At 40.8% G+C, this 71,648-nt stretch overlaps 1 protein-coding gene across 1 annotated transcript; it reads left to right on the top strand.

Annotated features, from left to right (window-relative positions):
* Nucleotides 1-12,779: 12,779 nt before the first annotated feature.
* On the top strand, nucleotides 12,780-28,312 carry LOC125380011 (cell wall protein DAN4-like). The gene is made up of 4 exons (XM_048395978.1): nucleotides 12,780-12,841; nucleotides 21,113-21,959; nucleotides 27,085-27,264; nucleotides 27,368-28,312. The coding sequence occupies exons 1-4, from the start codon at nucleotides 12,780-12,782 to the stop codon at nucleotides 28,310-28,312; spliced, it is 2,034 nt and encodes a 677-aa protein (XP_048251935.1).
* Nucleotides 28,313-71,648: the final 43,336 nt, after the last annotated feature.

Raw genomic sequence — 71,648 nt, 5'->3', positions numbered from 1 at the left:
AAGTTTCTAACGCACCTAGAGGACGCAACTCTGCACGGTGAATACGGCGCGGCAAATAACCTACTCAATTACAGACAACGACACCTTGTGAAAATCGTCTCACCCGAAAACAACAAGAGGAGATCTGAAAGCGTCGTATTTTTTACGTCGTTAACATGGCGGACAGCTCGCGCAATCAGCAAGCCGCCTTGTGAGACAGGCTGTCAAGAGTAGTCTCCCTTACACCATGGCTGTCCATGTGCGCCACATGTAACTGACATCGCCATCTATTACCCACATCCTTACACCATCAACAGAATAAAGTAATGTGGATTATGATAGTATTTCTCCATTCTGTATCCCTTTTTCTGTATCCTGCTTGACTGTGTTGATTTTGGATATATATTTCAAAGTTGCATCCGTAAAGGATCATTTTGCTATAAGTGTTAATGTAACAATCGTTTTTAAAAAAAAAATGAAACAGAATTGATAGACAGATTTTGATGTAGAAAGGTATGTATTTAATAAATTGGTTGTAAATGATTATTACCCGAGATCGTTGGTGGCTATGTCCTTGATGGGGGTTGAAGTAGCGCAAAATTATTGTCCCGGTAAAGGGTATGTAAGCCCACGTCATTCAAAGTATTTGTGTGTCTACCAGTGTTTTATTCGTAGAACAGTGGTTTGTTTTCAGCTCTGGCTAAACATTGTTTATGATCATCAGTGACTAAAGGGATGGTGTAAATCCTGCTGGGGTACCATGGAGGTAGCTGAGGTACCGTGAGTCCCCATGGCCCCTGCTATAGTGGTTTGGTTGCTGGTGATCTCTAGGGTATTTGTATTATGTATTGTCAGAATAGGCAATTTGTTATGATTACATACTAGTTGTATATTTATATCTGTGATAATCTAATGGTTTTACCGTCCTATGTCGACAGGTGTTTGTTTTTTCTATTCAAAATGTATTTATTAGTGTTATAGAAACTGTTCTCGTCACGATATGACTGAAATATTGCCGATGTGACGTTAAATCACTCACTCACTTAAATCAAATCAAATCATGATTAATGGCATATTTCAGGCGAATGAATGATTAATTCATTAATGGCATATACCCACTCGAGTGCGCATATTGGTTGCATAAATAAAAATGATAATGCGAGATAGAAATATGAGCTTGTAACTAGATGACGTTTGTATAAATGCAATGCACAATCTGGTTGAACGGAATGCGAAAAATGAAAAACGATTTATTATTTATTCAGTTTTATTAATCTCACGTTAGTGAAGAAAATGTAATCATTTGATTTTGGGAGTTTATTTTGGGGCCAAATGACTTAAAAAATGCAAAATGGAGATACATGATATTCATTGATTTCTACTTCTGCTTTCATGACGCCCATTTCGAGGCTACTTTATGCCCCGTCATGAAGTGAACTGCACTGTGTATCAGATGGATGAAGAAAGATAGTAGTTCCATTCCGTACCACACTATCAAGTGAATCACAGTGAGTTAACAGAAAACACATGGATGTTATTGCAAACCTCAAAATAAGCCAAAGTGCACGTGGGTCGTTCCGATAATGATCGTAACTATTACAAGAGGGTCACTCAGGCTTGGAACCAAGAACTGTTCCTACCTATTTATGACCACTGTTCAGTCATTTGTTTCAAAATGTAGCTAAATTTGATGAAGAGGGGTTTCCGGATCTTCTCATGTACAGGATCTATTACAGAAAATAAATTCATTTTCGTATTTTCCTTTCATCGCCCATGGTAAAAGTCTAAAGTCTAAACTTCCTCTATCTGCCTATATATCAACCTCTAGGTTCTGTGTGACTTCTGATTACTGTCAAGGGCCGAACCAGCCTGACTTTCAATTCTGTTTGTCAATAATAGCTACCTATGTTTATATTGCTTGAGTATAACACCCCTGTAACCCCGGTGTTGTAGATTGGTTTCCTCTGCAGCATCGTCCTTGTTGACACTCGAAGGCGGGTGGGGAGCAGAGGTGTCGGGGCCAAATCTTGCACTGCCAAAACAAGGTGCTCCCGTTGCACAAATGTGATCAAATGTGCCAACTGCAACGGGGAGCACTTGTCTTCGTCCAAATCTTGCCCGTTTTTCGTTCATGAATCTAAGATATAAAAAATCAACATACAAATAACATCTCTGATAACATGATTATAAATACTTTGATGCCAAAAGGCTACTTTGCCATCTCAGACACCTTCCAGGATATCATATTCAGCCGCAGTCTCTTCTCTGACTTCAGGTTACAAAATCACCAAGACATCCATTCACTGCCAAACTGATGATCAAACTCTTGGATCAACGATGTCCAGATCATCATTGATGAAGCTACACAAGTGTCACCAAGTACACCAGCAACACTGTCATCCTCATCGCAGACAGAGATCAAACAGAACCAGACATCACAAAAGAAATTGAAAAAGTTCAGGGCGAAGCCCATCTATATATTTAAAAAATACAAACAACAAAGCAAATGAGGAGAAAGGCCAGGGCACTCAAGCACTTGGGGGAGCTTTCTCCTGTTGCGTGCCCCGTAGCGGTTCAGAATCCTTTTGAACCATTGGACATGGAGGTCACTCCTTCCCTCCCAGGACATGGGAATGTCCCCTCCACTCGCTTACGTACCCCCGTTGAACCTCCATGAGCGGAGCTTCAAATTTAATACAATGGAATTGCAGAGGACTTAGGACCATTTTTTATGATCTACAGGTATTATCACAAGATTTTAAACCATCAGCTTTTAGTTTTAGAAACATACCTGAAAAATACAGATAAATGTCGTCAGTATAATTCGTATAATTCGTTTTCACCTCCAGGTGACAAAGCCACAAGTGACGCTTCTATTTTGGTGAGGCAGGATGTCATCCATAGCCCCGTCCCTCTTAAATGCAACCTTCCAGCTGTTGCTGTACGTCTTTCTTTACATGTGACCTTCACACTTTGCTCCTTATACATTTTACAATCGTCTCCTCTTCAGCAGTCTGATCTTCAGGATTTGTTTGATCAGCTACCAAGACCCTGTGTCATAATGGGTGACCTTAATGAGCATAGCCCTCTTTGGGGAAGTACAGATACCAACAACAAAGGCTAAATCCTGGAAGACTTCATTTCAAATAACAATTTATGCATATTGAATGATGGGTGAGACACATATTTACATCCTGCTACCGGAACTTATTCTGATATTGATTTGTCACTCACAGATCCAGATGTATATAATGAATTTGAATGGTCGGTCCACGACGATCTATGTGGAAGTGACCATTTCCCGACAATACTTTCAGCTATTAACCAGAATGATGATCCACCTGTTACAGGGTGGAATTTTAACAAGGCCAACTGGCCATTATTTCAGACACTTTGTATTGACATCTCACATTTTTATCAATGTCCCTGATCCTATTCAGTTGTTCACGGACAGACTGAATAATATTGCTGATGTAACTATTCCTAAGTCCTCTGTTAAACCACACATTCGTAAACCCTGGTTTACTGATAATTGCAAACAGGCTAGGAAGTGTAGGAGGGAGGCTGAAAAAATACTTTCGCCGTCATCCTACAGTTCACAATTTAAATAATGTAAAGATTAATTGTGCCAAGTGCCAAGTACGTTTAAGCAAAATCGACGACAGTCTTGGAAAAAACTTTGTATCAAAGATTAATTCCCGTACGCCAATGACAAAGGTGTGGAACATGGTACAAAAAATCAAAGGGAAATGTTCCAATTCTGGCGTCAATGCTAATAAATTGGGTGAAACTTAAGCTGAACACTCTTCATCATCGAATTATAATCTCCAATTTCAGAAATATAAAAATCAACAAGAAAAGAAAACTATGAACTTTTAATTCGGACAATGGTGAAACCTACAATGAGATATTTTCACAACATGAGCTCAATACTGCCCTAGAGCAAGCCCACGATACCACAAAAGGAGCTGATAATATCCACTATCAGCTCCTTAAACATTAACCCAATTCATGTCTCGAAACGCTTCTAAATATTTTTGATAATATTTGGACAACTGGACACTTTCTTCCTTCTTGGCACAATGCCATTGTTATCCCTATACCAAAACCTGGGCGGGATCATACTGATCCATCTAACTATCGGCTTATCTAGCTGCGTTTGAAAAACCATGGGACGCATGGTCAATAATCGACTAGTATGGTGTTTAGAAACTAATAATCTTATTACCAATATTCAATGTGGTTTCTTCAAAATTCGAAGTACTATTGACCATCTGGTTCGTTTAGAATCATTCATTAAAAATTCCATTGTAAATAACCAGCATGCTGTATCTATCTGTTTCGATCTTGAAAAAGCTTATGATACAACATGGAAACATGGTATTGTAATAGATTTAAATGACTTTGGTTTTAGAGGCCGTCTGCCTCATTTCATATCACAGTTTTTAATGGACAAACAATTTCAAGTTCGTGTTGGATCAACTCTGTCTGATCATTACAATCAGGATCAGTGGGTTCCACAGGAACCCGATCAGGTTTTGATATGGGAACAACAATGGCATTATGCCCTGAAGGAGAAAATGTCCCCGATGTCCAAATATCCTCAAATATATTCAACATAGTTTAAAGAAATGATTCCAGCAAGTGTTTTAGTAGCTGATACTGTTTTGTTTGTTTGTTGTTTAACGCCACACTCAGCAATATTCAGCTATATGACGGCGGAGTAGCTGATAATGAAGTTTGATAGTGTTTAAGTTATGGACGGAATGTATGGACGGTAGGATGTCTACATAAGTATTTTCTACCTTCTTTCGACACTTCATAGCTTGCTTACAATTATCATCAACTCATGGTTCAGGAACATGGAGGTTGACAGAGGACTTAGGAATTGTTTCATCGGCAATTTCATTCCGTTTCTCTGAAAACAACTCATTGGGTCAATAACATTCTGAAAAGATTCAGGTTGTAATTTGTCTTTGCTAATGATGCAATAAAACCTAATAAGCCTTCATAATATTCCATCGAGGTGAAGATGGGTCGTCAGTGAGATTAATGTGTTTAAGCTGGTTAGGGAAATGATCACTTCCACTAAGGCCATCGTGGACTGACCCAAGTGAACAAATCTGAATCCGTCAGAAACAGATCTACTGATGAACATGTACCAGACGCAGGGTGTAAGTAAGTGTCTGACTCATCACTAAAGATGCATAGGTCATTACCAGAAGTAAAATCCTCAATCAGTTTACCCTTTTGATTAATAATTGAACTTCCCCAGAAAGGATTTGCCTATTTAGATCAGCCATGACGATACAGATCTTAGGGAGCTGGTCGTATAGTTTTTGAAGTTCAATCCACTGAAGACATGAAGTAGGGGGAAAGTAATAGAATGAACTGCATCTACATATGTTTCAGTAAGAATAAGGGATCTTAGTTGTAATTTTCCTGTTTTGTTTTTTCTTTTGTTTCTTGGACATTTCAGTTGATGGTTTGACAGTAGCTGGTATTTCAGGAGCTGATATAGATGGGGCCATATATGGGGTCATAGCCTGAGTCACAATCTGAGAAGCTGAAGAAATGTACATAGTTGACTGTCTGAATGCTTTGTCTGTCACATGTTGTAGTCATAGATATGTGTCAGGCTGACATTCTATAGATCTAGTGGTAGAAGGGCGAGAGGCAGCAGAAGCATACGTTTGTGTAGATGGAGGTGACCGGCTGGCAACGAGCTTTTTAACATCGTTGAAAGAAATGTTGTTTTGACATTTGACTGTCAATATATCCTTTTCTTGTTTCAAAAAAGAGCAGGATTTGGAAGACGCTACATGTTGGCCCATAGCATTTGCACAGTTGAGGTTTGCTGTATAATCCGAGCCGTCATTAATGCCACCACAACCGAGGCAAATAGTCGGACGATCGCATGATTTGGAATCGTGCCCAAACTCCTGACACTTGTAACACCGGAGTGGATAGGGGACATACACCTCCACTCCGATGTTAAAATAGCTTGACTTTAATAGATTGGGATATGGTCGAAAGAGAAAGGGTGATCAAATAAGTGTTTATTGGGAAAATGTTTTCTCCATGTTTTCTTGTGAAACGTTTCAAAGAAGTGACATGTTTTCCTTTCATCAAGAATTTCTTCTTCTGACATTTCTGCTAGACAACGGGCTCTGTCGCGGATGAGAGTTGAGTTGAACATACTGTGCACAGACACAACAACTTCAGTGTTTGCAAATGTAGTACATATCAAACGATAGATAGCTGGATATCTCCGTGCACACTCCACCAAAAGAGAGTCGCCCAGAAGCCGTGAAATATTCTTCACAACACATACCTTCAATGGCTTTACATATGGCACACGGATGTATTTTTAAAGTTCATTTCTTTTTTCAACCACTAGAAACAGTATCAGAATATGAATTTGGTGGAAAAGAGACATCATCATCAGATGACAACATCTGAGCTTCGAGACGTCTCTTCTTTTCATTGCGGGTCGAACCAGAATGATTGTGAGCCATGATGAAAGTAATTTATTCAGCACCTCTGTCTCCACCCACAATGTAGTGCCACAAAGAGCGATGTTTTACTGCAACGGATCTCTTAGGGATACATAAGTGGTATACTACAGAAGAAACAACATAAATAGCTATATTTGTCTACCAAATAAAATGCTAGGCTGGTTCGGCCCATGACAAGAAATTGGAGACAGAACTCTGAGGTCGATAGAAACAGACTGTTTTCTAATGTCTCTGGGCAAATTTATATCATAGTATTTCCATTAATTACATGCATACCCAACATTCAAATAAATTGAAATATTTTCAATATGAACGTGGTTCCTACACAGGACATGGCGTAACCTTTTAATACCCTAGGTGAAGTCATGGTCAAAGCAGTGTGTTGGGCAAAGGAACCATGTACCTTGAACCAGTGCCCTCAACCACCAGCATCCCTTCCTCCTCTGACGGCCAGCAATGGGGAGCTGGGGACACATTCTACCCTGGGTAGAAGCGTTGTATTGGGTCAATGTGGCAGATTCCCTGTACATACTAGTATCATTGCAATGATGAGAACTTCTTTTAAATATTGTTTACGTTCAATGTGTATGCCGGGTACTCGCTTACCTAACAAGAGTCATCAGAAGATGACAAATCCCCCGGTCCCAACTAATTCGAAAGAACAAATCATCTATCCGTTAACTCTAAGGCCAGTTAGGATTCGGAACTTTGTATTTCTATCTCAGGTACACAACAATATGAACCGAATCAAAATGAAACTTGCTGCCATGGAAACAGAAAATATATAAATTATAAAAGTCCCTGAATAGCAAAAGACACTAGTTGACAACCTGGTCTTTTGTGTGTGCACAGTTTCAAATGGAAATTTATAAATTCTAAACACTCCGAAGTATTACAACTGTAACAAAGCAAAACATATTCAAATCAAACATTTCCGACTCCCTATCAAATTTCCAACACATCAAACAAGAAACATTGAGTGAGTGAGTTTAATTTAAAGTTACGTCGGCAATATTTCAGCCATAGTGTGACTTGAACAAGTTATAAAACCGTTGACGAAGGACAGTATAATAACTAGCAATATATCACAGATTGTCTTAAAACAAGTTGTAGAACATTAAAAATATCTGATTATTGGGGTACGACGCGATATAAAAATGGGGCAAAAGATCGCCAGCAACAAGGTTAAGGTCACCATACTAGGGATCAAAGGGGCTTGCTGTACCTCTGCTACCTGCATCGTTCCCCAGCAGGATACACACCTTTCCCCGTTACTGGCGATTGTTGCAAGTTGAGCCAGAGATTAAAAGTGAACAAATATTCTCCAGTTAAAATAGAGGTAGATATAAATATACTTTGAAAGAGGTGGCCTTACACACCCTCTCAGGGGAACAATAATTTTACGCTACTTCAACCCCTGTCGAAGGCATAGCCATGATAAATCTGAGTTACTAATCATACACAACCGATTCATACAATACAGAACTTTTTAAATCAAAATTTGTGAATTGGTTCCATATCTTCTTAAAAGTGAATGATTAAACGTGAATTGACATTGCTAAAAAGGTCCTTAACTATTTTGACACTCAAATATTGATCCCTTGTAATGGGAAAATCAACACTCAAGCAGGACATGCTTGGCTGTGATTCTTTCATCACAAGGGATACAAAACGGAGGATCCTCACCTTTTAATAAATATTCATGAGTATATCTACTATGTCCAATACGACATAATCGTAAAATGACTTCTTCAAATCTGGAGGGGGCACGGGTGGCCCAGTCGTCTAAGGCGCCGCGATTCGCTGTGCAGAGTTGCGTCCCTTGGGCACGCCAGAAACCTATGATTGTGGGTTCGAATCCCGGTTCGCCCCGATTATGTTTCTATGTTTGTCAGCACCATACCCGTGCTCTTGGGTTTCACCGAAGTGGTAAACGTCTGAGACCTGCATCACTTCGGTCTTTCCTCCCAAATTAAGCTGACACGCCGCGATATAATTGGAATACTGTTAAAAGCGGCGTTAAACCCAATCACTCACTCACACTCTTCAAATCTGGATTGAGAACCCAAGTAGGTGTAACCGATATTTGGTTATATTTCATGTAACCTATTCATACCTGCTTGGGTGTCCCACTTCTTTTGCATCAGATCTCGGATATAACATCGAATCACAGGTTTGTTATCACTGTATGGGATAAGAAGTGGTGTCGCATATTTAGTGCGTGCTGCTTTTGCTATGCCCATAAGACTGAGAAACCAACAAAAGACGATGTCGCAGTGGCCAGTTGAAAGACCATTGTAAAGTTCTAAAATAATTGGATGAGTCGACGATACATTATTTAGGGCCTGAAGACAAGATAGCGAATCAGAAAAGATGATAAATTGTTTACGTGCAGACTATCGTTGATTGTATATCAATGCTGTAAGGATAGCATTGGCCTCAGCAGTGAAAATAGAGCTATTGTCCGGTGTTCTAGATGATATACATTTTGATCCAACGACAGTACTAGTGACACTTGCTACTTTGCCGCCATCCTTGGACCCATGAGTAAAGATTGAATGGTGAGTGTCGTATATATTTCTTAATTGTAAATATTCCTGTTGATATACTAGTTGATTAGTGTCAGATTTTATAAAATTTGGCTTCTTTTACAATCTTAATTGGAGAGCCATCTAAAAAGAGCTTTGGCTCTTTATGGAGTTTATATTTCCGACAGAAAAGTATACAATTGACAACTTGAAGCCATTCTCAATTCTCACCATTTATGAGTGTTATTAAGACAACTGTAATTGTCTTTCAATGGTACGCATAGGACAGTAAAAATACTAGACTTATCACAGATATCTATTTTTAAAACTAGTATGTGGCCATTAAAAAACTAGTATGTGGCCATTAAAAGCTATCTCTAAACAGAACAATACATTGTAAAACGGGCTATAGATCGCCAGCAATCGAAGGTAGATCACCATACTAGGGACCATGGGGACTTATAGTACCTTTGCTACCTGCATAGACCCAAGCAGGATTTACATCATCCCTGGCGACTTTGTGCAATGTATGCCATCAATTAAAACCAACAAATATACTAGGATTAAAATCGTGGTAGGCCTAAATTTACTTTGAATGATGTGGAACTTACATACCCTCTCAGGGGAACAATAATTTTACAGTACCTTAACCAAGGATACCGCCACTAACAATCTCTGTTACTAATTTAATCTACCAATTTTAAAACATTCATATTTTATAACACTTATAACACTTCACGGGAGGCGCCATGTTCTTTACGAACCGAATGTCGATTTCATTACGCGATTTTGATTGGAATATGCAGTCCATGGGGTACGAGTGATGAGTCAGCACCTGTGGTAATAGTAAAACAGTACAATGTCTGTAGAGTTGTGGTGAACATATGACATATGACACTTGTGCCAGTGTGCTCTAAATACTTAAAATCACCAACATCTGAATCAGAACCACTTCTACCAAGCCAATGAGGTTGTGTTCAATAATCTCAACATAAGTCTTTGAAAGGCATTTAGAAGTGATACACATAAGGAAGAGAATTTATGGATGTCAACTTCTTTATTATGAGGAACACAACGTTTCGGAATATATGCTTACTCCTTCATTGGGTGAATGATTAAGAAGTTAACATCTGTAAATTATTTTCCTTAATTTCAACATAGTTCGGGTAAGTACCTGTGTGAGCATTGACATCGCCACCGCCCAAAGGTATTATTATGTGTCTCCTACTCTAGACATTGACGAGATATCTACATATTTATTTTCTGACCTGTGAAGATCCGGCGTAGAACAGTTTTTCAGCAACCCATGCTTGCTCTGAAAGGCGACTATGGTTGTCTTTAGAGGCGACTAATGGAATCGGGTGGTCAGGCTCGCTGACTTGGTTGATGCATGTCATCGTATCCCAATTGCGGGGCTGGTCGGGTAGCCTAGTGATTAAAGCGTTCGCTCGTTACGCTGAAAACCCATGTTCGATTCCCGACATGAGTACAATGTTTTAAGCCCATTTCTGGTGTCCCCTGCCGGGATATTGCTGGAATATTGCTAAAAGCGGCGTAAAATCAAACTCACTCACTCAACTAATTGCGTGGATCGATGTCAATCACTGGATTGTCTGGTCCAGACTCGATTATTTACAGACCGCTGTCATATAGCTGAAATTTTGCTGAGTGCGGCGTTAAACAACAAACAAACAAACATTTTCTGTCATAACCACAAAACAAGACAAATAGTTATCTTCTTGGTTCAATCTACAAGCAAACTCGAGAGGGATACATGATGTTTATTTGCTTATTAACAACCCAATAATGGAGTTAGTCTTTCCTTGGAGGGAATGTGATTGTAATGCAACACACAAATGCAATGAATATACAACGTATTTAATACGAAGTTCAATAATGATAAGAAAAAAGAAGTCTTCAAAACAAGACAAAAAATAATATAAAATCAGTGTATTCCATTTCAAAGTACAGGAGATACAGTCATACAGGAAACTGTTCATGTGAACTAATGATTTGACTCTTCATCACTGCCTGTGACTTGGAATACCTACACAACGTCATGTAAATAGTCGAAAAAGACATCCTTACAGATGCAAAGCTTCCAACAGTGACGATGGTGGCTCATTCAACCCACTCACCCCTGACAGAAGCTTACACGATGCCTCAGAAGTTGCAGAGAATTCCACTTTGAAGCGCATGTTAACTGATGATGGTACCTGCGCAGATCCAAGGATCATATCCTTGGAAGGGCTGACCACAACAAAGCTTTTTCTTTCCAGATCGAAGCAAAGTCCAAGTTGAACCCTGTCCAAAGGTACTATGTATGTACATTGTATCGTGTCAGTAGTGAGATACTTAAACATGGTAACATTAATCCCGTTACCATTGCTTTTACAAACTGTGCCATTTTGACATATTCTTTCAAACAGGAAAGTGAAGCCGCTTTCGACATCGCTTTTCAGTTGTCCCAACTTCAGATGAGATAACACACCTTCCCGAGCTTTTCGTGGTAACGTTATGGACACGGTCCAATAATAACAACCGTCTGTATTGAAATCTCCAACGCTGTACACCAGGCAGCTGCTGTTTTGGCGACTGTGGTTGGTGATGGCCACACTGTCTTTCTGTACTTTACATGTACTGCTGTTGTACTCGGCAAACCTGATATATGGACCTAGAAACGTAACAGGAACATAGATGTAATCACAATTATCAGTTATAGCAGAAAAGTAGCATCTGCTTATGAAAGCCAATGGTGATTTAAAGAGTAAATGTCAAATGAAATGAGGTTGTGTTTAAGTATAGTGAGGTTGAACTCCGCACTGCATGTCATTCTCCTTCAGAGTGGGTTTTGTCAGAGCGTGATGTTGTCATTGGTAGAATGCACCATCGGAAAAAGAGGAAAGAGAAATTGAACAAACCCATTCGGTTCCAACCAGCTGTCATCAAAACTCTGGCTGTCCTACATGAAACATGTGTAGTTGTTCCCACTTGCAAGGCCTCAAATAACATAACCATTGTATACACAAAGAAAAAGCACAACCTGATATATTTCATTATTGTTGGGTCCCAATATTTGTAACAGTCATGAAATATATTATTACGGGAAGAACTATGTTTTCTCGTGATGATGTAATCACTCATGCATGACGAAAGCTCACGTGCCATGCATGGTATGCACGTGCAACATGCTACCCTCGAGGATATCTAAAAGCAGTATATTCAAAAGTTAAAATTGCTTACTTAAGTTCGGTTTTAAACAGTTATTCCATGACATTGTGTGACCATGGCACGAAACGCCACAACATGGCAAATAATCGGCATGCATAATGCAGGAATGTCTTGTAATGCCATTGGTCGGAATTTGGGGTATCATCACACTGTCATAAGCCATTTAGACGAGAAACATGCTCAGACCGGTGATGTACAGGACCGTCCTAGATCCGGAAGACCTCCTGTGACGACACATCGCGAAGACAGGGACCTTCTTCGTCTCATATCCGAGAACCCTTTTTAACAAGTACTTTTCTAAAACAGCTGTGGTTGCCCAATCGTCGTTTCAGCACCAGAACCGTCAGGAACCGACTGAAAGCAGCAGGACTGAGGGCCAGACGAGTCATTAAGCGTCCCTTGTTGAAAGACCACCACAAATCTGCTCGTTTAGCATGGTGTTTTGCGCGACAGAACTGGAATCTGAGAACTTGGAGACGGATCCATCGGTCAGACGAAAGTCGCTTTCTGCTCCACGTCACTGATGGAAGAACGAGATTTAGGAGGCGCCGGAACACGGCCTACGCCCCCAGGAACATTAAACAGGTAATGGTGTGGGGGTGTATCTCTCATGATTGCAGGTTAGATTTGGTTGCCATAAGGGGTAACTTAACAGAGGCTCAGTACATCCGGGACGTTTTCGGGCCAGTCGTCGTCCCTCAACCACCCTCTTGCTACTCGACCTCAGTACATGGATGACAATGACAGGCCTCAGTGTGGATTACATGAGGGCCAATGAAATAACGACTCTACCTTGGCCAGCATTAAGCCCCTTGAACATGTTTTGGATACTCAGGGGCGGCGCATACAGGCACGAGATCCTCCTGTACATGATTTACACCATTTGGAAGCAGCATTGCATCAGGAGTGGTTTCGTTGTTGACCCATAAACAGATCCAACGTCTGACTGGAGGCATGAGATGTAGGGTGGAATGCGTCACCCGGGCACGTGGCGGTTAGACTTGTTTCACGTGTCATGTCAAGTAGAGACTTTAAGGAACATCTTCACATGAAACATCAAACATAACTCGTTTTCTTAATCCTGCAGCTCCATACTTTTTGAAGTATTGTCTAAGGTACAAAAACAGTACCTGTGTTACCATGATGTTTTTGTCAGTAAATTTCAATCACAACTAACCAATATCTTCTTTATTTGTTGTCAAATGTTTGTTCTATCCGATTACATTGGTATCGCCCAGCTCCTGTGGTCAGTCATCCAATGCCATGATCTTTGCCATTTGTCATGGTTCAGAAATAGGGGTGTCCTTAACTTTTTTCTTTCTGTATATGTAAGCAATACTACATTAATGTTTGATCAAAGAGCTTGGTAGAAGTGACCTATCAAATAAAGCCACATATGAGGCCAATATGTTAAGTGAGGAAGAAATATGCCAAAACCATGCATCACTACTATTAACTTTTGACTTGATTTTTTTACTTTGATTTTTCAACTTTGTACACCACTATCCCACATGGCAAACTTAAGGAAAAATGTATTCGGTTTCAATGGAGATTTTGTTACAAACGTGGTTACCATAGAAGTAGATCTCCAGAGGTTCAAGTCAATTTGTCAAAAATCAATGCAAACGCCATCTGAAGTTAACCGAGAAATCAACATGCGAAATTCTGGACTCATTGATAACATCTATGTATAACCTGGGGATAAGACATTTAGGCAAGAAGTAGGTATCCCCATGGACACCAATTGCGCTCCTCTTCTTGCTGATCTGTTGAAAGCAAGGTCATTTGGCCAAGAAGTTTAACTTAAGCTTCAGGTTTATCGATGATCTGATATAGTTATATATAGATATAACCATCAATTAGCCAATTCCCTTCCAATGAGACAAGTGACACCTATGTGGATCTTTACATAAATATTCATTCAGAGTGACAAAACACTCTTCACAAAGCTGCATGACAAGACGGATGGCTTCAACTTTCCAATAGTCAACTTTCTCTTTATGTCAAGCAATATTCCTGCAGCCCCAGCCCTTGCAATTGGTGTCTTCATTTCACAACTTTTAAGGAGCAATGGAGCATACTCTTTGTACCAACTCTTGCTCAGAAGTTGGTTGATCAAGCTAATAACGTTCGAGGCCTCAGTAAAGCTTTCAAAACGTTTTCATCGGTGACAAAAATTATGTCCGATGAAATTCCATATTTTCACTTGTACCATATGTTCTCGTGCTTTTTCAGGTGAACAATTGATTTGACTTTGCATGTGTTTGTGATGGTTCCAACAGTGGGGCAGGATACACTCGACTTTTTACACGTGGTATCATCACTATTTGATAGTAATTCTTAAATGCTTGCACATGATATAGTCAGAATCGTACGATCGACTCTGTTTTTGACAGAGATCTTATGGATATGGAAAGGGCTTTGTCGTGTTTTTTGTCGGAAAAAGTTTTTCATTACGTGTCCGCTTAAACCCAAGGAGGGGTACAACACTAACATTCTGTTGTAAATGCAACTGAGCATGACCTTTAGGCAAAAATAGTATCACCAGTGTGATAGCATTGTTTGAGGAAAACGTACACGTATCAAACTTAAAAAAATACACCCATGTGGGTGTCCTTAAGACAACTTTATCATCTCTTTAACCAAATACATGTAAATAAAGAAAAAGAATGAGCATTTTCATTAGAGTAATGACCAGTCTCAGTTGCTCAGCATCGAGATTTCTTCTTTTCCAAGATCGAGGTAGTGTAAAACAGCGCAAATTACATTTTTTTTCTGTTCTCTTGCTTTGGTGTTTAATATTAATAATAAAGCCATATTTGGTAAGTCAATATCGAAATTGTTTACACATTGCCTAAAGGTATTCAGGCTTTCTGTTACTTTCAAATGTGCTTTTACTGAATTAAGCACAAAGGGTCATCACAGCACGTTGTCTTTTCTTATTCCATGGTGCCGACCAACCTAGAAACATAATCGGGGCGAACCGGGATTCAAACAAACAATCCTAGGTTTCTGGCGTGCCCAAGGGATTCACGGACATGCTTATGATATACAATCGTACAAAGCTTTCTGCTTTTAGCAGATATTTCGTATGTCAATCCCCACTCCAACCTAATATGATATTGCTAAAAGCAGCGTAAATACCCATCAGCCATACTGATAAACAGGTCTGTGTAATTTTGTTATGCTTACCAGACATAAATGATATTCTCAATTCCTAATATAGCTATAATGTACTGAACCGATATATCTTGGTTTGTTTTGATATTCGTCTGTAGCCAAAGTTAATGTCAATGGCCCAAAAATGCCGCAGCTTAACAAACGACCTTGATATAAAGCCCCGAATGCTTTCCATGAAAATCAAAATTCACTTGCGTTCTCTTGAGCCATTTCTGAATACCGGGATCTAACATTCTTGTATCGATACAGGCGCCATGCCAAGAGTTACGAAGAATCAGAGCAGCCACGCTTTAGAAGACTGCAGGCCGGCCAGACTGCACAAATTGTTGCCAATGTGTTTAATGTCCACGTGATTAAAGCAACGATACCAGGTCACCATCAGCATGCATTCTTCCATAACTTCAATCTTCACCTCCACCACAATCACCCCTTCCACTAACACTGCCACATCCACATCAATCTACAACATCCATCCCTTCCACTACCACTACCATACCCATCTTCCACATCCATCCCGTCCACTAACATTACCACATCCATATCCATCTACCACATCCATCCCGTCCTCTACCACATCCAGATCACCTCTTCCACTACCACTACCACATCCATATCCATCTACAACATCCATCCCTTCCACTACCACATCCATATCCATCTACAACATCCATCCCATCTACTTACACTACCACATCCACATCAATCTACCACATCCATCCCGTCCATAACCACATCCAGACCACCTCTTCCACTAACACTTCCACATCCATATCCGCCTACCACATCCATCCCTTCCACTACCACTACCATACCCATCTTCCACATCCATCCCGTCCACTAACATAACCACATCCATATCCATCTACCACATCCATCCCGTCCTCTACCACATCCAGATTACCTCTTCCACTACCACTACCACATCCATATCCATCTACAACATCCATCCCTTCCACTACCACATCCATATCCATCTACAACATCCATCCCATCCACTAACACTACCACATCCACATCAATCTACCACATCCATCCCGTCCATAACCACATCCAGACCACCTCTTCCACTAACACTTCCACATCCATATCCGTCTACCACATCCATCCCTTCCACTAACACTACCACATCAATCTACCGCATCCATCCCATCCACTATCACTGCCACATCCATCTACCACATCCATCCCGTCCTCTACCACATCCAGATCACCTCTTCCACTACCACTACCACATCCATATCCATCTACAACATCCATCCCTTCCACTACCACATCCATATCCATCTACAACATCCATCCCATCCACTAACACTACCACATCCACATCAATCTACCACATCCATCCCGTCCATAACCACATCCAGACCACCTCTTCCACTAACACTTCCACATCCATATCCGTCTACCACATCCATCCCTTCCACTAACACTACCACATCAATCTACCGCATCCATCCCATCCACTATCACTGCCACATCCATCTACCGCATCCATTCCGTCCACTAGCACATCCATATCGACCGCCTCCGTGGTCTTGTGGCAGAGCGTCCGCCCGGAGAGCGGAAGGTCCGGGGTTCGATCCCGGGCCGCGTCATACAAAAAGACGTTAAAAGATTGTACTTGTTGTTACCCTGTCTGGCGCTCGGCATTAAGGGGCTAAAACAAGGGCTGGTCGGCTCGGAGTCAGTATACTGTGTCTGAGTGGGGTATTCATGGGGTATTACATCCACTAGCACATCCATATCGACCGCCTCCGTGGTCTTGTGGCAGAGCGTCCGCCCGGAGAGCGGAAGGTCCGGGGTTCGATCCCGGGCCGCGTCATACAAAAAGACGTTAAAAGATTGTACTTGTTGTTACCCTGTCTGGCGCTCGGCATTAAGGGGCTAAAACAAGGGCTGGTCGGCTCGGAGTCAGTATACTGTGTCTGAGTGGGGTATTCATGTTAAACTGCGGCATGGTATCTCAGTGTGCTCGCACTATAAATCGGTATCAGTCCTGTCTAGTACAAGCAGCCACACACACACACGTGCATGTACGTCGCTATATAAGTGCAATAATCTTGGACGCGACGTTAAACCAAATTTCACCTCACCTCACCACATCCATATCAATCTACCACGTCCATCCCCTCGACTACCACTACCACATCCATATCCATCTACCTCATTCACCCCGTCCACTATCACTGCCACATCCACATCAATCTACCACATCCATCCCTTCCACTAAAACTGCCACATCCACATACCACATTCTTCCCGTCCACTCCCACATCCAGATCACCCCTTTCACTAACACTGGCACATCCATGTCAATCTACCACATCCATCCCGCCCACTGCCACTACCACATCCATAACCATCTACCACATCCATCCCATCCACTAAAACTGCCACATCCACATCAATCTACCACATCCATCCCGTCCACTACCACATCCATATCATCCCTTCCACTACCACTACCACATCCATATCCATCTACAACATCCATCCCTTCCACTAACACTGTCACATCCATATCCATCTACAACACCCATCTCGTCCACTACCACATTCAGACCATCACTTCAACATCCACTGAAATATTTCATCATACCGAATATACGCAAAACATACTGAAAACGGTACTTACGTTCGAGCTTTCTTTTTTTCTCTTCCTTAATGTGCGTTGGTTCTGAAAGCATACATTATATGGAAGTTGGTTATCCATCCCGTCCACTAACACTGCTACATCAATCCTTTCCACTAACACTACCACACCCACCCCTTCCACTAACACTACCACACCCACCCCTACCACTAACACTACCACAACCATCTCTTCCACTAACACTACTACATCCATCCCTTCCACTAACACTACCACAACCATCTCTTCCACTAACACTACTACATCCATCCCTTCCACTAACACTACCACAACCACCCCTTCCACTAACACTACCACAACCATCTCTTCCACTAACACTACCACACCCATCCCTTCCACTAACACTACAACATCCATCCCTTCCACTAACACTACCACAACCATCCCTTCCACTAACACTACCACAACCATCTCTTCCACTAACACTACCACAACCATCCCTTCCACTAACACTACCACAACCACCCCTTCCACTAACACTACCACACCCACCCCTTCCACTAACACTACTACACCCACCCCTTCCACTAACACTACAACATCAATCCCTTCCACTAACACTACCACAACCATCTCTTCCACTAACACTACCACAACCATCTCTTCCACTAACACTACTACACCCACTCCTTCCACTAACACTACCACAACCACCCCTTCCACTAACACTACCACACCCACCCCTTCCACTAACACTACCACACCCACCCCTTCCACTAACACTACCACACCCACCCCTTCCACTAACACTACCACAACCATCTCTTCCACTAACACTACTACATCCATCCCTTCCACTAACACTACCACAACCATCCCTTCCACTAACACTACAACATCCATCCCTTCCACTAACACTACCACAACCATCTCTTCCACTAACACTACAACAACCATCCCTTCCACTAACACTACCACAACCATCTCTTCCACTAACACTACTACACCCACCCCTTCCACTAACACTACCACAACCATCTCTTCCACTAACACTACCACAACCATCCCTTCCACTAACACTACTACACCCACCCCTTCCACTAACACTACCACAACCACCCCTTCCACTAACACTACCACAACCATCCCTTCCCCTAACACTACTACACCCACTCCTTCCACTAACACTACCACAACCACCCCTTCCACTTACACTACCACAACCATCTCTTCCACTAACACTACAACAACCATTCCTTCCACTAACACTACCACAACCACCCCTTCCACTAACACTACCACAACCATCCCTTCCACTAACACTACCACAACCACCCCTTCCACTAACACTACCACACCCACCCCTTCCACTAACACTACTACACCCACCCCTTCCACTAACACTACAACATCAATCCCTTCCACTAACACAACCACAACCATCTCTTCCACTAACACTACCACAACCATCTCTTCCACTAACACTACTACACCCACTCCTTCCACTAACACTACCACAACCACCCCTTCCACTAACACTACCACACCCACCCCTTCCACTAACACTACCACACCCACCCCTTCCACTAACACTACCACACCCACCCCTTCCACTAACACTACCACAACCATCTCTTCCACTAACACTACTACATCCATCCCTTCCACTAACACTACCACAACCATCCCTTCCACTAACACTACAACATCCATCCCTTCCACTAACACTACCACAACCATCTCTTCCACTAACACTACAACAACCATCCCTTCCACTAACACTACCACAACCATCTCTTCCACTAACACTACTACACCCACCCCTTCCACTAACACTACCACAACCATCTCTTCCACTAACACTACCACAACCATCCCTTCCACTAACACTACTACACCCACCCCTTCCACTAACACTACCACAACCACCCCTTCCACTAACACTACCACAACCATCCCTTCCCCTAACACTACTACACCCACTCCTTCCACTAACACTACCACAACCACCCCTTCCACTTACACTACCACAACCATCTCTTCCACTAACACTACAACAACCATTCCTTCCACTAACACTACCACAACCACCCCTTCCACTAACACTACCACAACCATCTCTTCCACAAACACTACCACAACCATCCCTTCCACTAACACTACCACAACCATCTCTTCCACTAACACTACAACAACCATCCCTTCCACTAACACTACCACACCCATCCCTTCCACTAACACTACAACAACCATCCCTTCCACTAACACTACCACAACCATCCCTTCCACTAACACTACCACAACCATCTCTTCCACTAACACTACAACAACCATCTCTTCCACTAACACTACAACAACCATCCCTTCCCCTAACACTACTACACCCACCCCTTCCACTAACACTACCACAACCACCCCTTCAACTTACACTACCACAACCATCCCTTCCCCTAACACTACTACACCCACTCCTTCCACTAACATTACCACAACCACCCCTTCCACTAACACTACCACAACCATCTCTTCCACTAACACTACCACAACCATCCCTTCCACTAACACTACCACAACCATCTCTTCCACTAACACTACAACAACCATCCCTTCCACTAACACTACCACACCCATCCCTTCCACTAACACTACAACAACCATCCCTTCCACTAACACTACCACAACCACCCCTTCCACTAACACTACCACAACCATCTCTTCCACTAACACTACAACAACCATCTCTTCCACTAACACTACAACAACCATCCCTTCCCCTAACACTACTACACCCACCCCTTCCACTAACACTACCACAACCACCCCTTCCACTTACACTACCACAACCATCCCTTCCCCTAACACTACTACACCCACTCCTTCCACTAACACTACCACAACCACCCCTTCCACTAACACTACCACAACCATCCCTTCCACTAACACTACTACACCCACCCCTTCACTAACACTACCACAACCATCTCTTCCACTAACAGTACAACAACCATCTCTTCCACTAACACTACTACACCCACCCCTTCCACTAACACTACCACAACCATCTCTTCCACTAACACTACCAGAACCATCCCTTCTCCTTACACTACCACAACCATCCCTTCCACTAACACTACCACAACCATCCCTTCCACTAACACTACCACAACCATCTCTTCCACTAACACTACTACACCCAATCCTTCCACTAACACTCCCACAACCACCCCTTCCACTAACACTACCACAACCATCTCTTCCACTAACACTACAACAACCATCCCTTCCACTAACACTACCACAACCACCCCTTCCACTAACACTACCACAACCATCTCTTCCACAAACACTACCACAACCATCCCTTCCACTAACACTACCACAACCATCTCTTCCACAAACACTACCACAACCATCCCTTCCACTAACACTACCACAACCACCTCTTCCACTAACACTACAACAACCATCCCTTCCACTAACACTACCACACCCATCCCTTCCACTAACACTACAACAACCATCCCTTCCACTTACACTACCACAACCACCCCTTCCACTAACACTACCACAACCATCTCTTCCACTAACACTACTACATCCATCCCTTCCACTAACACTACCACAACCATCCCTTCCACTAACACTACCACAACCATCCCTTCCACTAACACTACAACAACCATCCCTTCCCCTAACACTACTACACCCACCCCTTCCACTAACACTACCACAACCACCCCTTCCACTTACACTACCACAACCATCCCTTCCCCTAACACTACTACACCCACTCCTTCCACTAACACTACCACAACCACCCCTTCCACTAACACTACCACAACCATCCCTTCCACTAACACTACCACAACCATCCCTTCCACTAACACTACCACAACCATCTCTTCCACTAACACTACAACAACCATCCCTTCCACTAACACTACCACACCCATCCCTTCCACTAACACTACAACAACCATCCCTTCCACTAACACTACCACAACCACCCCTTCCACTAACACTACCACAACCATCTCTTCCACTAACACTACAACAACCATCTCTTCCACTAACACTACAACAACCATCCCTTCCCCTAACACTACCACAACCACCCCTTCCACTAACACTACCACAACCACCCCTTCCACTTACACTACCACAACCATCCCTTCCCCTAACACTACTACACCCACTCCTTCCACTAACACTACCACAACCACCCCTTCCACTAACACTACCACAACCATCCCTTCCCCTAACACTACTACAACCACCCCTTCCACTAACACTACCACAACCATCTCTTCCACTAACACTACCACAACCATCTCTTCCCCTAACACTACCACACCCATCCCTTCCACTTACACTACAACAACCATCCCTTCCACTAACACTACCACAACCATCTCTTCCACTAACACTACTACATCCATCCCTTCCACTATTACTACCACACCCACCCCTTCCACTAACACTACTACATCCATCCCTTCCACTAACACTACTACAACCATCCCTTCCACTACCACTACTACAACCATCCCTTCCACTAACACTACCACAACCATCCCTTCCACTCACACTACCACATCCCTATCAATCTACCACATCCATCCCTTCCACTAACATTACCACATCCATATCCATCTACCACATCCATCCCTTCCATTAACACTACCACATCCATATCAATCTACCACATCCATCCCTTCCACTAACATTACCACATCCATATCCATCTACCACATCCATCCCTTCCATTAACACTACCACATCCATATCAATCTACCACATCCATCCCTTCCACTAACACTACCACATCCATATCAATCTACAACACCAATCTCGTCCACTACTACATCCAGATCATCCCTTCAACATCCACTGAAATAGTTCATCATACTGAACATACGCAGATACTGAAAACGGTTCTTACCTTCGAGCTTTCTTTTTTTCACTTCCTTAATGTGCGTTGGTTCTGAAAGTATAAATTATATGGAAGATGGTTATTTAGTATCATCATTTTGTCATGACAGAAACAATTCGTTTTGAAGTTGAAATCAAATATGAACATATATTTAATTATACATGTATATGAATCATTTCCTTAAATACAGGTTCAACTTGACACAGCATTGCCAATGGGGGGGGGGGGGGGGGGGGGGGGAGGGGGCTTCTTAAAGGCTTCCATTATGTACACAATCTCCAGAAAAATTGAATTCTCTCTAAGCCTTACAACCTCTGTAATGGACCGACCATTTGATAATCGGGGGCTGGGATTTTGTATTGAGACCAGATACTTTTTGCACCTGCAGCTACACAACCCGATATTTTTTAATCATGAGCAAGAATATTTCTTTGTTAAATACACTTAGCAACAATAATTTTAGTGGCAGACAATTTCGTTTTCTATAACAATATGAAGCATAACTATTGTTTTCAAGAATCTTCGAGATAATTCTATTCTTTCGATGGAATGACAAATTACATAGTCTTTCCCAAACGACTGCGATTTATTTGGATCAGGCACACGTGCCTCAATTTTGCCTTTAACCTGAGTGTACATTTCTCAATAACTCACCCACGCAAACCAAAGATTGGTTGTGGTTGGCAGTGCACACTTGCTGGTTCTGGCACTGGACTACACAGCACGCCTGTGCATCGCCTTGAAACTGGTAACATAGAAGAGTATTGTCACATTTACTAAGAGTACACTACTATAGCATTTGTGTGTTCTACAAAATAAACCGCATGTAGAAACCATCAACACATTTAATTGAATATAACGCCTTTTATAAAGAATATGTTCAGCGATGACATAAAATTAGCATACCAGATATGGAATATGGTTTCCACGATGTGCACATGGCAGAGAAACGAGACGGGACGGGGTTGTCTTGAGAGTGATGATGGATCGGGGTAACTTTAATTAGCGCCATTGTTGTTATTTTTCGAATGGTATGTGCTTATATATGTTTCGAAAGATGACAACAACAAAAAGATTTTCGCTCAGATTCGCCGACCTCAAAACTTACAAACAAGTGGTGGGTGTATATTGTACATTTACAGATTTGGTTTCAGAAAACATATACTGACAATATAAGTACGTCCGACACTACGCAAGGTTCCAGTGTTTAAAAAAAACCCGTGGCTTCATCGAGAGGATTAGACATCACCTGAGAATACCAACCCCAAGTAGTATAGTGTCAGTCCGCAGGAACCCCCTTTGGTTGAGGGAGGTTGAGTGAAAATAGGGAAGGTGATTGGTTTATCCAAGTCACGTGATCGGATAGGATGACTCATGCATCAACAGCGCGTCGGGAAAGGGTGGGGAATGAAAGGTGTGTGTTTATAAGGCAGAAAAGAATTCATAAGAAAACAAAAGTAAAGGGTTATGAATAGAGCTAAATGTATATCGTGCTGCCCTGAATAGACAGACCGTACCCGTCAGCCCAGTTTGAATTGAGCGCGCTTGACAACTCACGTGGCCTCGTCGTTTAACCCGCGCTCGATAGAGCGTGCGACCTGGTTTGATGAATGCAGGGTGTGTGTTGAAAGTACGACCATACCGCAATAGAGACGGGTTGTGTCAACATGATATACGCCGGGTAATGTAAGGGGAAAAAAAATGTACGTCTAGCTGGATCAAATTCATCTTGTACGGTCTACACGTTGTACACCATGAACGTTAGACAACCTGTATAGAACAAAATATAGACAAAATAGATAAGACTACACAATCAGCAAGCTAGCAGTGTAGTTTACGTTTAGCGGGCAACAACGAGGTAGTCACGTCACCCTGCATTGACTATAACGCTGAAGGCAGCCGGATTTCGAATCACCCCGCGCTGCTTACTATTGTGAACCATTTGTAAAGAATTATTCAGGTCTGTCCCGACTTGCATAGTTGATGTTTCAATGCTAGCTTTTCCATTTAACGCGATGATAAATAAACCGTGCGGTTTGAGTTTTAACCGTGTAACATGATGTGCGCAGTTTTACTTCAGAACGTGCTATTTTGAAAATAGATAGAAAACTGATAAGTACATGTACCAGTGTGACGGCACCAAGCTAGGTTTGTTGGGAAAGTGATGGAAGCAATCTATAGGACATTTTAATGTTTACAATACCCACCCTTAATTCGAAGAGAGAACAGAGTTTATCATGGAAAATTGTTTGACGAGGAAAATGTTTTATTGGAAATATATGTCGAAGCAGGTTTATTCATAGCTAATGTATAGCAGAGAGACTAAGCGACCGACCGCCCATAACAATGTCAACATACCCCGGCCTTACAATTAATGTTAACATACCAGCCTCGCCTGAAGCTTCCCATTCATAAATTGTGTGACCAGTGTCCCGTATTTATGATATATTAGGGAAGATGTGTTGTACATTTGTTATTTTAAAAGGGAGTTATTTCAGAGAGGATATATATGGGTATTCCCCCTCATTAAACCTTTCTTTCGTTGGTGTCTATTAAACGTATCCGGTATTTAATACATTTGAATGATGTAGGAAAGTATGTGCGTGTAGATGTTGTACCTATATCCGAACACGAATGTATGACACCTTTCGATAGATCAATTACGGTTCTAACCACGACACGCAACATGACTATGAGCGTGGTTAGCAGTTCATATTTATAAACACATCGTAAATGACAGATTTCTGATGAATGAACTCGTCCGCACACATGTCTATAGGGTTATGTTCGCCCGAACTGTAAACAGTGACACATTTGATAACAGGGAGGGTGTGTGGAATGCACTCGTCCTTGTAGGGGTAAAATACGCGTTTAAACTCACCATTTAAATGATGACATTACTTTTTTAGATGTATTAGTATCAGTGAGTGAGTGAATTTAGTTGTACGCCACACTCGGCATTATTCCAGCTCTAGGACGGTGGTCTGTCAATAAACGAGCTTGGACCAGACAATCCAGTGATCAACAGCATGTGCAGCGATCTGGCCAACTAGGAACCGATGGCACGTGTGTCATCCGAGTCGGCGAGACTGACCAACCGATCCCCGCCGTCAGTCGCCGATAAGCATGGGTTACTGAAGGTCGATTCTATAACCCGGACCTTCACGGGTGTAGTATGATGAAGACTTTATACTAATATGGTCGCTTTTCTAACATACTCACAAGTGTGCTGTGAAGAAAAGAGTGTCTTCCAAGATTCCCTGCACGTGTAAGACAGTATAAACTCTACAGTAGTGTAGCCCGACAAACAGTTTTACTCTCGCAAGCAAACGGATTGGACGTGAACAACATGAAGAAAGCATCAGAGATTAGACTTGACCCTAGAGACATATTTAGGAAGACTACGTTGAGAAAATCACAACAGAGAAAGAAACCACAAGCAGCCAAAAAGGCGACGCTGAAGACAAAGAAGAGACAGGTAACACCTAAAATGAAAACGATGACAACCAAACAGGTATCGAAGTCAACACCCCAACCCGTGAAAATACAACATGTGTCGGAGGTGAAGGCTGTGGTTGAATGGGCACTTGCTGCCTTGAAGCATCAACAGAGTCAAGGGTATAAAAGAAAGCTTCATACCCTCTAATCGCACACCGTATCGGATCACCATGGGGGTTGCCACCTGTGACCTTTGAAAAAATGTTTTCAAGGAGAGATGTCATGTTACGACACAGGAGAAATAAACATAGCATACCGCCGCCGCCGTTACAAGCCCACCCACCGCCGCAAGTCCACTCGCCATTACAAACCCACCCGCTAACGCCGCCGCCGCAAGCCCATCCGCTACCGCCGCCGCCGCCGCTGCGTCAAGCCAACCCGCCGTTACAAGCACATCCGCCGCCGCTGCCGCCATCGCAAGTACACTCGTGGCTGCCTCATTTACCATGTATATCTGATCTCCGAGAAAAATTCAAGTTCCTGATTCCCTCAAATGCGCTCGTTGTGGGACCCAGTGGTTGTGGAAAGTCTGTGTTTACCTCTCATGTACTCCGGCATGGCCTGATCCAACCCCAACCTACCCGCATCGTTTGGTGTTATACTCAATGGCAGCCATTATATCAGGACCTCGGTGAGCAGCTGCCTCAGCTGACCTTTGTGAAAGGAATTCCCTACGATATCTTGGACGAGGATTACTTTGATGCTCGTCAACAGAACGTGTTGGTCCTGGATGATTTCCTGGTCGAAGCAAAGCACGACAAGCGTATTTCGCGGCTGTTTACTCAAACCTCACATCACAAGAATGTATTGATCTTTTTCTTGATACAAAATCTGTTTCCGAGAGGTAAGGAATCGAGAGACATTGCTTTGAACGCGCATTATGTCACCCTGTTTCATTCCCCCATAGATAAACAGCAAATCAAACCGAACTGAACATATGGATCACTTTATGGCTATGTATGAAAAGGTTGCTGAAACACCCTATGGACAACTCACCATCGATCTTAAACCTACCACCAAAGATAAGGATCGACTGCATGTTAACCTCATAAATGAGGAAAACAGGAGAACAACAGCACAGTCTGAACCTGATCTGCATAGGGAGAAGTTGACTACAACAGAATCTCTGGATAGTCCTCTGACACAAGAAGAGAGATTGCCCCAACATCAGCTCACTCCAATTGAAACCGATTCAGACACGAGTAATGAGACATCATTGACTATGGCCACGGCTTGCGCAGATTGCGGGGTGCTGATAGATAACATGCACGATCTACAGCGACATATCAAACACTGGTGTCCGGCCAATAGCCTTCAACCTAAGAGAAAGCGTGCCAGACTCGAGAGTGATGACGATGACAGTGACTTTGACGACCTAGCCTCTTGCCGTAGGAAGTCAACATTCACAAATATGGAAGCCGAGGAGTGGCAAAATGTAGGCTTACAACGCATCTGGAAGCAGCTGTACGATACGTTTCATGACAAGATGAAACTGCAGAAAAAACAGTACAAGCGACAGGGACGAATGCAAGAATGGATTGAGAGAAGATTGAAACTGAGATGGGAGGATCTAGTGCGTAGTACTCTCAACAATGCGATGGAATATACCACGTACTTTAAAGAGGCACCTCTGTTTCAAAACATGCTATACAACCTGGGAGACATGAATCCTTCCACGGAACAATCCGTTCTCAAAAATAAAATAAAACTCCTCCTAAAACCCAAGATGAAAGAGATCCTGCCTTTGATGGATATGCCGGAAATAGAAAGTGAGACTGAATCTGATAGCGTTGCAGAGGATAACGACGGTGATGACGAGGAGGAGTATGATGATCGTGAGCAGAACGATTAGGCATAAATACCCATCACTACTATATCCGTCTAACAGTCAGAAGAGAATGCCAGGTCAACGCCACGCGTCTAGTTCGATTCATATTTTGAAAACACCTCGTAAACTGAGGCGTTTGAACGATAAGAAACGCCGAATTTCCTTCTACGTGAGAGGAATTGTGAAACTGGGACCTCCTGGACGGAAATCGTTACAAGCAATGGATAAAGCATAGACTATAGACAACCATTCAACCTTAAAACAGCGTAGGAAAGGAAACATTCAACAGTGCGAAATGTGTTTCAAAACATGGACTCGCTGTTTAAACAATAGGGCCTTCGAGCAGCAGCAGCATGTGTATATGAGTGACTAAATAATGTTCCAGAGTGAATAATATTGTCCATTCGTATATCACGGCTTTGTATGGAACCGATTGACTCGAATCAATAAATGATACGAATGAATTGTTTGGGTTTTTTTTCTCAGTTTTTGCATATTAGTATATAGTCTTCGTCATACTACACCCGTGAAGGTCCGGGTTTTAGAATCGACCTTCAGTAACCCATGCTTATCGGCGACTGACGGCGGGGATCGGTTGGTCAGTCTCGCCGACTCGGATGACACGTGCCATCGGTTCCTAGTTGGCCAGATCGCTGCACATGCTGTTGATCACTGGATTGTCTGGTCCAAGCTCGTTTATTGACAGACCACCGTCCTAGAGCTGGAATAATGCCGAGTGTGGCGTACAACTAAATTCACTCACTCACTGATACCAATACATCTAAAAAAGTAATGTCATCATTTAAATGGTGAGTTTAAACGCGTATTTTACCCCTACAAGGACGAGTGCATTCCACACACCCTCCCTGTTATCAAATGTGTCACTGTTTACAGTTCGGGCGAACATAACCCTATAGACATGTGTGCGGACGAGTTCATTCATCAGAAATCTGTCATTTACGATGTGTTTATAAATATGAACTGCTAACCACGCTCATAGTCATGTTGCGTGTCGTGGTTAGAACCGTAATTGATCTATCGAAAGGTGTCATACATTCGTGTTCGGATATAGGTACAACATCTACACGCACATACTTTCCTACATCATTCAAATGTATTAAATACCGGATACGTTTAATAGACACCAACGAAAGAAAGGTTTAATGAGGGGGAATACCCATATATATCCTCTCTGAAATAACTCCCTTTTAAAATAACAAATGTACAACACATCTTCCCTAATATATCATAAATACGGGACACTGGTCACACAATTTATGAATGGGAAGCTTCAGGCGAGGCTGGTATGTTAACATTAATTGTAAGGCCGGGGTATGTTGACATTGTTATGGGCGGTCGGTCGCTTAGTCTCTCTGCTATACATTAGCTATGAATAAACCTGCTTCGACATATATTTCCAATAAAACATTTTCCTCGTCAAACAATTTTCCATGATAAACTCTGTTCTCTCTTCGAATTAAGGGTGGGTATTGTAAACATTAAAATGTCCTATAGATTGCTTCCATCACTTTCCCAACAAACCTAGCTTGGTGCCGTCACACTGGTACATGTACTTATCAGTTTTCTATCTATTTTCAAAATAGCACGTTCTGAAGTAAAACTGCGCACATCATGTTACACGGTTAAAACTCAAACCGCACGGTTTATTTATCATCGCGTTAAATGGAAAAGCTAGCATTGAAACATCAACTATGGAAGTCGGGACAGGGCTGAATAATTCTTTACAAATGGTTCACAATAGTACGCAGCGCGGGGTGATTCGAAATCCGGCTGCCTTCAGCGTTATAGTCAATGCAGGGTGACGTGACTACCTCGTTGTTGCCCGCTAAACGTAAACTACACTGCTAGCTTGCTGATTGTGTAGTCTTATCTATTTTGTCTATATTTTGTTCTATACAGGTTGTCTAACGTTCATGGTGTACAACGTGTAGACCGTACAAGATGAATTTGATCCAGCTAGACGTACATTTTTTTTCCCCTTACATTACCCGGCGTATATCATGTTGACACAACCCGTCTCTATTGCGGTATGGTCGTACTTTCAACACACACCCTGCATTCATCAAACCAGGTCGCACGCTCTATCGAGCGCGGGTTAAACGACGAGGCCACGTGAGTTGTCAAGCGCGCTCAATTCAAACTGGGCTGACGGGTACGGTCTGTCTATTCAGGGCAGCACGATATACATTTAGCTCTATTCATAACCCTTTACTTTTGTTTTCTTATGAATTCTTTTCTGGTTTATAAACACACACCTTTCATTCCCCCTCACCTGTGACGCGCTGTTGATGCATGAGTCATCCTATCCGATCACGTGACTTGGATCAACCAATCACCTTCCCTATTTTCACTCAACCTCCCTCAACCAAAGGGGATTCCTGCGGACTGACACTATACTACTACCCCATGCATGAATCACAAAGTACTCCTTACTCAATCCCTTTGAGTTCATCTTCAGTACGAACAATTCATTGTCCGGAACAATACATATTAGCTGTCAGTTAGCCAAGGCTCCTCTGCTAGATTCTTAGAACATTCTCTGCTGGTGGTAGTGCCTCTTGCCGAGGCAAAAACATATACTGACAAAATTAGTACGTCAAAGGAGGAAGTTTTGTGCCTGAAGCTGTTTTTTAACATAATAAGTTTTCAACCGATCTCGTGGGGTGATGTACCCTATGTGTGAGCATATGTACTCCGAGCTGTCAGGCTCACACACAGGCTACATCACACCATATGCCACGAGGGATCGGTTGACAACGAATTTCACCGACATTATTTCTTACAGAATATATGCCCGAAGTGAGTGAGTGAATTAGCAATATTCCAGCAATAGAAAGGGCTTCACACATTGTACCTATGTACCTATGTCGGGAATCGAACCCGGGTTCTCGGCGTATGCCCGAAGTGTCACTGAGTACAACGCTTTGATTCAGCCATTTTGACATCTAGCAGACAACTACAAAGGGTTTTTATTATTTTACACAAATAATAATAACATTTACAATAATATATAGTAAATCGAACGAGTACAATAGGGTTCTTAGCCTTTAAGACTTGTAGCCTTAATATCAATAATAAACAGAACTATTACAATATTGCTATGGCTTTTAGGTTTGGAGCACTAACAAATTAAAAAAGTAAGCAATTGTAAAGCAAAACATATATGTTGACCCCCCACCACATCAGTGTGGGGAAATGCATTTTGGGAGATTTTAGGAGCATTGTCAAAGTGCAAAGGTCAAATAAAGGCCAAAAATTGAAGACATATAAAAACCGGAACATATTAGTTGAGTCCCACTTCACATTTTCCAAATTTCGTTGCATTTTGAACCAAGAAGACCTTTCAATATTGCTGTCGTGGCCACAAATTGGGGTGTCATCATTCGTGAAAACAGGTATGTTAACTTCCAAATTCGTTGTTCCACGTGTTTCCGAGGAGAAGATGTTACGACGCACTATGGACAGACAGGTAATGAAAAAAGCTTAAAATGAATATCATCATGTAGGCGGATCGCGTGATAATGTGCAGTTATAGTCTTAGGCTTGGTTTCACATTGAATCAATTGACAACATTTTACGATAACATACCCACCACATAATCATTCTGGAAAGAATATTTTATTCATGCCATGACAACATGCAGTGTCAATATTTTTCGATCTTGAAAAAGGCTATGGAAGCATGGTATTCTGAAGGATTTACACGATTTTGGTCTGAGCGGCCGTTTGCAACATTTTATATAACAATTTTTAACAGATAAGCAATTGTAAGTCCGAGTGGGTTCAACCCTGTGTGATCATTATAATCAGGACGCCCGCAAATAAGTATTTTGTCTGTCACTATATTTCGTATTAATATCGACCGCCTCCGTGGTCTTGTGGTAGAGCCTCCGCCCGGAGAGTGGAAGGTCCGGGGTTCGATCCCCGGCCGCGTCATACCAAAAGACGTTAAAAGATGGTACTTGTTGTTACCCTGTCTGGCGCTCGGTATTAAGGGGCTAAAACAAGGACTGGTCGGCTCGGAGTCAGTATACTGTGTCTGAGTGGGGTATTCATGTTAAACTGCGGCATTGTATCTCAGTGAGCTAGCACTATAAATCGGCATCAGTCCGGACTAGTACAAGCAGCCACACAAACACACACACGTACATGCACGTCGCTATATAAGTGCAATAATCTTGGACGCGACGTTAAACCCTATTTCACCTCACCTCACCTCGTATTAAAATCATTTTTCGTGATTGATTTTAATAAAGCTTGTCGTGGTACAAATATGCACACTATTGAGAGACAATTATGTCTCAATAAAATTCAAAAATGGTCACTGGAGAAAGGGTTTAAATTCTCTAAAGCCAAGACAAACTATTTCTATTTTAAATATAAACCGCATGAGGATCCTGAGCTATGTATGACTGGGGGTTTTCCTACTAGAATTGTTCTTCCTTATAATTTTTGATAATCATTGAACATTTTTACCACATATTAAATGTCTGAAGGCACTTGACTTGTTAAAAGTTGTTTCTAATTCCAAATAGGGGAATCAGACAACCCTCCTTCATTCATGTCGATCTCTTATCCGTTCAAAACTCGATTATGGCTCCATCATTTATGGCGGGGCCTGAAAAAGCAACTTACAAAAATTAGATTCAATACATCATCAAGGCTTAAGACTTTGACTTTGAGCCTATGAAAGATCACCGGTCGATATGTATGTAGAGACATCTCTCAAACAACGTCGAACCAACCTTTTATTGCAATATAGTATTATTTGATAACTTTTGAATTGTTTTAGAATAGTGTGATATTATTGTCAAATAAGATTAATGAAGGCGGTGCCACTCAGGGAGTTAGAGTAGTGTCAAAATGTTGTCCCCTTGACAGTGGCACACGAGTTCCTCTATATTGTAGTGTTTCATATTCACTAGTGTTTTTATTAGTTTATTGTGCTTTTTTGTAAACTCACCTACTCATGCCATGACGTACATTAAAAACATCCATCCATTGTCATACACATTTGTTAACGTTTGACCTTAGACACAATATTCAAAATATTGTGTTCTGTCAATTAGGCTTCGTCGACTTAATGAATAATTCATTAAATACCACATGGCAACTCGACTGTGCATATTGATTGCATAAACACGAAATGATAAATGCGAGATAGAAATATGTGCGTGTAACTTGACAATACATAACCTTCAAAAGAAAGATAAATGTAAAACATTCATCATAAATTGTTTATGACTGTTCATGATTTACCTCGGTATGAAAATGCAGCCATTTTCTCGTAAGAATTTATGACTCTGACCAAACACTAAAATAGAGATACAAGATATACGTTGACTTCTGGGATTGCCTAAAAGTCGGGCCGGGCAAAGGTTATTATTGGTTAATTACTCCATTATCGACGACCATACCTACATATTATTTATGTAACACACATTAATGACATTATATTAACAATGCGAACAAAAGCGTGCAGCATAATTATGTTATTGCGAGTGAATCGCTTGAAAATCAGGAAGTCGAGCGATCTGTAAGGTTACATGTAAAAGAGGCATCGTTAAACGAAATAGGATTTGAAACGTATCAAATGCTTCCAACTGTCGTGATACAAATTTCCTTCTGTCCGGCATAGCGTTTAATCTGCTGAACAGTACTATATCTAAGTACATGCCACTTAATAATGCCATTTTTCATCGTAATTAAAACAGACACGTTGGTTAAAGTGAAGCCCTTTTCCATGTACTCTCAACAAAGTCTCTATCACAAGTGTTCGGTTCGATTTGGCCCGGGCTGTCAAAATCAACCTTAATCTCACATATGTATCATCAAATGTGTTTACATCTATGGACCAGTATAATATCTACCTATATACCACTTTATACGAAGGCTGGTCAAAAAGCTAACAAACAAAACCAACAATTGTGGAATTTTATGAGGTTTTTATTTTTTAAACCCAATCTCCCTGCTTTTCAATACACGTCTCATATCGATAGTGAAGCTTTTCAGTTCCAATCAGGAAGTTTGCTGAAGCCACCCTGAAAAACCCATTTACGGCAGCATTGAGGTCATCGTTGTCGTCATAGCGCTTTCAAAGAAGGTGTTCTTTCAGGGAACATGGGGAAATCACTTGATTGTGTGTTGTGGGTGATGAAGCGTTTCATTCTCACATTGTCGCACATCAGCCTTTGCAAGAACAACTCCAGCAGGCAGCATTCCTCGCCGCATTTCTTAGACACAATCTTTAAGGCGATGAAGCAAATCAGCATAGTGGGCACCGGTAATCGTCTTTTGACTGTCCAAGTAATCAACAAGGATCACACACTCTGCACATCCTTTCAGTGGCCATAACCTCCTTCAGTGATCTTGAGGTCTTTAGTATGGTGACGGAGAAGTGGAATGGTGCCATTCCATGGATTGACGTTTTGACTCGGGATCATTGTTGTTGACCCTCTACTAATCTCTTTTTGAGTTTGACCGAATTTTCAGTTCTTTTTTCCTTAAGATCAGAATTTAGAAACTTTGGCACTCAACGAGCAGATATCTTATTCATCTGTAAATGTTCATGAATGATAGTTTCAATGAATCCATGGCTTAGACCTGTGTCTTCCTCAAGTTCAGCAATGGTAATATGTCTATATGACAGTATAAGCATTTCTTTCTCCTTGATTGAATCTTCATTGATGAAAGTTGAGGGACTTCCAGACCTAGGGTCGTCTCATAGCTGCCCAACGTTTAACAGTAAAACAGCTAGGGCAATCATCCCCATACACTTGTGACATGCGGTCATGAAGTTCCTTGGGACTACTTTCCCTTAGAGCAAAAAACTTGATGACTTCTCGGTACTCGTTCTTTTCGATTTCTGTGTCCATTTGGACCCCTATCACGTTCAACTGGCTGTCACTAATTTACAAACGGCCTCAACAGACCAAATACAGTTGCAATGTACAACTCAAACAATGTACTACATTGACAAGTTCACTTTGTTATGGCCCATAGTTGAAAGTTAGTCAGACTTTGTCACAGTACATCGCATTTATAGAAAACTAGTCCGATAAAGTCAATACCGTATCCCTGTACATTCTTATCATAGACTCTATGTTTGGTCCGACTTGGCCCGGGCGGCTAAAAGCTACTAAAAGCTACTAAAAGCTACTAAAGTTTCACAAGTATAAGCCTCACAGGTGTATTATTAAATGTGTTTACATCTTTGTTTTTGGTTTGTTGTTTAAACGCCGCACTCAGCAATATTCCAGCTATATGACGGCGGTCTGTAAATAATCGAGTCTGGACCAGACAATCCAGTGATTGATATCATAAGCATCGATCTACGCGATTGGGATCGATGACATGCATCAACCAAGTCACCGATCCTGACCACCCGATCCCGTTAGTCGCCTCTTACGACGAGTATAGTCTCCTTTTACAGCAAGCATGGGTTGCTGAAGACCTATTCTACCTATATACCACTTTAAAATATCCCCGTACATCGCATTTAAAGAAATCTGGTCCGTTAAAGTCAAGCCTTTTCTCCTCTACGTTCTCAAAATAGTCTCTTGCTGAAGTGTTTGGTCTGTGTTCTGTCCGACAGGGCCCGGGCTTTCGGTGTATAGATATATAGAGAACTTTAATTTATGGTCTCATTTGACCACCGCGAACATAATACTGTGCTCCAAGGAAAGTGTGTTTCCACAGTATGAGCTGTGTATTCTCGCGGTAGATTATGATTACAACTGTCTCTGTTTTCCTCAGCACACATATAGACAGAAGAAGCATTAAGGAGAGTTGAGATAGAAGTTTTTGTCCACATGACCAAAGAGGTTAACACCGTCAGCAAGCTGCCAAGGTAAGGATGCCATCTGAGGAATGACTCCATGCCCTGCTACATTCATAACAGAATTCTCATTTATCATCAACTTGTATGTCAGCTTTTGGCACATACATATAGTATAATACTTACACCGGTACCTTATCCGTTTTCGGACAAATAGTAACAACAATTAGGCATCGATATGATGTTAGAATGTCATGTTTTACAGAAAAACGTCCATGCGCAAATTCAAGTACGTCCAACCTTCAAACGCATTTCACATTTGTGTCTTAGGTGTATTCCGGTTTCACATCAAACTCAATCTAAACATGATTTGTTCCGTCCATGATGACAATGCCGTTTACAATAAAATGGTCTTTTTTTCCCCAGACGACTCACCCAACCAAGACGACGACTTACCTAACCACGACTTTGGAACGGGTATTGTCATACGTCAATGCCTTTTCAGAAGAACCTGTTGGTGCACAGGCCACCCCCATTGAACATAGCTTCTGGGGATAGTCATCCAATATACATATGTAACTTCATAACATTTACATAAACATTAACATTATTTTTGTAACCATCTAACCATGCATCAAAGGCAGCAGGGTTTCCAAAGGACAAGATTGCAAACAAGGTGTTGTATGCAATTGCAACCTTCTCTCAAAAATATTTTTTTTGCTTTCCTGCCTTTAATTGTATTTCTACTAAATAAAAGTACGTGTATTGTTAATACGAAAACCACGTTTTCTTTATTGCTTTTATTTCCACAGACTATTAATACTCGGATTCTCTTCTTAATGAGTGCATATGTGTTTTATAAAACGACATGTTCTTCCAGTCTCAATTGACAGCCTCTGCGGCAAAAAGGGTAAACCGGCCAGTGAAGGTAAGATATTTGCGCTACATAAACTGGAAACATTCCTTCCGTTATTTGAAATACATAAAGAATCCGATTCTCTCCTTAATGAACGTATATATATATTTTTTTATAAAACCACTTGTTCTTCATATTTTCAATTCCAAATTGACAGCCCCAGCGACATAAAAGGAGAACCGGCCAGTGAAGGTAAGATAGAAATATTCCTTCCCTTTTTTTGAATAATAATAGTTTCTGGTTCTATCCTTAATGAATGTACTATATTTTAGAAAACCGTATCTTCTTATTGCTGCTCCCACTTCATAGCCATCACGGCAACCCAAAACGAACATAAACTTTCTAACATTCCTTCCGTGATTTTCTCAGGATTCTTCGGTGCCTTACGGTTGTCTATTTTATAAAAGCGACCGAACTCAATGCCCATTAAGCCCTTTGTATTTTTGGTGAGACACCTTTTTGCACTAAAAATTTACAATTTCTACCCTATCCAAACCACTATTACACACCAGTTTATGTATATAGTCAAGTATATATGCTTATCAGTACATGTGGAAAACCAAATGCTTAAGTAATACTATTTTACAACATATTCTGACGAAGTCCCACCACGATTTGGCTAACAAGAATCAATATTTCTTAGAAACATTCGGGGGCACGGGTGCCCCACTCGTCTAAGGGGCCGCGATTTGCTGTGCAGAGTTGCGTCCCTTGGGCACGACAGAACCCTATGTTTGTGGAATCGAATCCCGGTTCGCCCCGATTACGTTTCAAGGTTTGTCAGCACCATATCCGTGCTCGTGGGTTTCACCGAAGTGGTAAACGTCTGAGACCTGCACACTTCGGGCTTTCCTTCCACATTAAGCTGACACGCCGTGATATAACTGGAATACTGTTAAAAGCGGCGTTAAACCCAAATCACTCACTCACTTAGATACACTCAGTCTATGCTTGATTCCAGCCGTGTTCTATTTGTAGCCGACAGAGAAAGCCAATACAAGAGATATACAGCTGAACTACCAAAGGCCATAATAGTATACTGCTGGAATCATATAAAACAGGATCTTGGCTACTGGCCGGGTAAGCAAAAGGCCTGTAGTGACCAGATAGCCGCCTATACCAATCATTTGGAGAGTCTTCTGAGGGCAAGGACCAGAAAGATTTCAACCTCAAGTATGAAGAACTCACATCTGTTTGGACTAAAATAATTAAACAATAATTTGATCAAATTATGAAAGAAGACATTTTCAACAGTGTTGCCCAATTCGTCCTACGTTCATTTACCATAACGTCAAGTAACAGTATCGAAAACAACAGTTCCGAATCTCTCCGTTCGAATCTGAAATGATTATTTCATCTATACACAACTTCTTCAACCTAGAAATCCAAAGTGGTGAGGCAGGTGCAGGCGACGTCAAGCTGAAATCTAACCTGTCAGCCCTCACACAGGTACCTTCAGATATAGCTGTATCATTTGCTGCTATGTACCCGGACAAGATCGTAGAAGTAATCAAAACCTAACATACATAACATAACCAGGAAACGCAGCATGGATCAGAACAAGTGTCTCACAACACGACAGCTGCCAAGGAAGGTGCAGCCAAGAGTCTGTCTAGGCACATCGGCTATCACAAATACAACAAGAGTTTGCAACTAACGTGGCTATATCCCCCGCCCCTGTTGCAGAATTTATGACATAATTAAATCTAAACAAACCCTAACCTTTTTTAACCGAGGTGGAACTTGTCATGGAAATTGTAAAAAAAAGAAGAGTTTGCCACTAACGTGGCCAAGTCTCCTGCCCAGCAAATGAAGCGTATATTATGTCAACAATAGTGAAATTTGATCACACAAACACGTACATTTGAAAAGTTCAAAATTTTGTAAGTAGTAAAATGCAGCAGGGGAGCATCTACTTGATGTAAATGCAAAATTTCCTAAAGAAACAAAATAAAATGCCGCAAAACACAATTTCTTTGAAGTTCAAGAAAACAATGAAACCCTCTCCACAAAAACATGATGGAAGTACAAACTGACAAAACCAGTTACTACATTTACTACTGATTTCATTAACTTGGGAGAAAGAAAAAAACATTACAAGTCATGTTAACGGCACTCACTGCGAGGAAGTAGGCTGCCACGAGAGCCACACACATTTTATGTTGTGGCTTTTTAACAACATGGTCATACCATGTGATATTATAAAGTGAAAAAAACAAACAAGACAATATTATAAATGTGAATGTACTGCACAAAAGTCTTCATATCAACATGTGCTGAAAACTGTAAAAAGTTTCATGGAGAATTATGCCATCTCATCGCACACTCATCTCTGTCATAATCAATGCAGAAGTAGGGATGATGGATTTGATAATGAAGTCATTAAACACTCAACCATTATTGAGGCACATACTGACAACTTGGTAGAAGGCATGCACAGTTTCCCCTACTATGGGAGATACCTCCAAATGATGAGAAACAAAATGTAGGCACACAAAAAAACTTCATTATGACTTATAAGATTCCTGAAACAGGTTAAATGGGTATCAAGTTGAATTTTTTGGCATTTAAAAGAAGAATTCATAAATTTCTAAAAGTTCAACTTGTTGCCATGGGAAAATAATTTTTTAAATAAATTTCCAGAATTTTTAAATAGTAAAAGGCACCAGTTGAACATGTACCTGACAGACCTGCAAAGTTTCATGAACATATATTGAACGGTTTATGAGTTATGCTCCGAAACGAACCCTGTCCTCACAGAACCTAAGTCTATCTTGTTGCCATGAAAACGTAAAAAATATATATTTCTTAAATTTCTAAATAGCAAATGGCACCGGTTCAGCATGTACCTGACAGACATGCAAAATTTCATGAAAAAATATTTAATGGTTTATGAGTTATGCTCCGGAAACGAACCCTGCCCTCACAGAACCTAAGTCCATCTTGTTGCCATGAAAAGGTAAAACATAGAAAAATTCTAAAATTTCTAAATAGCAGACATGCAAAGTGTCATGAAAAAATATTTAACGGTTTCTGAGTTAAACTCCGGAAACGAAACGTGACGTACGGAAGGACGGAGCCCGTTTCTATATCCCCCGCCAACAGTCAGTTTGCATCTTCCCGAGGCAAGAAAGTTAACTGACTATAAAAGTCCAGTTTCCACCCTTGCCGAACTAGGCTGGTATTATGGAGTTTTTGCTGCACTAACGAGTTTATGCATAGTCCAATCAAAATCGCGCACCGAAATCGAAATCCGGTTAGTAAACTGTCGTGCAGATTTCGATCGATTGCAGGATTTGCAAAGCATGTGCACCGCCATCTCGTTGTCAGCAGATATTTTCCAAATCTTTTCATGTGTTTAATGAAGGTGCTTACGTGATTTGATGCATTTCGCGAAGTAACATCCGTTTTATCACAATATAGATCTTGATTATCAATCAGATCATTTTGACTGGGCGCCACCATTTTGTGTTAAGCAAGCGCAAGTGATGGAATCTGATTGGTCCATAGGAGAGGCTTAAAGGGAAATAACTAGTAATAGCCACTGTTGGCGCTACGATCGGGCCCAGTAATTCCAGCCTAGTTCCGCAAGGGTGGAAACTGGACTTTTATAGTCAGTTAACTCTCTTGCCTCGGGAAGATGGTCAGTTTGGGACTCTAATGGGGGTCATACATTAATGTTCCATGAACATTATAAAGTATAAGCCATAATAGTGCTCTGCATCAAACAACACTATAGTTATAAAGTATAAGCCATAATAGTGATCTGCATCAAACAACTCTAACATTATAAAGTATAAGCCATAATAGTGATCTGCATCAAACAACTCTAACATTATAAAGTATAAGCCATAATAGTGCTCTGCATCAAACAACACTATAGTTATAAAGTATAAGCCATACTAGTAATCTGCATCAAACAACACTATAGTTATAAAGTATTAGCCATAATAGTGATCTGCTTCAAACAACTCTAACATTATAAAGTATAAGCCATAATAGTGATCTGCATCAAACAACTCTAACATTATAAAGTATAAGCCATAATAGTGGTCTGCATCAAACAACACTATAGTTATAAAGTATAAGCCATAATAGTGCTCTGCATCAAACAACTCTAACATTATAAAGTATAAGCCATAATAGTGATCTGCATCAAACAACTCTAACATTATAAAGTATAAGCCATAATAGTGCTCTGCATCAAACAACACTATAGTTATAAAGTATAAGCCATACTAGTAATCTGCATCAAACAACACTATAGTTATAAAGTATTAGCCATAATGGTGATCTGCTTCAAACAACTCTAACATTATAAAGTATAAGCCATAATAGTGCTCTGCATCAAACAACACTATAATTATAAAGTATAAGCCATAATAGTGATCTGCATCAAACAACTCTAACATTATAAAGTATAAGCCATAATAGTGATCTGCATCAAACAACACTAACATTATAAAGTATAAGCCAAAATAGTACTCTGCATCAAACAACACTATAGTTATAAAGTATAAGCCATAATAGTGATCTGCATCAAACAACACTAACATTATAAAGTATAAGCCATACTAGTGATCTGCATCAAACAACACTATAGTTATAAAGTATAAGCCATAATAGTGATCTGCATCAAACAACACTAACATTATAAAGTATAAGCCATAATAGAGATCTGCATCAAACAACACTATAGTTATAAAGTATAAGCCATAATAGTGATCTGCATCAAACAACACTAACATTATAAAGTATAAGCCATAATAGTGATCTGCATCAAACAACACTAACGTTGTAAAGTATAACAGGATTAGTGAGTGGGTGAGTGAGTTGGGTTTAACGCCGCTTTTAACAGTATTCCAGTTATATCACGGCGTGTCAGCTTGATGTGGGAGGAAAGCCCGAAGTGATGCAGGTCTCAGACGTTTACCACTTCGGTGAAACCCACGAGCACGGGTATGGTGCTGACAAACCTAGAAACATAATCGGGGCGAACCGGAATTCGAACCTACAATCATAGGTTTCTGGCGTGACCAAGGGACACAACTCTGCACAGCGAATCGCAGGATTACGTGTCACACAAGGGGACAATAACTTTACCGTACTTCAACCATAAAGATAGATAGTAAAATGACTTACTATCTTTACAATAAAGTAAGATAGTAAAATCATCACACCAAATTAAAAGTGATTAATTATTCACATTCATATTTAAAATTTATTATACCGACTGATTTCTTTCAATTAACATGGGATGCCCGCTTACAAGGGAAAAGAGATCTTTCAGATATACGCTTTGATAATGTGAATCCCATGCAATTGCAACGTCCAAACAGTCAAGAAATATATGCTTGACGGTGAACCTTTCATCACAAGAGATACACCTACGAGGTTTGTCCTCATCTGTTAGCAGGTATTCGTGGGTAAACCGACTGTCACCGATACAACATCGTCGTAAATCGACCTCACCATGTCTTGACTGACAACCGATGAAGGTTTGACCGATGGTTGGGTTAAGTTCGTGAAGTTTAGTGATTCCTATACCTTGGCGCCCACCTTTTTTGCCAAAGATCCCGATTATAAGTCTTGACGGTTGGTCTGAAATCACTGTACGGGATAAGGAGTGGTGATAACAGTTTAATCAAGACCTGTTTTAGCTGCAGCATCGGCTTTGGAGTTACCTGTTGTGCCTACATGACTTCATAGCCAGCAAAAGACGATGTCACATTGTCCGGTAGAATGATCATTGAAAAATTCTAAAATGTCTAGGATTAAAGGATGATTTGAGGAGACACTTTTAAGTGCCTGAAGGCAAGACAAGAATCTGTAAAGATGATGAAATATTTAGATTGTGTTTGTTGTTTAATATAGGTCAAAACTGTTAAGATAAATTTGGCCTCAGCATTTAAGATTAAAATATTATCTGGGATTTATGAGGAGACAATTCTGAATCCAAGGATGGTGGCCCATCCTAGGACCCGTCTGTAAAAACGGATCTGTGAGAATTATGTTTTGTTCACAATTGTTTGTATGCTTGTTGATCAACAAAAGGATTTGATTCAGATTTGTTTGGTTGGGTTAGAGTTAGGTATACCTCTGGCTTCACCATCTGCCACGGAGGAGAAGACAGAAGACGGTAAGGTGATATAACATTTATTTTAGCTGCAGTGATGTGCGGTTGAAATCTGATTCCAAGTGATGGAACCAGGTTTGACAGATTTCGAAACAAGTTTTCATACTGAGGGCGGAAAACACAATTGTATGCTGGATTAAAAATTTGCAATACAATTTAGTACTGAGTGAAGATTCATCAGCCTCCACATACAAATTGTCAACCGGAGAGGTCCTATAAAGCTCCAAGACAGAGCCTTAGGCCTTGGTTGTGTATTGTGTCTATTTTTTTAAATTGCTTTTGCAGGCTCCATCATAGACAATGCAACCATAGTCTAGTTTAGAGCGTATTAATGATCTATACAAATGATCCCCTCCCAACTCCTAATTTGAAACGACATGTAACAAGTCGAGAGCCTTCAGACACACTGCTTTTAGATATTTGATGCGTGGTAAGAATGTGAGATGATGGTCAAAATATGAGGCCCAGGAATTCGGCCTCCTCTACCACCTTGATAGGAGTATCATCTAAAAATAAATCTGGATCCTTGTGGGAGATATATACTGAACAGCATTGAAAACGCACCAGCAATTAATCTTGAAATAGTACAAAAACAACTTGAGCAATGACCGATTTTGATTAGAACAGACATAGACGGATTATTAAGAAAAAACGACAAAGGAAACAGGAATACCACACAGTAATTATAATTAAGTCATCAGTGTAAGGGAGACACATAGGGTTAAAATGAAAAGTCAATATCTGGTATGTCCGCAATTGACGCAACACATGCCATGCAACGTCTTCTCATTGGTCGAATCAGTCTTCGAAAAGTGTTCTGGGGCATTCCACTCTTGACGTAGTGTATCTTCAAGTTCTCTCAGGTTCTGTACTTGCGGATGACGTGAGAGGCGTTGACCCAGGTAGTCCCATAGATGTTCAATTGGCGATAGATCGGGTGACAGGGCTGGCCATGGAAGCAGAGGCACATTATTGTTCGCTAGGCACTGTGTTGAAACATCTGCTGTGTGCGCTCTTGCATTATTTTGCTGGAAGGTGTGCATACCCTGGTGCTGATGAAAGAATGGGATGACGTGATTTGCCAATATGTTATTCCTGTAGTAAAGGGCATTAACTTTTCCACGACAAACATCAAGCTCTGTTCGATGGTTATGACTGATCATGCCCCACACCATGACACTCCCCCCCCTCCCCCCCCCACCCCCACCCCCATCGATCTTTCTGTACAACGCAGTCATTGTTGTAACGTTCTCCACGTCGACGCCACACTCGCGGTCGACCGTCAGCATTCCGTAAATGAAAAAGGGACTGATCAGAGAACAGCACACCATGCCACTGCTGCAATCTCCAATGACGATGCCTTTTGGCCCAACGCAGACTTTCATTTCGATGTCGATCAGTGAGTATGGGTCCAACATATGGACGTCGAGCACGTAGCCGTGCTGAACGGAGACGTCGATGTACGGTGTCAGCACTGATCAATTCCGTCGGCCTTGTACGGTCGCTGCAGTCCTGGTAGCCGGATGTGTACGATCACGAAGATGCCGACGAACAATATGTCGATCCTGACGTGGTGTAGTCACACGACGTTGACCCGGACGTGGTCGATCTCTGGTGGTTCTTGTCTGCTGGTATCTGCTCAGTAGCCCGAGGACTGTTGAATTATGGCATTGAAACCATTGTGCAACGACTCTACTTGACGTACCAACTTGAAGCATACCCAAGGCACGTTCACGTTCCTCTGCTGTTAATCTTGGCATTTCTTGTGCCAGTACCCTTTCACGTCTGCAGCAACAAGTGATGTGGCTTTTAAAAGTCTGTTTCTATAGCCCTATTCTGCATGCTTCCCGTGAAACAAAACACGTTTTCCATGATGTGCACGCAATTTGTTGCGTTTTGGCGATTTCGCTCACCAAAAATTTAGGAATGTGTTTTGACGAGCTGTGCTTCTTCATGCTTCCTCCAGAACGTCGTATATTACTCATTCACTTATATATTTTCATATGACTTAACAACTTATTTAGTTTCCAGGAATTAAAGAATGCTATTTGTGGACGGAAAAATACTTCTCCAGGAGATGATTTATTATGCTATGATATGTTTAAACATCTTCCCCTTATCAGCCTAGAAACCATGCTTTTACTGTTTAATACTATTTGGTTTGAAGGCAAACTTCCGACTTCTTGGAAAAAAGCAATATTAGTTCCAGTTCCGAAGCCTGGTAAAGATCCTACTGAAGCCACATCCTACAGACCTATTGCTCTTACCTCTAACATGTGTAAAATAATGGAGAGAATGGTAAATAACCGGCTGGTGTACTTCATGGAAAAGCACAATCTGTTTTCAGAAGCTCAATCAGGATTTAGAAAAAATAGATCTTGTGCTGATCATTTAGTGCGACTTGAAACTGAAATTAAAAAGGCATTATGTAGCACTGAATATTTAATGGCTGTTTTCATGGACATTGAAAAAGCATATGACATGTTGTGGAGGGAAGGTTTGGTAATTAAACTGTATAACCTTGGGGTTTGTGGACGTATGCTTGATTGGATAAAAGATTTCTTAACGGGTAGAACTATACAAGTTCGCTTTGGAACGTCACTGTCAGATATTTATGTTTTTGAGAATGGAACACCTCAAGGAAGTGTGATCAGCCCATCATTATTTAATGTCATGATAAATGATTTGTTTGAGAATATTAATATCCTGGTTGAAACATCACAGTTTGCAGATGATGGAGCGTTGTGGAAAAGGTCCGGTAATTTTGACACTGTCTTCAAAGTCGTTCAACAATCTCTCTATCTTGTACAGAATTGGTGTGTAATTGGGGTTTTAAGATTTCAGCTTCTAAATCTTCTGCTATCATTTTTACTCGGAAAAAGATTCCTCATAATTCAAAATTAGTCTTGTGTGGTTCTGAATTGGAGTTTGTCGATAAAGTCAAGTTTTTAGGTCTCTGGTTTGATAAGAGGCTCACCTTGAAACCACATATGGACTATCTGATTCCGAAATGCAATAAAGTCCTGAACCTTCTGAGAAGCATTTCCAGTACCAAATGGGGTGCAGACCGGAAGTGTTTGTTAATGTTGTGTAGAGCCCTCATTAGATCTCGACTTGATTTCGGTTGACAAGCCTATGGATCTGCATGTGCTACACAAAAAGCAAGACCTGATGTTGTTCAGTCGAAAGCCCTAAGATTATGTTTTGGAGCGTTCAGGACCACCTCTGTTGAGGCTTTACAAGTAGAATCAGGTGAAATGCCTTTAGATCTCAGGCGTGAAATGTTAGACGTTAGATATATGTTAAAATTGAAATCTTTTGGGAGAAAACACTCAACGTCAACTGTGTTGAATGATTGTGCAGAATATTTTCATGACACTTGGAAAAATGGTATGGGGCCCTATGGGATGCGATCTCAGAGAACGGCTTTCGATCATACTGTGCTTAATGTTGCAATAGATGACACTACTGTTCTGCCTGAAAAGCCACCATGGCTGCTTGAACTACCATCAGTTTATCTTGATGTCCTGGAGCAGGTAAATAAATGTGAGCCAGCACCTCGAGTTAAAGCTATAGCTGAGGAACATATCCGAGTCTACAGTGGTTGAATGCTATGCAGATTTACACTGATGGCTCTAAGTGCCCAGTGTCTGGTCGTGTTGGTGCTGGTATATTCATCGTTAATGAAAAGAGAGAACTTTCTATCCGATTGGCTGATCACTAATCAGTTTTCTGCTAAACTAGGAGCAATCATTGAAACATTGCGTTGGATTAATTTTTTAAGGCCTGTTTCAGCGGTAATTTTCAGTGACTCTGTCAGTGCATTACAAGCAATTCGGGTAGGTTCTTCCTCAGCGAGGCAGGACTTGATCAACATTATTCTCGTCCTTTATAATGACTTTAGTAAAGATCTGTTAGATGTTGAATTTTCATGGATCCCCGCTCATGTTGGATTACTTGGAAATGGGAAAGCTGATAAATTGGCAAAAGCTGCACAAGAATTTGATGAATGCGAACAGGATGAAACAATTTTACCTTCTCCTGCAGATTTAGGCACCGTCAGTATGACCCATGCTAAAACAAAATGGCAGCAGAGACGGACATCATCCTTAAAAGGACGTCATCTCTTTGGGCTCGATCCTTTTATCACTAAATTACACATATCTAGAAATAATCGGAGAGAGGAGGTTCTCTTAACCAGACTTCGTCTTGGGCATTGTGGTCTTGGTGCTTATCTAAATGTTATTAATAAAGACATTTCTGCACATTGTACAGTGTGTAATCAGCTTGATAATGTAGCTCATTTTTTATTGCACTGCTAAAAGTATGTTAATCAGCGTAAGGCAATGGTTGAGTCTCTAACAGTTCTCAATATTGACTTCTCATCGTCTGGTATTCTCTGTTCTAGGAATGTTGTTCACCATGATGTTCAGAATGTCATTCTCGCTTATATTAAAGCATGTGGCAGTTTTGATACTTTATAAAATTTCCAGGTACTTAGCAAACCTTTATTATGGGCAAGGTGTAAATGGGCCTAGTTGCCCGAACACCTATAAAACATTTTACTAATCATCATCATCATCTTCATATGACTTAAGCCCGGATAAAAATACATCCATTTTCATGGTGGTGCGTTTTCAATGCTGTTCAGTATATTTACGACAAAAGTAAATACAGTTGGTTTTAGTGGATTTAGCAAATTTGAAGCAATTTTCGTTGGCCCATTTTTGAATTTTGTTGAGACAGAGCTGTAGCTGTCTTTCTATGTTATTCATATTCTTACCAAGACAAGAGATGTTGAAATCGTCCACAAAATTGAAATTGTTGACTAAATATAACGCGTCGAACAGGACGTTGCTCGCAGACCTGCTGCTCTTTCGTACGGTCTCGTTCGAGATTCTGCGCAGTCCGGATATTTGGGATGCGGTTGAGGTGGCGGTGGTCGTCCTTTCACGTAGATGGCGCAGTCGGATGTAGCGATCTTGGGCAGGGGTGGTTACTCTTTGTCGTCCTGACCTTGGCCGATCACGTGTTGACCCATGGTGTTGAAACCGATCCCATAGCCTTGTGATGGTGCTGGGCACTCCATTGAAAAACCTGGCTACAGCTAATCGGGATTCACCTGCCTGCAGGAACCCTATGACATTGTTTCTTTGCACTTCTGTCAATCTTGGCATGTTGTTGAACTGTCACTTTTCGATTGACGCACACTTATAGTGCCGCTGCACGTGCAGTGCGTGCAGCTCCATGGCCCTTTTGTTTATGCACCGGGTGCGTCCTTCCGAATCGTACGTGTTTCTCGACTAATGGTTTGCATGTCCTTGTTGTGATCATTTTGATCCGGGAAATTTGTCACTGACACTATAACATATTTAATCTCTTCATTTTGCTCCTCTTTTGCTTTTATGGCCAAAAATATCCGTATTGCGTTTCTTTTTTTTGAAGAGTATATAATAGACATTTTGAACAAACATATTTTTAAATACCAAACGTGTTAGCGACATAGCTTATGCACAGGGCATGACCCTCGCGCTCAACCACCAGACACGAGGTCGCAGCCCACGGCAAACTGGCTGCCCAGTTCGGTCGCCTTTTACGACCAGCAATGGGTTGCTGAGGACACATTCTTACCAGCCACCGGTCCCCACGGGGGACATAGTAATAGGGTACATGGTTTATTTTCAAATTGGAACGTCTCCATTTCTCGATATATACCGCAGCAACAGTTGTAGAAGAGGACAGGGAAGTATTTCTTACAGTCTCAGGCATCAATCATTATTGTTTGGACGTTTATACATACAAATAGGGTATATACACCATTTTACATAATTGATATGAGGCCGACACAATATATAGAAATATATATTCTAAGCTATTATAACTAGACTAAGCCCGAATGAGAGACGACACAAACAACTGGATACATTGCACCAATATTAGACTAATATCCATGCTGTCACATGAAATGATTTTCAATTTAATTTCTTTTGAGTTTTATCTAAACCTCATTTGAACACATAATATTGAAATCATGTACATCCGTGTTTGTAGAGTTGTTTTTTTCCATCCACATCGCACATTTAATCTGAGGGTTGATGTAGCATTCTGGTCGGTAAATGTGAACATATGAGTAGGAAACGTTGGGATTGTGATACTGAATGTTCAATACTTGACTAGTGCCCTTTTAATAGTGCTCGCCCAATGAGATACCATGCCACAGTTAAACATGAATACTCCACTCAGACACGGTATGCTGACTCCAACCCGACCAGTTTTAGCCCCATAGTGCAGAGCGCCAGGCAGGGTAACATCAAGTACCATGTTAAACGTTTTTTGGTATAATGCTACCGGGGAACGAACCCCCGACCTTGCACTGTCCGGAGAGACGCTCTACCACTAGTGAGTGAGTGAGTGAGTTGGGTTTAACGCCGCTTTTAACAGTATTCCAGTTATATCACGGCGTGTCACCTTAATGTGGGAGGAAAGGCCGAAGTGATGCACGTCTCAGACGTTTACCACTTCGGTGAATCCCACGAGCACGGGTATGGTGCTGACAAACCTAGAAACGCAATCGGGGCGAACCGGGACTCGAACCCACAATCATAGGTTTCTGGCGTGTCCAAGGGACGCAACTCTGCACAGCGAATTGCGGCGCCTTAGACGACTGGGCCACCAATGCCCCCCCTCTACCACTAGAAAACGGATGTGCTCTTGATGCTCGGGATATAGTTTTACCATCAAGAAAGGACCGTGTCATTCCTTTCACCCCTCCAACACGACGTTACGATGCCTTACACACTCTCAAAAGACACCTTCCTAACCACGACGACAGGACGAACTCTCATGGCGTATCAATCAAAATAAAGACAAAAATCCATACCTTAATGCCTTTTAGTTGTTTTCTTGTGAAGATCGTTGTTGATGTTCCCTGATTCTTGATAATGTCAGCGTTGATGATGATCTCACAGATCCCGTCTGTCTCCGTATAGTTCACAGCGACACAGTGGTTTCGTCCCAGACACGCGAACTTACACATCTCCACCCCCAGATATAGATCTAGGGTGTAGCTAAGCAACGGGACAGCAACGGTAAACCCAAGCATCGCGAAACCCATTGCCAAGAAAACAGTGTTCATTTTCAGATCCGTTGTTATAACTACAGCCTCGCCTAACCAGTAAGACTTTTCACCGCTGAAAACAGCTGCGTTATGATCGATGTACTGAAGTTCTGTAAAGCCTTCTAAACCTACATATTTCATTGACATAATTTATGCATGCACGAGCCAATCTAACCTCTCCATAAATAATCTTACAACACATCTCGCGATTTCTTTTGTCATATCGTATTTACAGGTTATTACACGAGCTTCTGATTTAAATTTCATGTTATTTATTTATGCCTTCTTGGGTGTAATCACACCAGCCACTGTTTTACTTTTTATGCCAATGTAACTTAGCAAGCAGATAATGAAATTTCAATTAAAAATGGATGTTTGCATGACATATTGTAATAGCCTGAAGGCACGAAAGTGAATCTGAAAAAATAATGAATTGTTTATATTTGGATTTGTTCTTGATATATTTTAGTGCTGTTAAAACCCTGAATTCATGTCGAGGCACTGTACGTGAATGTGCAAAGTGCCTTTCAGATATGTCTGAGGAGGATATTGCAACAGAACTGAAAAATCAGTATGTCACTTCTGTGGAGAGATTCACAAGGAAAGATGGTGACAGCTTTTGCTGTCGCTAAGATTCCATCATCTATCAAAGCAGAGTATTTCAATATTGGGGTGGATGTAAGTATACCAAATTCACTCCGTTGTTTCAAATGCCAACAGTTTGGACATGGTGCGAAATCTTTTTATAAGTCGCCTGTTTGCTGCGGTGATCATATGTCCTCGTTTAAATCACGCCCTTGTTTTGTGAGACAAACAAAACTTCTAAAAATTAAATACATCAATGGCATTTCCTTCACAGATGCTCAGAAATTATTAGATCAAGAGTCACCCACTTATTCTTCTAAGCTGACTTACTCTGCTGCAGGCTCCTCGTCTCCACTCTCGGCGCTCATGAAGAGCAACCGCCACGTGGTGAGTGCTGGGTAGCCCTGGTGTTTGGCATTTTGGATATCCAATGCAATGAGATACCGTGCTTGCTGACACTCGATGGTGGGTGATCTACAATCAGATTTCTGAGCTCGATTCATAGTAATCGACGCTTCTGATCATTAGCATTTGAAATTGAGCCCTTCGCTTTTTCTAAGGCCATAATGGTTGTTGTGGAACGTTTGGCAATATAACCCTTCTCTGTAATGGCTCCATTGTGGAATATGCCAGGAAACAGCAATCTCTAAACCTGTTATCAATCAGCCAATTTGCAAATGTAGAGTTTGCTGTCTCGGCACATCGGACATTGAACTCGTGTCGAGGCATTGTGAGAGACAAAGCCTGGTGTTGAGCTGACATGAGTGAAGATGAGTTTGTGACAGAACTAACAAAACAAATCTTCCCGAGGCAAGAGAGTTAACTGACTATAAAAGTCCAGTTTCCACCCTTGCCGAACTAGGTTGGAATTACTGGGCTCGATCGTAGCGCCACCAGTGGCTATTACCAGTTATGTCCCTTCCAAGCCTCTCCTATGGACCAATCAGATTCCACCTCTCGTATCACTTGCGCTTGCTTCACACAAAATGGTGGCGCCCAGTCAAAACGATCTGATCGATAATCAAGATCTTTATTGTCATAAAACGGGTATTACATCGCGAAATGCATCAAATCACGTAAGCACCTTGATTAAAAACATGAAAAGATTTGGAAAAGAACTGTTGGCGGTGCACATGCTTTGCAAATCCTGCAATCGACCGAAATCTGCACGACAGTTTACGAACCGGATTTCGATTTCAGTGCGCCAATTTGATTGGACTGTGCACAAACTCGTTAGTCCAGCCAATATTTAACTCCATAATACCAGCCTAATTCTTCCTTGGTCGAAACTGGACTTTTGTAGTAGTCAGATAACTCTCTTGCCTCGGGAATATGAACAAAACAAGGTGTTACAGCTATCAAGCCTTTCACCAGAAAACAGGACAATAACATCATCCATGACCAAGACCTATCTCTTTACCTTTTCCCTTTCAAAAAGTCCTAAATCTTTCAAAGCTGGGTACTTTAATATCGAAGTGGAAGTTTATGTACCAAACCCACTCTGATGTTACAAATGTCAACATTGTGGACACGGTGCCAAGATCTGCACTCTCAGTACAGTCTGTGTGCACTGCAGTGGCTCACATGAGAGCACTGAGTACACTGATGGCATAAAGAGTGCAAATTGCGATGGTGACTACTTGGTCTCATCCAAACTTTGTCCACACTTTATCCTTCAATCACAAATATTATAAATTAAACACACTAACAATATATCTGTTCATGATGCTGAGAAGCTAGTTCTGTCAGAATCTCCAAATAACTCAACACAATCTTACTCAGCAGCAGTAACTGTCACTCCTGTTGTCAAAGCTGCCACAGTATCTATAGGATGATAAACAACCATCTTTGGGGGTGGTAATCAGCAGATGCTACAAGACACTACAGCTCAAACATCACAAAGTGAAACAACAAGTTCAAAATCAGCGTCACAGACGGAGCTAGTAGTATCACACAAAATTTCAAGCCATCAGCCTTTTGTTTGCAGGGAACTTTCTTTAAAACTACAGATCAGCTAAACATTAGACAATACGATTCCTATCATTTCTTTTCACCTCCAGGGGCTTAAGCAACTGGAGGTTCTTCTGATGGTGTAAATCCTGATGCACGTATTGTAAGTCCCCAGGGTCGCATGTTTGGTGGCCTCAAAATCAATATAATTATTATAACTGTTTCGTCACGATATGGCCGAAATATTGCTGATGTGACGTTTGAATTCACTCACCTACTCACTCACTCGACTCCACTCAAAGTTGATGCTGGATGCCAAACGGCTATTAACTGGGTCTTAGACGAACAATTCAAATTTATATTTATTTCCATCAAAGCCCGTTTTCCACGATTTGCTAGATCAGCAGTACACTTTGTCATCTTGAAAGTTGAAGAAAATATTACACATAAGTACCTATAACTGTTAACTATTGGCAAGGGGATGCCTTTGTATGTCCATTTCTCCTTGGCAGAAAAGATGCCTCCCCTTCTGGAATCAACTACATTTGATTTTTGTATGTTAACAGTTAATCCCCATGTATCTGTGAACCCCCCAAGGATGTTAAGCTGAGTCTGTAAACCCTCACTAGAATCTGAGACAAGGATGACGTCATCTGCAAATAACAGTAACAAAATTTTATACATAACTGGAAATAATTGTATACCATGTTTACCGTTTTTATTTATAGCTTTTGAAAGTTCCCCTATAAATAAAGAAAATAGCAAAGGGCTAAGTATGCAACCTTGGCGTACACCATTTGGACAGTCAAAGAAATCGGTACATGAGGATGTTTGTCGAACACAAGATTTAACAGAAGAGTAAATGGCTTTTAGGGCTGATAGCATTTTTCCACCCAGGCCATTACATTGCAAACAGTACCATAGTTTATTTCTTTTTACATAGTCGAATGCTTTCTTAAAATCTATAAATGCAACATAGAGTTTTTTCCTCTTTTTAATCAAACACTTTTCTATAATAGAGTGTAAAGTAAAAGTATGATCGATGGTGGAATACCAAGATCGGAAACCTGCCTGCGACTCTGGTATTTTGTCCTTTAGTTCTGCCCAATTGGAGAGTCTGTTATTGAGAACAACCGTATATATCTTGCTTATAACACTTAATAGAGAAATTCCCCTGTAGTTGTCTGGAATCTTGGTATCTCCCTTCTTATGTAGCGGTACTATAATAGAGTGGGTCCAAACTGAAGGAATATACCAGAGTTGTAGATCTTATTAAAGAGGCAAATAAAAAATGGCATAAAACTGTACTTTCTAACATTTCAATCAAAATCTCATCTATACCCGCAGATTTGCCATTTTGTATATGATGAAGAGCATTTTCTATTTCTTCCTCTGTAATAGGCGATTCTAGGATAATATAATCAATTTCATCTAAAGGCGGGTCTTCAATGTTAAGCTGATTGTCCTTGAGGTTTATACTGTCGGACTGAAACATTTCACTGAAATATGTAAACCACATATTCTGACTGATAGTGTTAAAATGACGGGGTACTGTAGATATACCCCTAAGTACCCTCCAAAATCTAGCAGGGTTATTTGTTGTTTGTTTTAACATATCTGCTTTTTTTACCTGATAAGCTTGTTTTGTCTGCCTACAAATGCTCTTGTATTTATTTATTTATTTCAACACAATAAAGACGCCTATTTTTAACAGATTTGCTTTTCCGAAAGTGTCTTAAAGTCTTGCGAGTTCGATACTTTGCTCGCTTACAGTGAATATAAAAAAGCCACTGGAAGCGCATGTAAATTTACGTTTTCTCATACATTCGGCTCCTTTTAAAACGACCTGGAAAAATGATTCGAGGGCGCGATCGATGCATATATCCACGAGCTGCGTTGCTGCTAACAAAGATGATTGGGAGGCACAGTGGATATTTTCAATATATGCATTAGCTAGAGTTGGATTCCAGGTGTATTTGTAATTATCACTTCATACATCTTAAAAATGCTGATTATACATTTTCAGTGGTTTTTCTTGATGTATGAGAGACATTTCTAATGGCATATGATCCGATTCAACCCTGTCGTTTACATACAATGACTCCACTAGCTGAAAAGCGTCAACGCCAGCAATAAAATAATCATTTACACTTGAACCCTGCTCAGATATAAAGGTAAATTCTCCATCTCCGCCAATTCAATGGAGAAGACTTTCCTCCCGTTAACGATCTACAGTTGAACCCACAGGAGTTACTTTGCTAACTTAATACAATGGAATTGTCGAGGACTTCGGAACAATTTTAATTACCTTGAGCTACTAATTCAAGATATAAAACAATCAGCATTTTGTTGACTAAAATGTTTCCTCCAAACCACAGATAAATTTTATTTACGGCAGTACGACACCTACCATTGCTTTTCCCTTCAAGGGAATAAGTAACTGGAGCATCTTCTGTTATGGTAAGGCAGGGCGTCATTTACAGTCCTGTTCCTCTCCAGTTTTCAGGATGTTGCAGTACGTGTTTCATTGAATATTGTTTTTACTTTGTGCTCTATGGAATACTGTAAGGGACATTCTCGCGATCTCATATTCTCGACTTTTGGAAACGAGCTAAATATGCCCAAAGCACGAGAATGCGAGGTCGCGAGAACGCGAGATTTGGCCAGCAACAGCTTGTAGTGGAGTATTCAGAGAAACAGGGCTGTGGATTACACCCTGCTTCACTAAGATTCAAGACCATCCAGTGGCTTTCGGCCCTGGAGGAGTAAAGAAACAATATGAATTATATTGTTTTATATCAAATTGATCTGTATCTTTAAAATAGGTTTCCTGTTAACAAAATGATGATGGTTGCAAATGTATCAATAACTGTAAATCATTACAATTATTCTTAAGTCCTCTACAATTCCACTGAATAATAGTAATTGAGCTGTTCATGGCGGCTCAATTTGAGATCGCGAGCGGGATGGGCGTCCACGCCCATAGACTGGAGTGAAGGACTGACCTCCATCTCCAAAGAATCAAGCTGATTGTGAATCTTTACTGGTGATGACTGAGTAGAAGGCATTTCCAAATGCTGGAGGGCTCTGGCCTTTTTTTGCTTTGCTTTGTTTCTTTGTAGACATGTGGGCTTCGCCCTGTACTGTTTCATTGACAATTTCTGGTTCAGATGATGAATCAACTGAGGGCTTTGGTGTTACAATGTCTGTCTGTGAGGCTGATGTGGAGATATTTGGCAGAGTAGGAACAAACTGGGTATGGTCATCAAGAATGAGCTGTTCATCCACCCAAAATATCGATGTTTGACACGATGTTGATATGTCGTTACAGGAGCTGGAGAGGAAACTACAGCTGAATATGTTGATGCAGGAATTAGTTGGAAGCGGCACCAACTTTTTAGCCTCGAAGTAGTGTGTTTGATTTTTTTAAGTTTTGTTTCACGATCGTATAAGGGACAGGATTTGGATAAGGCCAAGTATTCTCCGTTGGAGAGTTGATGCTGTTGGAGCACTCAGAGCCCTAATGAGCTCCACCACATAAAGGATAAACGGTGATATCATTCAAGAAAATTGTGAGATTTACCACTAACTGGTGAAATTTGAAAGACGTTTTAAGAACTTGAATCAAATTTTACATTCTACTCACGAATGATAGCTACAATAGAAAATTTTGAAGGAGGAGTTATCTCCCTTTGGTGTATTTAAAATATTATAGAGTATTATAAAAGTAGCACTAGTTTACGTTTTTGCCAGAAAATGAATAACCTTTGCAGTGTTTTATACTGGCTATGCCCCATTCTAACAAAATTGACATAAGTTTCATGAATTTGGGGAATAGTTTCGTTATGAATCCAATCAAAAGTTGAAGTTTACAAAAAATTAACTCAAATTGCCATTTTGACTGTAAAGAAAATATATAAATTAAATACAATTTGTCAGTTTTTTGTTTTCATAATAAAATATCATCTTTCAAGATTTGATTTAACATAGAATTTGACAACTATAGGTAACACATACATATCCTGATCATCTCTGAAAACATACTGTCACCTTCAGGAAAAAGTGCTGAGTCATGCCTTTAACGCCCCCTACTGGCAAAATGGTCAAGATGTATTTTGTAAGAAATATGTTTTTGAATAGCCCAGACATAATGCAAATGTTACAAGTATTCAAACCATATGGACCTTTCGGGGTAAATAAACATACCCTATCTCTTGGACTAAACGGAAATATACCAGTACCCAGTACCAAACTGTTGTTCAATTGGAGCACTGGAGTTGATTTGGTACGCATGCCTCCACTCCAATATTGCAGGTGTGATGACGGTGACGGTGTGACTGGGAGGCGCCAGTCTGCCAACAACATTTTTTCTTGTGCAGTTGCCGCATCTAGACCATATTGGACGGTCCTCTGGCTGTGTTTGACTTGGTGGATTATCACATGGTCTGTATCCATGGAGATAATCCTCAAATGACCACTGGTCTCTGAACACTCTGGCTCAGTCACTATGGTCTGTAGCTCTGTCATATTCAAAGATGCTGTAAAATCCTGAACAAGTATACAACATGTTCAATTTGATAGATTATATTTGAGACAAGCTAAAACAATTTCAAAAACGTTTTATCAGGTTTATATATCTTTTAGACCAGGAACTAATTTACCTTAGTTAACATACAATAAGCTTGTTATGTTAAACTGTACATGCTTGTCATACGCAACCTTGACTGCTTGATGGTGTAATGTCACAATAGGCGGATCATCTGGTGCACGGACAGCCTGACGCGGAGTAGACGAACTTGCTTGTACAATTCCCAATCTCATTAAAATCAGATCTTAGTACTCGCTATCAAACAAAGATCTGAGGACATACCATTGGGGGTCACGTTAGAACGACCTTTCATCCAACCAATCAGAGCGTCGCTTACCCGATCATGAAAGTGACAGTCGGAATGCGTTTTCTAATCATGCAACCACGATATATTTAACACGGGGTATTCCGAACGACAGTTACAGGTTTTACGATTATATCCATACAATCTGTGACATCCATAAGCCATTCCAGAATGTTCTTCTTATCTGTTTTAATTTTTTTAATCGAGAATACGTCAAAATATGTTTCGAAGCGTAGTCGCCAGTTTGAAACTAGTGTCATAAAGCTCGTAATGGGATGTCCTCAGATCTTTGTTTAGCGGTAGCGAAAACTAAGATCTGATTTTAATGAGATTGGTACAATTCGTCTTGTCGGCGCCCTCTGCACCATTGTCTCTTCACCTTCACTGTCAAACAGCACGTCAGTTTGTGAAGAAATTAACAATTAATTAAATTTTGTTACCTGGATATCATATTATTTTGCAATAAAGGGTGACATTTTTTTTTCAGTTACTTCACCATTGTTCACATGGTTGAGATAAAAAGCTGTCAATAAAATGTACCAATTAGCAGTCATCAAATGCATTTTTCTAAATAGTACCTGTACTCAAACCTGGTCAACCTCAAGCCTTCTGCGGACCCGAACAGCAGTTGCACCCTGCTTCTTTCTTTTCTGAGAGGAGTTGTGCAGAAGTGTGGTGTGACGGGTGTCAGCATCTACTTCCTGAAATAATATAAAGCATTTTATAATAATAATAATAATAATAATAATAATAATCATAAAAAATAATCTGTACTGCTGGACGGTACAGAAATGAGTGTCAACCAAGCGAAGTGCCATATCAAGTCGGCCCAGAGTCAGTTTATAAGGGAGGCTATCTGAACGAAAATTGCAGTGCAGTGTGTTGAAAAGATCAGCAATCCTGCAGAGTCCTTTGCTTGAAGTCGTCTGGCCTGAAAAGTGAAACAAAAGGCTTTCTGTTTGCTGCTCAGGACCAGTCACTTCCCACTCGAAACCGTCAATGTGTAATTTTGTAAATATGAAATGTAGATTATGAAATGAATTTAATGAGACTGTCCAACACATTGTCAGTGGAGGCCCAGCTTTGGCACAAATACAGTATCTTAAACGACATGACGGCGTAGCTCGATCATTTTATTACCGTCTTCGCCATGCTTGTGGTTTTGACACAGAGGTCCACCCATGGTACGACCCGGAATATGTAGAGGGCGTCATGGAATATGATAAATACAAAATTCTTTGGAATAGGCCCATTTACAGCCTCAGACGTATCCAGGCCAACAAACCTGATCTTGTCCTTTTTGATAAATCCAATGAAATCGTTTATATCATTGAATTTTCTGTCCCCTTTAACACTAATGTAATTGACAAGATTGAGGAAAAACATGGCAAATATGCAGACCTCGCTTTAGAAATGTCACGCTTGCATCCTATGTACCAAGTTGTCCGACTCCCCATTGTTCTCGGTGCCTTAGGTTTGGTACCTCCCAATCTGTTGACTGACATTGGGAGAGTACCCGGGTTTGCTACCAGGAATACAGCCCTTCTGACAATCTGGGTAATGCAGAAGGCTGCAGTGTTTGGGAGTCTCAACATTATCCAGCGTTTCCTGGGAGAAATCCCATTCGGTGTCTGGTCTGCATGTAGAGGGGGCAAGGGCCCTGAGCTGATAATGAGCCTTACCAGCCTGACTGTGCCAGGATCACCTAAACCCTCTTTGCTGCATTGTTTATTTTAATCTGTAATTAATAATTTATAGACCATTTATTCAGACATTTTATTTGATAATAGTACAATATATTATTAAAATCCGGACAAGTTCACTATCAAGTACAATTAAAAACGATGTCTTGAGAACTGGCCATTTTGAGTGTCCTCCATCTGTGTGGTATGGGTATATAACGAGGTAAGGAACCAATCAGCGTTCAGATAACAGATTAGGGACGGCTGGGATGACCAGTCCCGTGCGCGTCACTTTCGAGTGAGCGCGGACTGACCACCTGGCAACTAGACGACTTAATTGTATTGTTGACACGAGATTGTCATATTGTTGTCTCCGTGCACTTTCCACTTATGTACAGTGAACCGTTTCGGAGGCGTGTTACATTCTTTACCTCTCAACAGATGCCTTGACTGCCCCAAAAGATAGCAAATGGGTTCAGTTTCAAAAAGAGAAGAAGATGAAATCACAATGAAACTTGGCCACGAGTAAACAATTTCAGACGAGCCTTCATCCGATGATAAAGACTCCACTCGTCAATGCTACTCCAGATGGAATGGTAAGAGCCATGGTGTCAGAAAAGGTTTGGGCATCTCTGCTCCCCACCCGCCATGGAGTATCAAACAAGGACGATGGTGCAGTGGAAGCCTTCTAGCATAGGACTCTAGGCAAATTTAAGACACAATAATGTAATTGTAAATTCAAGTAACCAAAGTCTGTTATTGTAAAATGATTTCGAAAGAACTATCCTCATCTTCAGAGATAGTAATCCACAACTCCTTTGATGATCTGGACACGGATGTAACCCGAGTGTCGCAGAGCAGTAGGAGTCCGTCCTCCTCACGTGAACGTGAGCGTTCACCGATTGAGGCACCATGGCTTAATCGTCCAACATAATTCAATGGAATTGTCGAGGACTTACGAATATGTTTAATGATTCACAGCTTTTAGTTGAGCATACTGGCCCTTATTTCAAACTCGTTGTTTTGAAACACTGAAACCTGAAACATTCCAGACCCTATTCAGATGTTCTCATAGCCAAGCATTCTTCATCATCCAACTACGATCCTAAATTTCAGCAACAACAGGAAATGAAAAAGGTTAATTTTAATTCTGATAATGGTGATGATTACAAGGAAGTATTTTCACCACATGAGCTCAATACAGCCCTTGGGCAAGCTCATGATATTATCAGCTCTTAAAACACTTTCCCGAATCATGTCTCCAGACACTTTTAATTATATTTGATGATATAAGGACATTAGGGACTTTTTCTCCTTTGTGGCATTTTGCGATTGTTGTTCCTACCAATACTTGGAAGGGATCATAACAGATCCATCCAATTGCCGTCCTATAGCTCTCACCAGCTGCGTTTGCAAAACTATGGACCGTATGGTGAATAATCGATTAGTTTGGTATTTGGAAACCAATCATCTCATTACAGATATGCAATGTGCTTTCCGGAAAAAAATAGAAGAACCATTGATCATCTGGTACGTTTAGAATCGTTCATAAAAAATATCCATTATAAAAAAAACAAGCTTATGATACAACTTGGAAGCATGGCATTTTAAAAGAAATTCATGAATTTGGATTGCGAGGTCGTTTGCCTCTTTTTATATCCAGTTTTCTAACCGACAGACAATTTCAAGTACGTGTGGGTTCAACCCTGTCTGTCATCATCAATTAAGGATTTTTGAAATGTACTATGAATTCTCTTTTAATTATAGTATTTTTTAAAAGAAATTGAACTTATCGATCAATAAATTCTAAATTGTGTAGATATATTGTATATTGTGACTTAGATGGCTTTATGCTCAAAGGGGGTTGAAGTAGCCTAAAAGTATTGTCCCCCTGAGAGGATATGTAAGGCCACATCATTCAAAGTACACAATTCATACCTCGTAGAATATTTGTTTATTTTAACTTATGACTTCATTGCGTACCCTCATCAGCAGTTGAAGGGGTGGTGTAAATCCTGCTGGGGAACCGTGCAGGTAGCAGAAGTATCGTATGTCCCATTGGTCCCTGGAAAGGTGACCTAACTTTGGTTGCTGATGATCTAAAGGCCAATTTTTTATTGTATTGTTGATTGGAAATGTATTCTTTTAAATGTTCTCAACTAGTCTTAAAATCGACACTGTGACCTCTAGTTATTCTACAGTCCTTCGCTGACAGGATTATATTCCATATAAATCTATGTATTATGTGTCAGTTCTCGTCACGATATGGCTGAAATATTGCCGATGTGACGTAAAATTTTAACTCACTCACTCACTCACTCAACTCTGACCGTTACAATCAGGATCATGGATCAGACAGTATCTTGTCTGTCACATTATTAAGTCTATTTAGAAATTAACAGTCTCAAAAGGTATTGAATGACTCAATTGATAGGTCACTTTTTGTAGATGGCTTTAATATATCTTGTCGTGGCAAAAACATGCACACAAAAGAAAGGCACCTGTAGCCTCGCTTGAGAATGGTTTTAGATTTTCTTAAGCAAAAACAAATTGTATCCATTTTTCTAGAAACTTTAGATCGCATAAAACCCCGGAACTATTGATGAGCGGAGCCCTCATCAAGGTTGTTGAGGAAACCAAGTTCATGGTTCTTGTGTTTGATCGCCACTTCACGTTTTTACCTCATATAAAATATCTTAAAATTAAGTGTTTGAAGGCTCTGGATCTACTAAAAGTTGTTGCCAATTCTAAGTGGGGTGGGGATCAGACAACCTTACTTCACATGTATAGATCCCTTGTTAGATCTAAACAAGATTATGGTTCAATTGTATATATCATACATCTTCAAGGACTGCGGCTCTGTCTTGGAACATTTAGAACTACTCCTGTAGATAGTTTGTATGGCCGATGAGCCTTCGTTTGCACAACACAGCTTAAAATTACCCCTTCAGAAAATGACTAAATTACACACAAACCATCCAAGTCCAGCTTATAACTGCGTCTTTCATCCTGTGAATGAGGAACTGTTTCACAACAAACCCATGCTTGTACCGCCACTTGGCATTTGGATCAAGCCTCATATTGCAGATGCTAATATTGACTTGGATATTAGATCTCCAAGCCGGCTTTTGTCTACTCATCCTTGGCAATTAGTCAGGCCTGAGGTAGACCTTTCTCTAACTAATTTAAAAAAACTCTGAAAGAAATCAACTTATTTATCTAGGGGAATACAATCAAGTACTACCCTAATACAATACGTACAAATCTATATATCCAGATGTATCCAAGGATGTTGATGCTGTTGTCTAGGACTATATCAAACCGAATACCAGATAAGCGTTCCATATTAAAAGCAATGGAATATATAAATAAACAATCAAAACATAAACAATTTATTATTTCAGACTCACTTTCTTGCCGTCATGTTATTAAAAATCTGTTTTGTACACATCCACTTTTAATAAAATTTGTTGAATTGTTTAATGATCTTGTTACTGGTCAATACGACATGGTTTTTTTATGGTTACCGAGCCATGTTGGTATCATTGGTAACGCAAAGGTTGATTCTGCAGCCAAAGCAGCACTCCACAAATCTGTGACACCACTTTAAATACCATACAGCGGTTATAAACCTGTGATCAGATGAACAAGAAGTGGACATCCACATCCAAGCAGGGCTAAATAAATTACATGAAATTAAACTAACTATTGAAGAGGTCATCTTGGCCACTCGAGATATACACATGAATATTTATTGAAAGGTGAAGATCCTCCGTTCTGTATCCCTTGTGATTAAAGAATCACGGTCCAGCATGTCTTGCATGACTGTATTGGTTTTTCCATCAGAAGGGATATGTATTTCAAAGTTTCATCCGTCAAGAATGTATTTAATCAGATAAATTCTCATTTAATTCTTGTTTGTTAAAAGAAATTGAATTGATTGATAAATTTTGATTGCTATATTTTTTTTTAAATAAATATATAAATTCACTTTTAAAATTGGTAGTATGATTCAATAACTGAGATTGTTAGTGGCAATATCCTCGATGGGGGTCAAAGTAGTGTAAAATTATTGTCCCCCTCAGGAGGGTATGTCAGACCACATTCATTCAAAGTAATCTACCACTGTTTTAACCGCAGTATATTTGTATATTTTAACTTGAGGCTAATCTTGTTAACAATGAAAATCCTGATGGGGAACCATGCAGGTCGCAAAGGTACTGTAAGTCCCCATAGGTCCCTAGCATTGTGGCCGAACTTAGAGTTGTTGGTGATCAATAGCCTGTTTTTATAATGTGTCGTCTGTCATAATCCGATCATTTTATTGTTCTCAAGCTAGTTTTAAAATTATTTTAATCTGTGATATATTGCTGGTTGTTGTACTGTCCTTCGACGACAGTTTAAAAAAAATATATATGGTATAAATGTAAAACTTGCTGAAATATTGCCGATGTGACTTTAAATATCAACTCACTCACTCACAATTGACTATGGGGGTCGGGTAGCCTTGTGGCTAAAGCGTTCGCTCCTAACGCCGAAGACCCGGGTTCGATTCCCGACATGGATACAATGTGTGAAGCCCATTTCTGGTGTCCCCCGCCGTGATATTGCTGGAATATGGCTAAAAGCGGCGTGAAACCATACTCACTCACTCACATCTGACTATTATCACCGGTGGTTGAAGGCATGGTGTAAATCCTGCTGGGAGACCGTACAGGAGGCAGAAGTATCGTGAGTCCCCAAAGTCCCTGGTATGGTGCCCTAACTTTGGTTGCTGGACCCTAGCTCGTTTTTATCATTTTTTGTTTTGTATTGTAATATCGTTTTATCATTCCATACTAGTTTTAGATATGTCTGTGATACTCTAGCTATTTTACTGTCCTTTGCTGACAGGTATTTTAGAAAGTCTACACATATTTCGTATGTATGTTTAAATTGTTGTAGTGACGATTTGGCTGAAATACTGTTATGTGACTCTAAATCTTAACTCAATATTGTCCCCCCTTAAGGGATATGTAAGGCCACATCATTCAATGTACGTAAGTAATACCACAGTTTTAAACGTATTATGTTTATTTTAACCGATATCTAAATTGCGAACCATCACCATTAGCTGACGGGATGGTTATGCTGGGTTAAGCTGGGGAACCGTGCAGGTGGCAGAAGTACTGTAAGTCCCCACGTTCTCTAGTGTGGTGGCCTAACTTTGGTTGCTGGCGATCTAACATATTGTGTTATTGAATGATAATTTATTATTTTAACTAGTTTGAAGATCGAAACTATAATAATCTAGTTTTTGTACTGTCCATCGATGACAGGTTTATTCAATCTGAATATACATATATGTCTCATCAATGTAAAATTGTGTCTCGTCAAGATATGGCTGTAATATTGCCGAAGTTAAACTTTAACTCACTCACTTTCAATTTGGGATACTATAAGGTGTTGTGTGAATTTTATCGCGGTCGCCACAGCGATGTTTCTAAAACCATACAGCTTTTGGACATCCCAGGGATATCTCCTGAGAATGCTTTTTTGACACATTTACCATCCCTGACGAGTCTCAAATTCATCATCGAGGTGAATGGTTAAACGATAATTCAAGAAGCGTATGCTATTTTTTCGTTTTTATTTTATTCCCCCCAAGGGATATCATATTTGATGTACATGCTGCGTATTGTTCTTCGGAATGTTGTTGAAATACTTGTCACTGATATGAAGATCAAATTCACACTCAATTTTCTCAGCAATGTATTAAGCAAGCTTGAGACTCCTCGTGTTTTTGCATATAATGGAAACATTTTTCCGGTTTAACTCCGGACAACTTTCTAAAAGGTTAAAGATCAGAATAAAAGCAGTTACCAAAGTTCTGTATACATATGCATTTTGTGATTTTGTACACATGTACGCAACACATGTGTTGTTCGAAACATTTTACGTCACTAACATACAAATGTGCCATTCTTCCTATTGAAGTGTCAGCTGTGTCATTTCTAACAGTGACAATGGTGGCTTATTTGAATCGGTAACCCCTGTCAGAACTTTACACGATGCCGAAGCAGATACAGGGAATTCCATTTTGAAGTGAATATCCTTCCTTGATTTTACCTGCACAGACCCTAAGATGATATCCCGGTGAGGGTTGACCACAACAAACTGCCCACTTGCCACATCAATGTAAAATCCAAGGGTAGCCTGGTCCCTACGTGCTATATATTCACAAACAAAGAGATGAGTGTGGAACTTGAACAAGGTGATCTTGATTCCGTCACCCTCCTTGACTTTGCTGGTACTTTTCTGCTGATTGTGATTGGTATTTTCAAAATGAAATGTGAAACCGTTTCCTTGACTACCGTTCAGAGGACCCATCCGCCAATGAGACTGCAAAGTTTCCCGGACTTGAGGATGTAATATGATGGATATGGTCCAGTAGTAATAACCGTCGTCGTTGAAACCTCCACTGCTATGCGCAAGACAGGTTGACTGGCCATGCTTGGTAAAGGACGCCTCGTGTTCATTCACAATACAGCTTTTGATATTGTATTTGCTGAACGTCATTTCTGGACCTGGGAGAGTAAACACAATATACACTACCCTTCATTTAAAGATACAATCAACTTTAGAATTATCAAAGTCAGGTATGACCCAAATAGCAAGTAGCAAATTCTAGCAAATCTGGTAAGGAGCACCAACAGTGATTTCAGGATTTTAGACGAAGGAGGTTTTGTTTCAGGTGAAGTGTTTGCGTCAGTGATGCTCTAAATACCTGTGATTACTCTATTACGCCAAGATACATTTTGCATCGATTTGTTAAGTGACTTCAACGTAGATTCGGAAGAGTAACAGCTCTTGGAATCGCAGCCAACTGTAGCTTTCAATATACTAGAAAACGTGCCTCCTAATAATAGCAGATAGATAAAAACATTGGACGGCGAAATGCCAACATTTGCAGGCAAATGCGGACAATAGCAGTGGAATGTGAACAGTCTTTGTTAATACCTGACGTCACAATTTTAAATGGAATGTGTTCATTGAACCGCAAACATACCCGAATGGATGTATTTTAAAAGTTAAAATGACTATTCTTCTTAGCTTGACACACATTTAATATCGAGGGTCACTTGTTTTTTGTTGGCTTTGTTTGACAAATTAGTTCTTGGTTATTGTTTTGCTATGATAAATAACGTTACTATTGGAAACAAAGTTAGACATTTTCAGTATAGACTGACACACAAAGTCAATACAACAAAATCATTTATAAATGAAATTTGCATTAGTAACGATGTCCTATGCACCTTTTTCAATAGTGAAATGAACCCCTGAAGATCCAGGATAGAACACGTCTCCAGCAACCAATGCTTGCCGTAACAGGCAACTATGCTAGTCGTAAGAGGCGACAAATCGGATCGGGTGGTCAGGTTCGTTGACTTGGTTGATGCATGTCATCTTATCCCAATGGCGTAGATCGAGGTGCATGTCAATCACTGGCATGTCAAACAGCTGGAATATTGCTGGAGTGCAGCGTTAAATAACAGACAAACAATAGTAATATAGAAACACCGCGACGAATTTTCTTTCTATTTGAGAAAACGAACACTTAATATTACAAGCTGTCAATTCAGAAGTAATAATCGACTACTAGATATTGTGTTTTCTTTGTGGGATCAATGGTTGAAAGGTCGTATATAACAATATATAACTCTGTTGTTGCTGCAAAGACGACAAAGCCCTTGCTTTTTCAGGTCCTAATGCTGTCCAGATCTGCTGTATCTGAAGCTTGCATGATGTCATTGAGATTCTTGTCTATTTCAGAAGGCGACAATAATTTGCTATGCTCAAAACAAGAATTATATGTGTCTGGAGAGATGACAGCTCACAGTCACATGGACTTCAGCGTATCTGCCTTTTCATGATGATTTCTCTCAAAGTGCAGGTTACTGTTATTTCTGGTGTGGCTAGATGCTGAAGTGATGAGGTAAGGTGAAACTGGGTTTAGCGTCGGGTCCAATAACGATTGCACTGCTAGCGTGCGTGCACTAGTCCGGACTGATACCATCTCACTAAGATACCATGTCACAGTTTCACATGAATACCCCACTCAGATACAGTATACTGACTCCAAACCGACAAGTCCTTGTTTTAGACACATAATGCCGTGCGCCAGACAGGGTAAGAACCTTTTGATGTTGGTATGACGCGGCCGGGGATCGAACCCCGGGCCTTCTGCTCGCCGGGCGGACGCTCTACCACTAGACCACGGAGGCGGCCCTGAAGTGATGGACAGCTTTGGTGAATAAAAGTTGTATTCAAAAGTCTTTGCGGCAAGATTCTATGTCAAATCAGCTTTTGTTTGGTCATAGGACAGGAGTGATGTGCTTGATTTTTGTCTCATATCTGACTTGGTTGCACTTTTGAGCGAATTGGGCTTGTAAGTATCAAAGACAAGAATAATCTCATCAAATCCTCTTACGAGGATCAGAAATTTGTTACTGAAACACTGACTGAGATCTTTCACTGTTTCTTCCAAAGCAGGTAATTGTGTCATCTCTGGAGCACCATCATGCCATCAACCACAGCAATTTTCCGTGAGGGGATTTGGATAGGTTCAGCAGATGCCTGTTCCACAGTTACTGTGTTTAAGTGTGCAGACCATTCAGGACTGTTGATCACTTCTTTCCTTTTTTCTGGAAGCAACTGATCCTTTTTGACTTGTCATTGCACTTGAACATTACATAACATAGCGATAATAAGGCTCTTGGTGTCAAGGTGAATTCACAGTCCCAATTGCATGTTTGAGGTCAATGTCTCGGCTTGATATTGCAGGAACCATCAAGCGTTCTTGCTAATCGTTGATTTTCAAGGGAGCACGGGTGGCCCAGTCGCCGCGATTCGGTGTGCAGAGTTGCATTCCTTGGGCACACCAGAAACCTATGATTGTGGGTTCGAATCCTGGTTCGCCCCGATTATGTTTCTAGGTTTGTCAGCACCATACCTGTGTTCGTGGGTTTCACCGAAGTGGTAAACGCCTGAGACCTGCATCACTTCAGGCTTCTCTCTCACATCAAGCTGACACGCCTCAATATAACTGGAATACTGTTAAAAGCGGCGTTTACCCCAACTCACTCACTCCATCATTGGTTTTCAAATTAATGTCTCTAATAGTCAACGTTTGTCTCTTGCTGCCAGACATGTACTCCTTTTGGATCTCATCATGTTTAGAATCTGAGACACACACACTCTTCTGGGAAATTGGCATTACTTATCCAGTTGTAGTGCAAGTCTTCTTCATTGTGAGATGGATTACACTAACTTAGTAAAGAGGTCTTAGTTTAGCCCACCCGGTGAGAGCTCGTGATATTCTTTCACTTTGTTTACTTCAAGATCAAACACCAAAACTTACTAGACAGTTGTTCTGGCTCTGTTCTTGATATTCGAGTAAGACCTGAGAACATGCTCACCCGCATTGGCTTGATCAGTTGACATAATGGGGATTTATGTTTCCTGAATTATATTTTCCCCGTCAGAACCTCGGGTAGAATGTGTCCCCAGCACCCAATTGCTGGTCGTAAGAGGCGCCCGAATTTGGGAATCCGTTTGCTGTGTGTTGCCCCGCTTTGTCGGTTGAAAAGGGGAGTCTGGTAGTTGAGGGCACTGGTTCCTGAAACTGTGTTCCTTAGCCAAAAAACTACTTTGACCCTAACCTAAACCTAGATGGGTAGGTACAATTTGCCCAGTTCTATCAATCAGATGGTCATTCCAAGCTCTGTGCATAATAATTCTAATTCTTAATTTTGCGCATACATGTATTTATTTTTCACAAATGTATTGCTTGGCCTTTTGGAAAGACAGTTATTGAAATAACATATTGCCTTGGGTCCTATGCCAGAAGGTGCTGGCTCATGGGCCAATTTGGTAATGTTGACCGCTGACTTCTGTATGTCTCTAAGTTATTGTTATGAGCAGAACCAGGTTGGCAGATAATTATGTAGACAATACATTCATGTCATATTTGCTGGAGTAAAACACCCCTGTCGCCCTTCTGTGTCGCCTACTGAAAGCACTACCGCTTGGTGGTATTATTTGATTTTAGTCAAAAATCAGACTTGTGTACAAATACTGTAGGAAGCGCCCCATAAATCTACTATAAACCCCAATTCACTGGCTTTGCAGATACCCAAAGCCTGCTTCACAGTCTTGTTGCAAATGTTCAGTATTATATATACCACCCTTGACGATCAGGGTTAGAATTGCCCTTTATCAACTGATGCTTGTCTCAAGAGGCAACTATGCTTGTGACAGGAGGCGACTAATCGGATTGGGTGGTCAGACTAGCTGACTTGGTTCTTCATTTCTCAATTGCCAATTGCTACGGTACCTTACTTTTGTCGGCGTTGTTAAAAGCAAATTAGAAGATGGTCGAGGTCGGAAATGAGTTAAGTACACTCTGGGAAACTGTGGCACACGCCAATCTTTTGACGGAGTTGGTACAAGCAAACCCTTTGAGGATGGGAACATTGTCCTGGTCGAAAATGGGTTTAGAACACTCTGGGACATATGTGGTGATGTCTCGCAAGCGGTTCCTTACGTTTGACGGCTTTGGTACAAGCAAACCATATACGGGTTCGAACATGGACGACGTCTGAAATGGGTTTAGAACATCCCGGAACGTTTTTGGACAGGTATATTTCGTAGAGGCGATGTCTCGCAAGCGTCTCCTTGCTTTTGACGGCGTCGGTACAAGCAAACCATTTGAGGCTTCGAACATGGTCGAAGTCGGAAATTGGTTAAAACACCATGGGACACCCAGGTACATGTCAAGTCTGTGGTGATGTCTCACAAGCGGTTCCTTACATTTGATGGCGTTGGTACAAGCAAATCCTTTGTGGATTTGAACATGGTTGAAGTCAAACATGGGTTAAGAACACACTGGGACACATGTGGTGATGTCTCGCAAGCAGTTCCTTACATTTGATGGCGTTGGTACAAGCAAACCATTTGAGGATTCGAACATGGTCGAAGTTGGAAATTGGTCAAAACATCATGGGACACCCAGGCACATGTCAATTTAGTAGTGGTGATGTCTCACAAGATGTTCCTTACATTTGACGGCGTTAGTACAGGTAAACCCTTCGGGGATTCGAATATGAACGAGGTCGGAAACAAGTTTAGCACTTTATCTCAGCAATGCGACAGGAACCCGGGGCCCGGACGAACGCAAAAAGCTAATCCGTTTGACTGGAGCCCAACTGACAAAGAAGTTACAGCCTGTTAAAGTCACCAAGCCGAAAGGCTGAAGAGCCCCAGTGTTATCGTTTGATTTAATATTATTATTATTCCGCCGATTTTTGTACCAGAGCTAGCAAAATAACCACTCGCTCGATTTTGTTCAAATTTTGTATCTGTGGGAAAACTGGTTAGTACTAGATTCCACGAAAATTCCAAGGCCGTAGGCCAAAAGGCCAAGGGCAGATAACTAAAAAACAAGAATTTTTTAAAGATGTATTTCACCGAAATATTACTTTAAAGATCATATCTTGTAAGGTTCTCCACAGACACTATTGATAGTTTACATGAAGTTAGTGTGCCATATTTACCTCATTTATTGTTCATTGATTTTGGTCACTGGTCACGTGGTTTTGCAGCCATATTGGATTCAAGGTTTTCACAGTGTCTTTTGGGTACCTGTCTTCAAACTCAAACAAATCCGAGTTGACTGCATGAAATGCTTCCAAACTTTCTGCGAATTGTCTCCAAACAGAACACAACAAACTGTAGTAGCCGTTTTTGGATATCTTTTTTAGTTGCGGCCATATTGGATTCAAAGTTTTCACAGTGTCCTTTGGGTACCCGTCTTCAAACGCAAACAACTCCGAGTCCACTGCATGAAATGCTCCCAAACTTTCTGAGAATTGTCTTCACACATAACACTACAAACTCTAATAGCCGTTTTTGGATATCTGTTTTAGTTGCGGTTGTATTGGATTTTGATTTGGATAAAAAAAATTAACGAAATTCTACTTTTACGATCATATCTTGTTAGTTTGTTGACAGAAACTATTGCAAGTTTACATGAAGTTAGTGTGTCATATGCATCTTATTTTCTGTTCTTGGGTGCATGGAAAAAGTAACACCTCTTGGTGGTAATATTTGATTAATATTTGGGACACCCCTGGAACACGCCAATTTCGTAGCGGCAATGTCCTGCAAACAGTGACTATCTTTTGACAGAGTTGGTACAAACAAACCCTTTGAGGATTCGAACATGTTCGATGTCATAAATGGGTT

This window comes from Haliotis rufescens, unplaced genomic scaffold, assembly GCF_023055435.1.
Source record: "Haliotis rufescens isolate VD_foot unplaced genomic scaffold, xgHalRufe1.0.p SCAF_15, whole genome shotgun sequence".
NCBI classification, from domain to species: Eukaryota; Metazoa; Mollusca; class Gastropoda; order Lepetellida; family Haliotidae; genus Haliotis; species Haliotis rufescens.
The sequence above is the reverse complement of the archived record's forward strand: the minus strand, read 5'-3'. Positions and strand labels throughout refer to the sequence as shown.

Coding starts and splice junctions, on each gene's coding strand:
- LOC125380011 (XM_048395978.1), top strand. CDS start 12,780: ATGGAAGAACGAGATTTAGGAGGCGCCGGAACACGGCCTACGCCCCCA. Junction 12,842..21,112: donor CCCCCAGGAACATTAAACAG/GTAATGGTGTGG, acceptor TAACACTACCAG/AACCATCCCTTCTCCTTACA. Junction 27,265..27,367: donor AAACCTCACATCACAAGAAT/GTATTGATCTTT, acceptor ATTCCCCCATAG/ATAAACAGCAAATCAAACCG.